At 43.2% G+C, this 58,925-nt stretch overlaps 2 protein-coding genes across 8 annotated transcripts in view; one reads left to right on the top strand and one right to left on the bottom strand.

The window, feature by feature from the left end:
• The window catches only part of LOC104912078 (aldo-keto reductase family 1 member B7-like), an 8,031-nt gene extending 691 nt beyond the window's left edge, over window positions 1-7,340 (top strand). The window contains exons 3-4 of the mRNA XM_010714904.3: window positions 6,078-6,081; window positions 7,236-7,340. Coding sequence (XP_010713206.1) covers window positions 6,078-6,081; window positions 7,236-7,325 — 94 coding nt within the window. The 3' untranslated portion in view covers window positions 7,326-7,340. The remainder of the gene's footprint in view (window positions 1-6,077; window positions 6,082-7,235) is intronic.
• A 22,405-nt stretch (window positions 7,341-29,745) lies between these two features.
• On the bottom strand, window positions 29,746-49,964 carry BPGM (bisphosphoglycerate mutase). Of its 7 annotated transcripts, XM_010713822.3 has the most exons (6): window positions 49,857-49,962; window positions 49,573-49,630; window positions 49,010-49,104; window positions 44,330-44,547; window positions 41,905-42,557; window positions 29,746-32,871 (listed from the first exon to the last, which is right to left on the bottom strand). In XM_010713822.3, the coding sequence occupies exons 4-6, from the start codon at window positions 44,368-44,370 to the stop codon at window positions 32,693-32,695; spliced, it is 873 nt and encodes a 290-aa protein (XP_010712124.1). In that variant the 5' UTR covers window positions 44,371-44,547; window positions 49,010-49,104; window positions 49,573-49,630; window positions 49,857-49,962; the 3' UTR covers window positions 29,746-32,692. The 7 variants fall into 7 exon arrangements, with proteins under 7 accessions (XP_010712124.1, XP_003202521.1, XP_010712131.1 ...); XM_003202473.3 differs by lacking the exon at window positions 44,330-44,547; XM_010713829.3 differs by lacking the exon at window positions 49,010-49,104.
• Between the last annotated feature and the right edge of the window lie 8,961 nt (window positions 49,965-58,925).

Genomic DNA, 58,925 nt, shown 5'->3' with positions numbered 1-58,925 from the left:
AAAAAAAAGATATGGAACATCTGTTTCTAAAATGCAGATATCTAAGTGAGAAAAGTATGAGGATTTCTTTCAAAGCCCAATTCAGCTGATTACATTCTTCTGCTCAAAGCTTCCATGCATAGCTAACATGAATATTGACTGACCATAGGCATACACAGGAGTTATTGGAGAAAACTGCATTAGTGTATTGTAAAGGTAATGCTTGGTAGATGGTGGTATAACAGTGAAATTGCATAATTATCTTGCTGAAGAAATGCATGAAAAGTTTGTGAGACTCCACTCCCTGCCAGTGCCTCAGGCCAAGCACTGGAACGCTTCTGGGATAAGCTGGGAGCTGGAATGAGGCTATTCCCCTCTCATTTCCCTTAAATGGTGTGTCTGACTCACTCCATTTGGGGGACATGCCTTGGTTACTCACTGACTGTTTATCTAAATGCTAATCATGTGATTAAAATAACTGCTCCATAAATCCCCAGATCACAAGGAGCTGTACCCTGGTATCTCTCACACTGATGTAAACACTGAGAGCAGGCCTTGGACACCCAGTTGCTCACACAAGTGTTTACTGACCATGGCATAGATGCAGCTCTTTCTGGTCATGAGACAGAACAGTCACCTTTTGCAGCATCTTTGCTCAGCCTGTGGTGGCATCAGGTCTCCTAAAGGGACCTTGTGTATCTAGGAGTGAGTAAAATTGGATATTAGAAAAATTTCTTCTTAGAAAGGATAGTAATGTATTGGAATAGGCTGCCCTGGGAGGTGGTGGAGTCACCATCCCTGGAGGTGACCAAGAAAGATGTGGATGTGGCAATGAGGAACATGATTAGTGGGCATGGTGGGGATGGGTTGGTGGTTGGACTGGATGATCTTAGTGGTCTTTTCCAACCTTAGTGATTCTAAGATTCAAAGAGAAGGATGTGGTTAGCCCACTGGGGCAAAACATGTTCAGACTCTTCAGACTCTTGTCATACCATAACTTCAGTCCAGTTGATAGCATTGAAGACCTTTACCTAACTTGATAAAGCATCTAAAGCAAATTTGGATAGGAGGGATAAACAAGTCATTTCAAGCTTGGACCCAGTATTTTTGGCCCCAGGTTCTGCTAGTAAAAGTGAGTAAATTTGGTGCCCGTCACTTCTCCTGCTGTGGAGGAGAGGAAGCTCTCCTAACTGCAGGGATACTGACTTGCTGTCCCACTGTTCAGATGCTGAGAAGGTGAATCATGAGGCAGAAGGTCGGGAAAGGGAGCACTCCCTGGGCTGCAGTTTTGGCTGGATACACGGTGCTGATCTTTGTATCTAGCAGGGCCAGGATGACCCATGAGCAAAATTCTGGGGCTGAGAGGACACTAATTTGATGACAGTTAACAAAGCCGATATCCAAGGGATGTGTCATAACACTGCAAAGAATAAAACTAAGAGAACGGAATGTGTTTTCACTTTAGATGATGTATTTTTGGCTAATAAGTACAGAGGAAAACAAAGGATGGGTCCTTACGAGAGGGGAAGGTAAAACCCACTGCTTTGAACCCTGCCATGCTCCTTGGAGAAGGTGCACGTAGTGGTACTACCCAAGAGTTAAATCACAGATATACATACACATGGAGAAAAGATGATGGTTCATTGCTAAACCCAACCAAGTCCCAGTGTTGGCACAAAATCATAGTGACATCCATGGGTTTTGGATTAGGTCCCTAATGAGCTGCATTTATCCCTTCAACGCTGTAGTTGCTGGAGGTGCCAGAAGTGGATTTGTGGAATATAAAACAAGAGAGAAATTCCCACAACACTGAGCTCTTTAGCTGGTACTTGCAAAGAAAGCATTTCTTGCCAGCTCCATAAAGCAGGACTGCTACAGGGGGACTCATGACTGTTTGCTTTATCCATACTGCAACACGTCAGACAACAAGCTGGGTCCTCCCTGCTTGGATGTCAGCTTCTCCCCAGTGACATGACCTAAATTAAGACTGCCAAGGGTATTTGGCATTTTAAAGTGGTAGAGCACAACATGAACAACCATTATGCTCTCTATTCAGCTGCATTTCTTAAATATGTTTTACATGGTGGGTCTGGCTAACTTAAGTTAAAAAAAAAAAAGCAAAAAAAAAAGCTGTGTCTTTGTTCAAGTATTGTTCTTCATTCTGAGCATAGAAAGTTGTGGGTTTTCGTCCCCACAGAGCAACAGGTTTTCAGCACAATGGATGGAAATATTAACTCACAGCTTTAAAATGATAACACATCACACTCTGGAGACTAGCTTTTGTTTTTGAACCTGAGCAGTATAGACGTTAAATGATTCCTATCTTTTAACTTTGTCAGATACAAATAACTGTGTTTATCCTGTCCTGTGAGATCTCATCAGGAAATGCATCTGACATTTCTATGAAGAACAATATTTGCACAATTTTCATTTGGTGTACATGGAGGATAAACAAGCTCTGGGCCACCATTCACCTACACACAAAGCTTGAGCATAATCCAGCATTACCCATATTGATGTACCTTGAAACTCCTGCTCCATCAGCTGCAACCCTCAGCAATGCACATAGTGCAGAAATCCTTGCTGCACAAATATTGGAATCATAGAATCATAGAATATTCTGAATTGGAAGGGGCCCATAAGAATTGTCAAGTCCAACTTTTGACTGCGCCTGCACAGTGCAAGCCTGTCAGCATCAAGGAAGACAGATACCAACATGAAGGACCAGCCTGTTCATGCACAGCCAAATGAGTCCTTGCTGTAATCTTCATGATGCGCAGCAGCCACTTCTCCAGCCTATATGTGTCTAGCTATTGTAGGTGCAAAGATTGGTCTGGTATTACACAGCAGCCAGATGTCTAGAACTAACTAGGTCACTAAATTGCCAACAAAAACAATAAGTGATCTCCAGAAAGGAATGGGCTTAGCAAGTCTACAACCTGCAGCAAAAGGAGTCAGAGTCCAACTTTTTAGTATAGCTGCTGATCACCATCATCTCCTTATGATTATGGAGGATGAAGGAAATTGTTCATCATCTTTTCATTTAAGTTATACAGCTATAGTATTCACTCTACCAAGTCTCTGTACTGTCACAGAGAAGCACAGGCCAGCAGGCATTCGAAAAGTGCAGTTTCACGTATCTGTTCAAGACCACTTTAAGAAAGAAGGGAGAAATTCATACTGCACACTGTTGATTGAGTTCACTGACTTGAAGTAACCAGTTACCACTGCCAACTGCAGTTAAAAATTACACACACACAAAAACAAACCAGGAGCCCCTGTCACATTCATTCAAGGATGTATTACACCAAGGCTGGCAAATTCACAAACTGCTATTCATCATAATATAAGCAGAAAAATTGAGTCATTATGGGAGAAAATGCAAAACACCATGGGCTGGCATTCCCCATTTAAAGACCCCTTTCAATCAAGCAGACTGCTGTCCTTGGGCTGCCAGCAGGTGTTGTGCTCAAAAGGTTGGTGTGATCTCAAAAGCATCCTGGTGCCCCCAAAATTCTGCAGAACCACCACTGGGGAGGGCTAACCAAACACTCACATGGACAGCCTGATGCTAACACACGTTGTTTCTGTGGAATTAGGCTGCTGGCAGATAAATGCAATCAAGAGGGCCTCTGCTGCTTTGTGAGTATGCAGTGAGTGCTTCTCTCTCCTACATGCTCCCCTTACCTGTATCATTGTTCACCAATGAGGGAATAGTTTTACACAGCTTGCACCTGCAGGTGCATAGAACCCCAAATCCGTGACTGCACACAACACCATATGTTCCTTTTGTCTTCAGCTAGAGTTGTAACATCAAGTAGGACCAAATCCACTTCTTCTGTCTACATTGCGAGGCCAGCACAGTGCAGCCAATGCACACCACTGTGTTTTACACACAAGCTCAGTCGTGTTTGGCTTTCTATTTTGAGCTGATCAAAACAGCCCAAACTACATTATTCCCATGGGGTAAAGCACACGTCAAGGTTTAAAAGAAAAAGCACTTTGGAGTAGACCAAGCAAGCACGCACAAAAATGCACTCAGTTGTGAACTGTTGGCCCATCTCTGCAACAAGGGAAGGCTGACACCACCCACAGAGCCTGGATCAGGTCCTTCTCCTCAGGGTTTGGATTGTCTTCCAAACACAAAAGTATTTTCCTGACCAAAACAGACAACAGAGACCTTTCTTCACACTGCTTCTCCCTGTCCTGTCCTCAATTCACCGCTTAACAATCTCCTGATCCAAAAACACCACCAAAACACTCTCAGACCTTCCTAGGAAACATCTCTCTGCAGAACCCCAGCTGGGTTTGAGGATGGAGCAGGGCTGGTGGGCCCTCAGACCTGTAAGGTACATGTCATCAGTCATACTTCTCTGTTCAGCAGTTTGCTCACCGCCCAATATTGGATTCAGTAAAGGAACAGAAAGGACTGGAAGGCCTTATTTTCACCAAGATCACTGAATACAGACATTCACTCTCACCTTCTGCTGGAGGAGATGCTGGGGCTTTACCCAAGCCTATCTTTCTGGGGACATGATCACTGACCATGGTCTTCTCATTCCTCCACCTCTTCTGACCCGTGCCCGAATCCATGCCCGATTTTCACAAAATGTCACTCTACCATGGGAGCACACTACCATGAGCTGCTGCTGGATACAGAGGGGTTCTTCCTCCTGCCATAGATTTCTCCTACCACTTCTTCCTTGGGGCTGCATTTCACCCACATTCTGAGCATGCTCTGCCCTTCACGCTTCATCAACTCTACCTTCCTGATCCTTTAGAGATCTGGTCTTTGAACACAGTCTGTCCTCCAGTCCCTGGGCTACTGTCAGCTCCCCATGTTTGTGGGTTAGCAGGGATAGAGTTTGTCTGCAGAGAAACGTGTTTCCACTCTGAGTTGGGAACTGTCTCTTTTTGTCTTTGGAATTCCACATCAGGGTGTTCCCCACTTCCCCAGGAAACCACCTATCAGGACAGCAGTCCTTGTGGTAAGTTTCCCTCCTAGAAACATAGAAAATGTTTTGCCTGCTGGGTAGCGAGCAAGCTGTGGTACGAGGTAGCATCACAGCCAAAAATGAAACAGGAGAGCAGCCTCCTTGCCTATGTAGAAAGGGTGAGAAGCGAACAAAACCAGGCTCCTGGCCCACCACCTCATCCTCCCTTCAGACCCAGTGCTCCTTGCCCCCACGAGGACTGGCTTTAAGCCTCTTCTTCAGGGCCCATTTTTGGCCTTTATCGCTCTCTACAACTTCCTGCAAAGAGGTTGCAGTGAGGTGGGGATCAGGGGTTGGCCTCTTCTCCCAGGTAACAGTGATAGGACAAGAGGGAATGGCCTCACGTTGTTCCAGGGAAGGTTCAAGTAGGATATTAGGAAAATACTATTCTTGTAAAGAGTGGTCAGGTGCTGGAACAGGTTGTTCAGTCACCATCTCTGGAAGTGTTCAAGAAACATTTAGATGTGGTATTAAGAGATATGGATTAGTGGAGAAATATTGGTGGTGGTAAACAGTTGTACCAGGTAATCTGGGAGGTCTTTTCCAACCTTGGTGATTCTGCAGTTCTATTATTCTATCATTAACCTATCTTTTTAATATGGTATTTTTTATTTTGTCCTCACATGCCTTACTTTAACATTTCAAACAATCAATTTTGGAGATAAAGTAGAAGCAGGGACAGAAAATCATCAGGAAGGTATTGATGATGAAAGGCAGATGGTTAGAGAGTAAGACTTAACACCAGAGTTACCTCCAGCGTTTCGGTCCTTCTTACCCACAAGGCAGCATTTAAAGCGACCATCAGCACATCAACCAAGGGTCAGGAATGCTCATCCGATGAATAAAATACTTTGGCAAACAGCTGTTATGCTCACTGTCCTTTGATCCTTTTCCTGCCTTGCAGTGTACTTATTGCTACTTTAAATCAATCCCACAGTGGCCTCACAGGGACAGCGAAGGGAACATTGCCTTCCCTGTAGCCAAAGCATTCAACAGACACCCTGAACATTTCTGGCTATTAAACCACCAGCACATTGCTTTTCCAAGAGGGAGTCCCATGAATTATGGCTGAGGTAACCACATTTCTACCAGCATAAGAGTTTCCATTGTCATTCAAGAGGAAAAATGAGTGCTCCTGTTCCTCGCCAGGTTTGCAATGAAGTGCAGCTGGCATGGCCTTCTGCCTGAGAGGTAAGGGAACTATCCCTATATATGGCCTGAGAAGCACCGAGTAATCTCTTGTGAGGTAAGGGCATGGTCCTACGCTGACACACAGTGTTACTACATGGGTAAAACCTCTGTAGCCAGCAGCAACAACAAAAAGTTCTTAGGGAGATTTCCTTTAAGAAGTTCAGTAAAAATGTTTTCAGACTGTGTGATCTTCCTACAAATTTTATTGCCACAGTGAAATATTTGAACAAGCCCTTAGGTCACACACTAGAAAAACCACCTCCCACTGCCCCCAACAAAGATCTGGACCCATTTGCCACATTACACATTACAGATGTCCTCTTTCTAAGTCTCTGATTTCTTGCTTCTGTGTTCTTGGTAGACACAGCACTGCAGGACCTTGCATGATTTTATTTGCTGCATTCGAGAGTTTCGTGGATCCAGTAATCTCTGAGGCTTGTGTTATTCTCCTGCTTTGCAGTGAGCCAAAAACAAAGGACACAGAATAATACAACCTGGCGTTAGCTACGTTGTGCTGTATTTAGCACAGTGCAGATTCCCACAGTACAGAAAAGAGGAAGTGATAGGAAATGATGGACAGAAAATTAAAGCAAAAGGAAGAACCAAAGATCCTCCCCACACACTCCTCCAGTGCCCCTCCATAAATAAATAAATAAACCAGTATGTTCAAAAAGGAAAGGAAGAGCAAAAATTCAAAATACATTTTTTAATCATCAAAAGAGAAGAAAAACTAAAGAAAGTCCTTGAAAATGACAGGGCCCATATGTCTGCAGTCAAAGACACACAAGGAAGAACCACAATACAAATATGGGGGAAGGAAAGAGGCAGTGAAACGTAAGATGCCAGGGAGCAAATGAGAACCAGAAACTCAATCAAGACTAGAAAACATTTTTATTATATTTGGCATTAATAATGCAAGCCGTCTAAGTGTGGTTAAGATGTAGAAGGAATATCTATAATACTTCATTGTGCATTCATTTAGTATCAAGAAAGAAGTCTCATTCTGTGAACATGTGTTGCCAGCTACCTGCTGTGTCAGTAGGGCTTCTCACTCTCCTTACTCTGCTCCAGGTCAGTAAGAGTGTCATGGTTCGTACTGGAAAGGAACTGGGAAACGCAGTTGTTGTTTTTCCCATGCACATCAGTTTTCTCATAGAATAGGATGGCCTGGATTGAAAACGTGGAGACAGGACAAGGGGAAATGGACATCAGCTGCAGCACAGGAAGTTTCGCACGAATGTGCGTAAGAACTTCTTCACGGTGAGGGTGACGGAGCACTGGAACAGGCTGCCCAGGGGGGTTGTGGAGTCTCCTTCTCTGGAGATATTCAAGTCTCGCCTGGACGCCTACCTGTGCGACCTGGTGTACGGAACCTGCTTTGGCAGGGGGGTTGGTCTTGATGATCTCTAGAGGTCCCTTCCAACCCCTACAATTCTGTGATTCTGTGAAAAGGACCTCAAAGATCTAGGTTCAACCACCCTGCCACGGGCAGGGTCACCAACCATTAGTCCAGGCTGCCCAGAGCCACATTCTGCCAGGCCTTGAATGCTTCCAGGGATGGGGCATACACAACCTCTCTGGGCAACCTGTTCCACTGCATCACCACCCTCTGAGTGAAAAATTTCCTCCTAATATCTAACCTAAACCTTCCCCGTCTCAGTTTAAAACCATTACTCTTGTCCTATCACTATCCACCCTTGTAAACAGCCATTCCCCTCTTGTTTATATGCTCCCTTCAAGTACTGGAAGGCCACAATGAGGTCTCCTCAGAGCCTTCTCTTCTCCAAGCTAAAGAAGCACGGTTCCCTCAACCTTCCTCCATAGGAGAGGTGCTCCAGCCTTCTGATCATCATTTTCTGTTGGAATTCACAAGAGTTATGGCACTTCTGCCTGTGCAGTCACACAGGACAATGAGTTGGCAATGGTCTGACCACAGCAGTGAGGTCCAGCCAGCAGTCTGTGGCTCCTGGTGCACAAAAACTACCCTCTAACCTCTGCAATCTCTCAGAACAGAGACAGCTCAGGCCTCCATCCTGTGCCATAGTTGTGTCTCACAGGGACGACTAGAGCTACAAGGAGGCCTTTATTTTGCTGTGAAAACCCACTAGTGATCATGGCACCCTGTGAAGGGTGCATCAACATTAGCAAAGGCACTCAGCCAAGAGATACCTCTGCCTGGGACCTACAACACCTTCTTGAAACAAGAACATTGCAGCATTAAGGATGATTGGAATGTCTTCCCAAAGCACAGAGAGTCCAACTGGAAAATGCAGTCTCTCTTTCCAATGCATGTCAACTTTCCCTCCATGTGTACCTCTCAGCCAGAAACTTGCCCTTGTTGGGCAGCATAGAGCTTCCGCCCATGCCTGAACAAAGCAGCAGCAATCATTCCTTCTGCACTTCAACTTAGTAATATAGATTTCTTGCAAGGAGCTCTTTTGGTCTAGAACATACTGAAAAGTACATTTTTTTATTTTCATGTTTAGTTATCATGACTCTATCTTTAAGTTTCCTTCACAGGAACAGTTTTGAACTCTCTGCATTTCAGCAAGGAAAGTCTGGACCAGAGCTAGGCAGGTAAATGAATGAGTGGTATATTCTCACTGCTCGCTCTTTCTCCCTCCTGCCCAGCTGATGAACGTATTTTGTAGGATCCTGTAGAGAGTTTGAATAGAGCTTTGACAAATGCAGAGCTGAGTACATGGCAGAGACTTTCAAGCGGTTGTGCTGATGCAGTAATTTCATAGCTTGCTCAACTCCAGTCTTTAACTTCAGTGCCAAGAATGAATGCCACATAAAAATTAAAAGTCTAAAATAATTTTAAAATACACACACAGAGATACACAGAAATGCAATGCAAAATATAGCTAAAAATAAAAGAGCAAAAGTAAGTAAGTAAAGAATGCCCTAAATCAGCATGGCATTTTGCCCTGGATCAAAAAAATGCCTTAATTCCTACCCAGTCTAGTGAACCTGGAGAGGATCTGGAGAACATTAAAGATTAGGATTAAAAAAGAGTTGGAAAATTATATTTAAATTTAGTTACTAATTAAATAAATTGCAAAAATAACAACAAAAGGCTGCCAATAGTATTTGTACTTTTCTACTGCTTTCAAATATCCTGAGCCTAATTGCACTATTCAGTTCTTTGAAAGAGAGAACATTTGAATAAAAATTTATAATCAAGTTTAATATTTTGGAAACAGTGTGGACGAATAAAACCATCCACTGTATGTTCTCAAACATAAAAACCAAGTACCAATAATATTAGATCTTAATGTTCTAAATGATCATCCTGGCACTAATTTGATCTCAGGGGGCAATAAGCTTGGGACTGCTTCCAAAGTAGGGATGAGCCTGGAGCCAGACCCATGCAGGCTGTGCCTTCCCAAGGGAGCTGAAACTGTAGGCAGGGTGAGGGGCTGGTAACGGGATCCATCAACAGCCCCAGACAGAGCAAGAGATTAACGAAGTTCAGGTCCATCCAAGAGGTACCATCAGGAGAACCAAGAGATTGAAACAGGTCTGGAGATGAGGCCACTTGCAACACTGGGCCAAGATCCAGATAGGAAAGAGAGAGACAGGCAAGTAACTTGAAGAAAGGGTGTTATTGAGCTAGTTTAGCTTATATGAAGGAATTCTGCTTCCTCAGCCCTGTATATTCAGAGGTGCTGTTACAGTCTTTGAATTCCCAGACACTTTGTGTTCCAGTCATGTCGCTCCTGAAAAGAAATTGAAATATAAGCCTCAGATCAGAATATCCAAAATATGAGTAAGTATGAATATGAACCACAGCACGGACAGTTTTGTCTGCAGCAGTGGCCATGCAGGCTGGAGGAGGAGGCACTTGGCATCAATCACTTCCAGAGTCAGCTTACTGGGCATTTTTCCTCCTGATAGTATTTTAAGAAAAAGCACTTTTTTCACAATGCAGATCACATGTGGACTCCATAAAGTTTCTTTGAACTTATAAGGAAATGTCTTTAGATATCTAGTCTTCGTAAAAGGAATGTTTAGGATACTAAGAGAGAAAATCAAAATACATGATTTTTTTCTTCTTTTATTTATTTTTTTAAGCACGCTAAATGAAACAGGGTTCTGCCAACAACTCTTTTGTCGTAGACAGTTTGGGCTGTGAGTTTGTCATCTCAGCCATGGCCAGAGAGAGCAGGATGGAGCCCAACTGAGAGGTCTCCCAGGGGAAACCAAGCCCTGGCAGAGCTACTGGCAATGATTCCCAGGCAGTCTGGATGAGAAGACTGGATTGCTTCTTGTGGCCAGCAGCTGGGTCTTTCACATGACAGTAAAGATAGAGCTTGTGGTCTGCAAAGACTCCCTTGGATATTGTGGCAAGAGGAATGTGTCCTGATTCAGTTCCCTATAGCAGGACTTGCATTTCAGGACATCTGACCTATTATCTCTTCCTGAATTATTTTTATTTGTCCTAAATATCTGATATTTTCAGCCTAGCCCAAGCAGAAGACACCATATGAACAGCCTCTCAGCACTTCCATTTCCAAGGAAAATACCAGTGAAAATGTTCTTGACTAATCTACAGGACAGATTTGATCCCAGGATCATCTGCCTATGTTAAGAGAAGTGAATGTCCTCTAATATAAAACCTTCAAAGGACCAGAGATTCAAAAAACTCGTCTGATGACAGGTTAATTTTTCTTCAGGAAGCAGTGGTATGTTTAAAAAACTCCACAGACAGTCTCTTTTGCCTTTGATAAATGGCTTGCTTTCTGCTACATTAGCCACTTCGAAAGTCTGCTTGGTAGCTGTCACCCCAGCCATAACATCTTGCTTTCTTCTCCCCAGGAGCCCTGTAAATTCACCAGCCTTCTCTTATAATCCATCTTCCTCACTGCTTTTGTCAAGGAACTACTTGAGCTTCTTTAATTCGCCCACGTTTTCCCAGGCACAGCTAAAACTTTTGGTTGTGTTCAGGGCAGGAAATGCCTGGTTATCTGTTAGATAACTTGAAACATTAAATACCAAAAGATTCCAGGACAGTTTTCTATCTCTTAAAAGCAGTTCTCAGTCCTGTTCTATTGTTCTTTTTCCTTAGAAACCTAGAATTATAGCGTATATGTATAATATGGTATATTAGACAGTGATCGGACAAGGGGGAATGGTTTTAAGCTCAAGGAAGGAAGATTTAGGTTGGATGTCAGAGGGAAGTTCTTCACAATGAGTGGTGAGGTGCTGGAAGAGGCTGCCCAGAGAGGCTGCGGATGCCCTGTTCCTGGAGATGTTCAAGTCTAGGTTGGAGGGGGCCTGGTCAAGTACCAGATTTGGAGGTTGGTGGCCCTGCCTGTAGCAGGGTGGTTGGAATTTGATAATTCTTGGAGTCCCTTCCAACTCAGGCCATTCTATGATTCTATAATGTCCCAGGCTGGAAGGGAGCCACAAGGATCTCTGAGTTCATCTCCTGGCTTCACACAGCACCACACAAAATTCAACACTTTTGTCTGAGAGCACAGTACAAGAACCCCCGGCAGCTTGGGGTCATGAGCACTGCCCTGGGGAGCCTGTTCCAGAACCCAGCCACACTCGGAAGAACTTTTCCTAACACCCAGCTAACCCTCTCCTCACATAGCTTCCCAATCCGAGCATCTCTCCTTTGTCTAAACCCTATTAACAAGTATTCAAGCAGCAGCCAGGGCCAACAGTGATCAGGAGAGACACAGATCTTCATGGGCTCCACACCAGCTCCTGTGCTTCAGCAGAAGACTCAGGCAGTCAGATAATTTTAAGACTTCTCCTTTGAGGGCTTCTCCTTTCTGCTTTTCACCAAAGCATGTTCATTGCTCTTCCATGGGGTCAAAAAAATCAGCAGTCAGCTCCTATACTTCCTTTTAAGTTGCCTGTCTTTTGCAGTCTGAATGCATTTAGCATTGCATCATAGTAAAAATAACATTTCATAGGCAGATTTCCACAATTTCTGATTCCTCTCAAACTTTTCCCCATGTGTATTTCCTGTCTATTTTTCCCTATTGATTCCTTATTTCAGAGATGTAGATCCTGAGCAGATTTTCTGATTTCCTTTAGGCAGATTTCTGACTTTTATCTTTTTACCTGCAAATGCTAATCTGCTCACTAGATCAGGAGTGCAAGCGTGGAGTTCTTAATGTCAGCGTTAAAGACCACGGAATTCATGAAAGTCCATAGGTAAGATTATGGAACCCCTCAATCAGGCTCATATACATGGGGGACACATACAATAAGAACATAATGTTTTCACTGTGCACTGTGAAGGTTGTGCAAGCCACCAAACCACAGACGTAAGTGAAAAACCCGTGATCCTTAGAAATAGTAAGTAATTATCTACTTTTTTTCCACTGTAATGTCCATAGGGACAAAATTGCTGACAAATGAACTAAGCTGCCTCATGGACAGAGCTGTAAAGTAACCTAACAGCAACTGATAATAAAAGCTGTCTAAAATGGAAGAATCCAAGAAGCAGTGTCAGCCTAAAGCTGTGAGCAGTAGAAACCAACAGTCTAACCTGAAACTTGACTAAGGGTAGGCACAAAAAGGCAGTAAACATCACACAGCATTTATTGTCAAGATCATATTTTCATTTCTGCTGTGGAAAGCAGGGTTTTAGCACCCATTTAGAGTCGATAAAGAAGACACAGAACTGTGCCCTGGACTTACTCATTCCCTTCAGCTCAGTGTGCCCTGGGAGACTCCCAGGCCATCAGTGGCACAGCTTCGTCCTCCTTACCCCAGGACATGGCTGCAGGGAAAATTAAGTATGGGACCAGACTTCCTGTACCATTGCTTCGAGCCCCTGCACCCCAGAATTCATAACACAAATTCTTATTGTTCAAAAAAATGGGGAAGTGGTGCTGAGAAAAATAATTGCTGTAGGGATATTTAACTGCACAGAGCACTACAGATAATGTTGTTATGGCATTTATTGCTAGACCAATAAACAGAGCTGCAGATGCCCTGCAAGAGCAGTCAGCTAGTCTCTGCACATCCTATATAACTTTGGCCATAAGATACACAAAACAAGACTGATATCTTTCCGTGCTTCTTTTTAGGAGAAGGGAATTTTCCTTTATAAATCTTTTTTCAACATAAAAGTCTGTTTTTTAATTATTATTTTTTCACTTGGAAGCAGAAATCCTATCAGCCATGGAAGCCCGATGTATTTAAGCTGTATACTTGCAAAATAGGTTTTTTTGTGTTGTTGGGTTTTGTTTGTTTGTTTGTTTGTTTGTTTTTTATATATATGGTGCATATATATCTCTTACAAGAGTTTAAGCAAACTCAGAAGTAATAACAGGAGTTTTCAAATAAAATCAGGATACTTCTACCCAAAGAAGATGACACTTACTGTGCAGTCAAGCGTCCCTGCTGCTACTATGCTACACAGCCATCACATCTGGTTGAAATGTGCACATCATGTTGTCACCACTCCATAAAACACGTGCACACTCAGAGCAAACGGCTCTCAGTTGTGTTGCTTCCAGCCTGATTGTGCACGGCCAGGGACTAAAGAGAGAGGTGGTGAACCACAGCACTTTTGGGCACCCACCAGCCACCTCACCAACCATGGCCATCAGCCTGGGCCATGGGGGCAGACAGAAGGCTTCAACATCTCAAAGCACCACGACACAGGAGCCTGGTTTAAGGCAAAAGCAGCAGCAAGAGGAAGGTGTGCAGTGCAGATCAGGCTGTGGGGTACAACTATGGGATCTGCTAGCCTGTGGGTCTGGCCCAGAGTTGGAAAACTGGAAAGAGCAGTTTTCTTTCATGAGTATCAAACAGGACTCCAAAAACAAATTCTCAGCAAAAAATACCATGGTCCTTCTTTTCGTGGCCCCTTGTTTCTACTTTCCATTCACAGTTTCAATGTGGAAACAGAGAAAAAGAAAAGGTGGAACAAGGCATGAGATACCACACTGTTCAGCCTGGAGAAGAGAAGGTTCTGGGGAGACCTGGTAGTGGCCTTTCAGTATCTAAAGGGAGGCTTTGAGAAGGAACGTGGCAGATTCTTTAGCAAGGTCTGCTGTGGTATGACAAGGGGAAATGGTTTCAGACTAAGAGAGGGGAGATTTAGATTGGATATATAATGGCAAAGTTTTTTACAGTAAGAGTGGTAGGCAATGGAGCAGGTTGCCCAGAGAGGTGGTGGATGCCCCATCCCTGGAGACACTCAAGGTCAGGCTGGATGAGGCTCTGAGCAACCTGACCTACCTGTGGGTGTCCCTGTTCACTGCAGGGCTTTGAATCCCTTTAAAGGTCCCTTCCAATTCAAACAGTTCTGTGATTCTAAGATATGTCCAGCAAAGATTAGGCAAGGCAGTCTTAGAGGCAGGACAGCAGAAAGGAAGAAGGAAGGAGCAAACCCAGACCTCTCTGAGCCTCCTGGGGTCTTTAGCAGGCACCAGAACAGGTCTGGAGTGTCTTCATGCTGGCACACTGCGTCTCTCCTCTTCTCTCATCAGTGCCTAGCAGCATGGGGGCCCTCTCATACATCTCCAGACAACTTTATTGCATTAAAGATCTGTGAGCTGGTGCCCCTGTGTTCCTTCTTTTATAAAAGAGGAATGTGTTTTGGCCGCTGAACAAGAACAGTAAAGATGGGTTGTAACAGATACAGTTAATGTACTTGAACCAGCTTTTCTCATTTTACCTCTTCCCCTTCATTTGCTTCACATAACAAGTAAATCCACCCACTCAATATAAACACAAATAGATGTTCATGGGAAACTTCATTAAGAAAAACCCTCAAGTCTTTTAAGAAGAATTTAAAGACATGTCAATGAGCAGCTGGAAACTACAATCACTGTCATTCTTACCCTTCCAGTAAAATCAAAATTAGACTCTTCCAGGGTAATTCCCATTTTTGCATAGGTCAAATCCATAAATTGCATTGCTTTTCCCCAGGCCCTCTCCACAGCCAGAGCTGATCCAGGATGAGCAGTAAATTTATTCACTAGATGGAGCACAAGTATCTAGACAGTGAAGGCATGCCAAAGCATTCTAAGATGAATCTCAGCACTGGGCCAATAAAACTTCATCTGCAAGACTCAGAAAACCACGGGTAGTGTTTGTTCTTGTTTTTGAGGCTTATTCCAGCAACACCAGAGTCACATTCAAGTAGCTGAGTGATGTTCAATAATTAGGGAAAATTCCTGGGTAATACTTGTATAATAAAGATCTTTGCTTTAGGTAGGACTCTTGCCACTCATATTTTTCTTAGTTTCCATTCTCAAGAACAGTTAGAATCATAGAATTCATAGAATCAGTAAGGTTGGAAAAGAACTCTAAGATCACCAAGTGCAGCCTCAACCCATCCCCACCATGCCCACTGACCATGTCTCTCAGTGCCACATCCACACAGTTCCTGAACACCTCCAGGGACAGTGACTATACCACCTCCCTGGGCAGCCCGTTCCTAGAAATGTTTCCTAATATCCAACCTGAACCCCTTCTCCTGCAACTTAACGCTATTATCTCTCATCCTATCAGTATTACTTGGAAGAAGAGGCTGAATGCCACCTTGCTACAACTTCCTGTGACAGAGTCTGTTACGGGGAGCTTCACGTGACCTTTACAACTCATGTTCCCACCACCTTTGTTTCCTGCAAAACTGTAATTTTCAGTGGTGAAAGCACTTCTTCAGAGCAGCTCTGCTGTGCAGAGCTTTCTTCCTTTTTTACTCATTGGTGGTACACATGTACCTCATGTGTTGCCTTGGATTTTGCCTGAAGACACAGTAGGCACCTCTGAATAGGTATGGGTGGTTCTCCCTTGCAGGAATGGTATTTTCAGTCATTAAATAAATTCCTGCTGGCTATTACCAACCCCAAGGGTTCAGCATGGAGTCACATCACTTCAGGGAGAGCTGGGCAGATCTGGAGGACCACAGTGCCTCTCAGAACAGGACCTGCTGATGCTGGAATGAACATTCCTGTAGGCTTTCTGGCAGGCCCAGGTCAGCATGGACAGTTAAAGCCATTGCCAGGGCTTATCTCTGTTTTCCTACAGCATTAGATCTACGGTGAAGACATGGACCACTGAAACTAATGAAGCAGTTGCCCTGTATCCTCCAAAGATAAATCCATGTGGCTGCAGGAGAGCAGCCCCAAAGCTCACCCAGGAACAAAATCACTTGTCATAGAATCATAGAATCTTTAGAGTTGGAAAGGAGCTCTGAAGGCCATCAAGTCCAACTCCTCTGCAGTGAACAGGAACATCCACAGCCAGATCATGTCCCCTACCTTCAAAGAAATCATCAGAATACTGGCCCTGAAGCACTCTGTCTGCTCTACACGTGGTCACACCTGCCTCATTGTTAATCTTTTTGGTAAGGAGAAAAAGTCACTTCTGCCCAGAACATATCTATGTATAGCAATAGCAGCTTATTCCATCCCATAGCCCAGCATCATCCAAAGTTTCAGTTGCCTTTGGAAATCAGAAATTTTACAGAGACACAGAGTTTCTTGATATGGAAAGCAATTGATTTGAGAACAATGTTTTGGCCCAATGACATATGTGGTGTACTTTTAAGAAAGGAAAAGACAACTCATCGCAGACATTCTTTGTGGGATGAAAATATTCTATAGTATATTTATCTGCCTTGCAGGGAGCTTTAGCAGAGTTACTTGCACCCAGGAATGCTGTTTTGCAACAGCAACGTTCCTCTTTGCCACCTTCCTGTGAAAGAATGACGTATTTAACACAATTCCTTGATAAATAACAATGCATCTTGGGAAGGCTGAACTACGACAATTAAGATGCAGAAAAAGATGCAAACAGAGACAAAGAAATTCTGAAAAAAGGCCAAGCATCTCTGTAGGAGATTACAAAATCATTTTTTCCCTTTTTTTCCCCTCACAAAATGCTTTCCTTTTGGACAAAGAAGCCTGATCTTAAAATTGAGTTTTCTCCTGTTCTCTTGAAACCATTTTCCATTTAAAAGAAGAAACTTTAAAAACCACTTCCCAAAATCATTTCCAGTTTTCATAAACAAAATATTTTTACCCTAAATTTGTGGTTTCTCATTTCATTTTTTTTCCTCCACGAAAAAAATGCGTCCGTCTTCTGAAATGCTCTAAGGGAAACAAAAAAATTTAATCAGCTCTTGACAATAGAAACACACGCTGGTTTTTCTTTAAATATGCTGCTCCTGACTGCTTTTTATAGAGCTAAGCACAGCTGGACTTGCTGAGAGCCTTCCAAGTCACACAGGAGATGGGAGGAAAGGATTGCTCTTGCTGCAGCATCAGGCAGCTTGCAGACCTCAAACTGCTTCATGATCTCTTTTATCTCAATAAGTATCTGTGCAAATAATGAAACGAGGTTTCCGACTCATGTTTGGTTAGATTCTCACTGGCAAACTTTAAACTGCCTTTAGGGTGATGCAAGGGGAAGAGGTACATTTATTCATTATCTTCTGGTCTTTGGGGAACTGCTTTTTATCTCTGCCTACTACGAGGCTTTTGCCTTGTTTTATGTGGAAAGCACAACTGTCAGCCCTACACCATGCCTGTTGCCTCTGATAAATTTTGAACCTGCAAAGTTGAGGATTCAAAACTTGGGCGTTGTTACTTGTGATCTTGAACTCTAGCTTTGAATGAAGTAGCCCTGATGCCCTAAAAGTGTACTCTAGGGGAGGAGAACAGAAAAGAGACCAGCCCAGCAGTGGAGTTCTTACATGTTCAGAAATTGGATAAAATCTTGGCAACACTGCACGAAGATGTCAAGCAGGCAGGTTTTGATTGACTTTGTAAAGAAACTGCTGCTGCCATTCTGCTGCTTAAAGTGCTCTTCCTATTTAGGCCAGAATAATTTGCTCACTTGGTTTTGTTTATGTTTATCTAGAAAAGCTGAGAGAAAGGAACTCTCCTACCTCACTGCCAGCTTTCTTCAGCATGTTCCCATGAATGTGCAGGAACTCATCATGCCTGGAAACATCCCAGCCTCTTTGAGCATACTGCATCAGCATCAGCAAAAAGATACATGCAAGACTTTTTAAGAGTCTTCTCACTGGAAAAACTAACAGGACTCAGTGCCTGCCTGGAAGACCAATAAACAGCATCAAAGCTCAAGGGGCTTCTGCCATCCATTTCTCACAGCAGAAGAGCTCCAGCTCGCTCCCTGCTATGGTTAGGTTAGGTTGCAGTTGGACTTGATCTTTAAGGTCTTTTCTAACCTAAGCTATTCTATGATTCCATCCCAAAAGAGAGGGGATCATGCTCAAAGAGGGGAAGCAATGGGTGTTACTGCTATGCTGGCTTATACAACTCCTTGAAATCCTATACTGTCAAACTGGGAGCTTATTCAAGGTGGGGAAATGCGTATATTGTTATATACATGTATATACAAAGATAATTATCTGTTACCTCACTTGACATTTTTCATGCTTGTTCTTAGCCTACAGGAAACAGAATTCTCTGAGTTCTGAGAAATTCAACTAATCTTTGGCTGTTGGGGCATGGAGATAGAAAGTACTAAAAGGCTTTATTTTGCTTTCATTTTTAAAAAAATAGTTAGCCTTTATCACTTAAAAGAGTAAGCCATTATGTGCAAACAACAAACACACTGAAACAGGCAGTTTTAATGGAGTAATGGCAGCGTACTCAAGATGTATGATTTTCCATTAAAATCGGTGTTATATTTTCACATACAGAAAATCATATTTTTAATGTATATGTACACTCGTATACCATAAACTCAAATTTTCATTATCACAAATATTTTCTAATATTTCTAATATTGAATATCTGGAAATCCCATTCACAGAAGAAATTAGCAGACATTATATCTGGATCCCTCTCAGCAGCTTTCCAAAGGTCTTGACCATGCAGGTAGGTTCCACAGAGCCAATGTTACACCCACACACAATGGCACAAGAAAAGACTCATGAAACTACAGCCCTGTCAGTCTAGCAGCAGTACCTGGAAGAATTATGGAGAAGATAATCCTTGATTCTGCTGAAAGGCATTTAAAGAACAAAGCTGTTATCAGGCATAGTCAGCTCGGATTCAAAAAGGGAAAGTCTTCAGTGACTTATCTCCCATGTGAAGGTCACCCACTTGGTGAATGAAGGGAAGGAAGTGGAAAGGCCTTTGATACTGTTCCTCACAGCATCCTTCTGGACAGATTACTCGACTGAAAGATGAACAGGTTCATGCTGCATTAGGTAATAAACAGGCTTGACAGCAGATCTCCCTGTAGAGGAGGAGAAGCAGAGAGAGGTGCTGGGCTCTACTCCCAGGAACTGGTGCCAGGACTGGAATGGCACAAACCTGCTCCAGGGGAGGGTCAGACTGAGCATGGGAAAAACATCACTACCATTGATCAAATGCTGGAACAGGCTTCCAAGAGAGGTGTTTGGTGCCCTGTGCCTGTCACATTCAAGAGGCATTTATACAATGCCCTTAGAAACATGCTTTAACTTTTGATTGGCTCTGAAGCGGTTGGGCAGTGGGAGTGGATGATCCTTGAAGGTTCCTTCTAGCTGAACCATTTTATTCTAAAGCCTAATAGAATATAAGCTTGCAATTGTATAATTTGTTCTCTCAGGCCTATAAAGAGAACCAAGTATCATTTTCTTTCACACTGTATTTTTCAGTGGCCAGACGTCCCATTGAGTAGCACTGTGCACGTGGCACCAGTGTGCTTCTGCACACAACAGTGCCACACAGGTTTTGTAAACACAACGGATCAAATGCACCAGTGACCCAATGGAGAAGATTCACCTCCCAGTTTCTAAGAAATTATTTCTAAGTCATGCTATTGCTTGAAAGAGGGCAGTTTGTGACTTGTTGCTTATTCACGACAGGTAGTATTTCACCATGTCCCCAGAGGAAAATCACCACAGACACAAAAGAGACATCACTGTCAGAACAATTTGAGTTTTCAGCACTCAAATCTCTACTAGCTGTACACACAGCAAATACAAACAGCCACTGACAGGCTCAGGGAAGTTGTGAAAGCATCAAGGAATCAGGACTGAGCTTTTAATTATCAGGTGCATCCAATTATACTGACTGCAGAGTTAAAGCAATGATTGAATGCTGACATTAATACTGTAAAATATGTTTTGCAGTTACAATTACATCAATGAAAACCTTAATACACTAATTCCCTGAATCAGCTTTATTTACTTAATGTGGTTTGAACTTGAGAAATGTAACTGAAAAACCGTAACAAATGCATATTTCTTGGTGGTTTGCCTCGATTTGTTATGCAGCTGAATTCTAGACACTGGTCAAATGATTCTTCATGGGTATTGGTCATAGGTCTTTCTTTTTAATTTCCTGCTACATTTTTATTTTGAATTTGAAGTCATCTGTCCTGAGAATTTCCCTTGTGGTTGCTCCATTTTAATCAGAGACATTCATGTGGGCATTTTCTGGAAGCTAAGTATGCAGTCCCAAACTTTTTCTCCATTACTCAGACTGCAGCTTTCAACACAAGAACTTTTAAAACTTGATGAAGAGAGAAGAGAGCTCAGCGCCCTCTAGAAGGAGATTACCCTATGTGAACAATGACATTCTGCAAAACATTTTACTTCCTAAGAAGAAACGTGGACATGTTGCTCTCCTGAATCACGCTGCACTTACCCTAGTGTAATTCTTCCAACTCACTCACAGTCTGAAAACAGAAGGAGCATCATGTCCCCATGGACACAGTCACACTGCAGCTGAGGTGCAAGTCCAGAAGAGAGCCTGCAGACATCCCAATGGGTATTTTGGGGCATTGTATGAACCTGCCAGGCATGCTGGGTCTGTCTCATGGCCACGCACGGGGTAGAAGAGCAGTAGCCATACAACCATTGAGGTTGGAAAGGACATTCAAAGTCGTCAAGTTCATACAGGAGAACAAGTTTGCAAGGTCATCTTTACAGACAGCAAATCCAATTTTAGGGCAAATAGAGCATAATCGTACCCATCCACTTTACTTGCACGGATATGCATCACAAAATCAACTCTGCAGCAAAGAAAGCAGTTCTAATCAGGCAAGAGGGATGCCTCTGAGCAGCTGTAAGCTTCTGTACAGCAGATGCTAAATCAAACCTAGTGACACTGGAGCTGCCTTAGTCACTGTTGGGAAGACATCATTAATCTCACCTCAATGCAATGTTACAGAGAGGTCCCATGATTCACATCCTGAGAAGGCCTGTTACTCTGCTGCCAATAAAAGGAGACAAGGAAGGGCCTCACTCAAGCAAGGATTCTTATACCGCAGACACCGAAAAGGACGGGAATGGAGGCCTGTCCCATCAGTAACGGAAACAGCATTATCAGGAACACGACCTAAAGTGCTGCATCAGCAGACAGCTCTTCCTCCAGATCCAGCTTTGCATTACGGCCGGCTATGCATACCCCATCAAGATGTATCTGGTATTAGCCACTTTTCCATCAGGACCCATACAAAAGAGAAGGTGGAGTAGAAACCTCATGCCCTCTTAAACTTCACTGTATATGTGACTGAACAATTTAGAATTGATGATTACTCACACCCTATGACGTCTGACCCTCTTCCTGCCGGTCCATCAGAGGCTGCAGTCATTAAGGACATGGGAATACAGAAAGAAACATCCTGACAAACTGTAACAGCTGCATTTTAAAGTCTGCTGCTTTATTTCTGTTTCCAAGGGAAAAAAATCTGTGGGCAACCTCATCCACTCCCTCTGCTGTCAGTGGGGCTTCTGCCATTTCCTGCAAGAAGGATCAGGATCCCAGGTTATAACAACCAAGGTAAACACAGCAAAACATGAGCACAAAGCACAAAATTCACTCTTATATTTCTAGTCAGGAGTTCTGTTGTCATCAGTGGAAACACGAAAGCCACCCAAACTGTTTAGCAGCAGGACCTACACGAGAAAGGCCCTTTCTGGCCTCATCCCTCCCTCCCACACTGTTGTGGATTGCTGCAGCAGGTCACGTAGTCACGCTCCGCACCCTGTCAGACGACTTAAGTGACCTGGATTTCCAGAAACGCTGACCTCAGTGGAAATCATTGTGTGCAACACTTAAAAACAAACACATTGGAGGCAAACCTACCAAGCATCGCCTGAACCAAGAGCAAACAACTGGGCTTTGTGAAACCTTTCCTTCCGTTCTTTCCATGAAAACAAAATGCAAATGTACCTAAAACTGGAAAATAGATTGCACTGTGTTTCAACAATCCTTAGCTTAGCCTTTCGGGAGTACAGGCATACCTAGTACAGCACCACTAATATTTCTGCTAGTGACTTTTCCCTTTGTTAACTCAACCCATTCCTCTTCATTCCTGGCAGGTTATCCTTAAGTCCTGAAGGAATTAACATCAAGTGGTGTCCGTAAGCAAGCATGACACGTTCTCAGAGACATCATTAACAAAAGACCTGATCCATGAGGTGATGAGCAACCACAAATCTTTCCAGTGGTGGTGGAGGCACAAACTGAAGTCTTTGGCAAACAGTAAAAACCATTTGTCATGTAGCGCTGCTGAGCTCATGCACAGCAGAAATGCGTTGCAACATCCATCAGGTCATTACACCCTCCCCCTACATCCAACTGGTCTTGCTACACAAGTAGGTCCACTGTCAGCTCTGGAAAACTGCTGTGCATGAATGGGTGCTTGTGGGATAGAGAGATTCACTGGAGTAACAGAAAGAGTAAAATGAGCTGAGAAAAGTTAAGAGAAGAATAGATCATTTAATGTTTCTCTCACACGGGTGGCTTTTTCCACTTAAATACCAAAAAAAAAAAATCCTTATTTTCCCCTATGCATCACAGGAATGCAGACAGGATCATAAAATGCAAAACATTACCCACTTGGAAATCCATACCATAATACAGCATCTCCCAGGATTTTTTGAATACTTGTCCCTTTCAAACGCTTTCTGAACTCTCTTCTATATCTTCCCACCTGAACACCAATTTAAGCAGCTCTGAAATGAATGGGGGCACAATGCTGAGGAGAGTGTTGTGGGGGTGTGGTGCACAGAGCTGCAGAAGAAAGCTCTAGGATGGAAGAAAGGAAAGGCACAGGAGCTGATTAAGGATATAGAAGAAGATAGAAGATAAAATGCTTTGGAGGTATCTCCTTATCAGAAACAACCCTGACTTCCCTCTCCAGTTAGCTTGGTGAGTTTGGTGAACAGAGAGGTATAGAGAGGTATTAGATGATTGGACACTTGCTAATGTTACATCCACCTATAAGAAGGGTCATAAGGAGAATCCAGGGAAGTACAGGCTTGCCAGCCTGACCTCAGTGCCAGGGAAGGTTATGGAACAGATTATTCTGAGTGAGATTACATGTCATGTGCAGGACCAACTAGGGGATCTGCCTCAGCCAGCATAGGTTCACAAAAGGCAGGTCATGCTTAATCAATCCGATCTCCTTCTGTGATTGAGTGACTTGCATGGTGGATGAGCGAAAGGCTGCTGACGTAGTCTATCCAGACTTCAGCAGAGCCTTTGACAGTCTCCAACAGTATTCTCCTGAAGAAGCTGGCAGCCTGTGGCTTGGACAGGTACACTCTGCTGGGTAAAGAACCGACTGGAGGGCCAAGCCTAGAGAGTGGTGGTGAATGGAGATAAGTCCAGCTGGCAACCAGTCACGAGTGGTGTTTCCCAGGGCCAGTATCAGAGCCCATCCTGTTTAATATCTCTATTGATGATCTGGATGAGGGGATTTAGTGCACCCTCAGTAAGTTTGCAGGTGATACCAGGTTGTGAGGAGCTGCCTGAGAGTAGGAAGGCCCTACAGAGGGCTCTGGATGTCAAGACTAAGTGCTGGGTCCTGCATTTCGGGCACAACAATTCCATGCAACACTACAGGCCTGGGGAAGAGTGGCTGGAAAACTGCATGGACAAAAAGGTGGGTGTTGATAGACATTCAGCTAAACATTAGCCAGCAGTATGCCCAGATGGCCAAGAAGGCCATGTCATCCTAGCTTGTATCAGAAATATTGTAGTCAGCAGAACTGGGAAGATGACTGACTATCTGTACTTGGCACTGGTGAGGCTGCAGCTTAAGTACTGTGTTCACCTTTGGGTCCCTCAGAACAAGAATGTGAGGCCCTGGAGCCTCACATGTTGACAGGCAACAAAGCTGTGAGTGGTCTGGAGCACAAGTCTTACATGAAGCAGCTGAGGGAAGTGAGATTGTTCAGTCAGGCGAAGGCTCAGGGTAGATCTGTAGATCTTATTGCTCTCTACAACTCCTTGAAAGGAGGCTGTGGTGATCAAGCTCTTCTCCCAGGTATCAGTGATAGGGATTAGAGGGAATGCCTGAAGTTGTGTCAGAGAAATTTCAGGTTGGATATTAGGAATAACTTCTTTGAAAGAGTGATAACGCTGCCCAGAGAGGTGATGGACTTACTGTCCCTGGAGGTGTTTAAGGAAAGGGTAGATGTGGTACTGAGGGACGTGATTTAGTGGGCAATATTGGCAGTAGGTAGATGGTTGGACTAAATGATCTTAGAGGTCTTTTCCAACCTTAATGATTCTATGTTATTTGTCAGTTCAAGCATATCTAAAAACTCTGGTATTATACTAAATATAAGGAATTTGCATTTACCAACATCATTATGAACTGTCAAAAATACGACAGCAGCATAGTCATGGAAGCGACAGGAGATTTCTGCCACAGACTGTCAGATTCTCAGGCACTTTTTGAAGAAAAAAAGGCTTAACACTGACATTACTAAACACTTGTAGGCTCTCAAAGAGCAGAAAGATTTAACAGAGCTTCACTTACGCATCCGCATTGAAACCAGAGCAAAGTACTGAAGCAAATCCCAAACTGCAACTTCTACATCCTACCAAACAAGTCCCCTCATATACTGCAGAATCTCAGCTCCAAATGAAAGCAGAACAGTCATGTAAGGCAGCAAGTTCTGAATGCCCCATTTTCACAGATGGGAGAAATAAGGGACTTGCCTGTGATGAGGCAAAGGTGAATCTACAATTTATAACATTAAATACCAAGACACCTAGTAAAGTCTCCTAATAATTCACACTAACGTGTAACCTGCTTAACACTGCGACATGAACGAAGCACATGACTGATAATATGAATTATACTTAAAATAAGTTTAGTAAAATACTGAAAAACAATTTATCCACTAATTTATATAAGGATAAAAACAGTCACAGAATCACAGAATTGTAGGGGTTGGAAGGGACCTCTAGAGATCATCAAGACCAACCCCCCTGCCAAAGCAGGTTCCCTACACCAGGTCGCACAGGTAGGCGTCCAGGCGAGACTTGAACATCTCCAGAGAAGGAGACTCCACAACCCCCCTGGGCAGCCTGTTCCAGTGCTCCGTCACCTCACCGTGAAGAAGTTCTTACGCACATTCGTGCGAAACTTCCTATGCTGCAGCTGATGTCCGTTTCCCCTCGTCCTGTCTCCACATACCACTGAAAAGAGACTGGCCTCACCGCTATGGCCGCCACACCTCAGATATTTATAAACCTGGATCAGGTCCCCTCTCAGTCTTCTTTTCTCAAGGCTAAACAGACCCAGTTCACTTAGCCTTTCTTCACAGGGGAGATGCTCCAGGCCCTTCACCATCTTTGTGGCCCTCCGCTGGACTCTTTCCAAGAGATCCCTGTCTTTTTTGTACTGGGGAGCCCAGAACTGCACACAGTACTCCAGATGAGGCCTTACCAGGGCAGAGTAGAGGGGGAGGATCACCTCCCTCGACCTGCTGGACACGCTCTTCTTAATGCACCCCAGAATGCCATTGGCCTTTTTGGCCACGAGGGCACACTGCTGGCTCATGGCCAACCTGTCGTCCACCAGGACGCCCAGGTCCCTCTCTGCAGAGCTCCTCTCCAGCAGCTCATCCCCCAGCCTGTATTGGTGCATGCAATTATTCCTCCCTAGGTGTAAGACCCTACACTTGCTTTTGTTGAACCTCATCCGGTTTCTTACTGCCCAGTCATTCCTTTTTTTGTAATCATTATTTGCCCGTTTGCCTCTGGTATTGCCAGTGCATGCTACTTAATATTAATAGAAGTCTTTTGCCTACTCTATGTGCTAACCTGTAATTGAGTTGAGATCAAGCCCATTTTGGAATCAGGGAGAATTAAAACTATGGAACGTGACAAGGACTAAAGAAACAAACAAAACTTACCTAAGAGAAAGCATGCAGTTCTTAACAAAGAGGAATGTGATCTTATATTATTAATTATCACTCTGTGTAGGTACCTCAGTTATCTGCAATACATGGATAGGGTGATAAATACTCACTCAGATCTTCTCAGAAACTTCTTATCAGCAGCTTGTGTAAAGGATTTACAGCTCACAGAAGGTATTCCTAGCTGCTTGCTGAGGAAATCACTTCAGCCAACAGCATGGAAGAAGTAACACAGAACAAGTTTTCCAGTACTGAAAGACAAGACTTCTCATGTCAGTACATCACCTAAGGTTTTCAACAAGGAAAGTAAACCTGTGAAAGTTTGTTTTATTATTGCTCAATTAAAATTGAGTATTAGTTGCTACAAAAGCTAATTAAATCTGGAATTTATTTGTGCATAAAAAAGCAAAGTATGCATTTGTCAGCATAGGTTGAAGTATGCAGCAAATGCCAAGAACAAAAATCATGTGTTTTGTGTCACACTAACATTCATTTTTCCATATTAACATGTTAGGAAAGGCAGTGACACCAGCGGCTGCAGCATAAGACTGGGAATTTGCTTTGCTGAAGTCTTTCTCTACCAGCTACACCTACAGATACAGCTTAGGTAAGTCAAGTGCACCAATGTGGTCCTTTGGAAAATGAATATAAGTGGCTGAAATGAAGTCCCAGAAACACACAGCACTTGCCAATTTTTATTTAAGACTTCGGACTTTTAGAGGGTATTTTTTTTTAAGGTTCATTGCTGAGCTTCCCTTCTCATGCAACACCAACTTCCCCCTACCTCTCCCAAGGCATGCAGAGATATATACAAGCGTTTCACTGACTAGGATTGTGGTTTCAGGCTCTAGGTGCCTGCAAACAGCCTAGTCTTGCTCTTGTTGATTTCCCTTGATAGTCCTGTGTAGCTACTGATGCGAGAGTCAAACTGATCATCATTTTGTACAAGCAACCTAGATGATGACTGCAATTTATTCCACACTTGAACTAAGGCACACCTGCACCATCTGTAACATTACAGGGCTGTGCTGGCTCAGCTAGAATACATTGCCTTTCAAGAGATACTGAGCATGTCTTGCTCCCCCTGTAAGCACGCGGGTGTGTGAAATTGCTCCTGCTTTCTTACACGCACTTACCACAATGCACGTGCTCCATCTGTTGTCCACTTGCATTTCTGCACATCCATCTATGACTGCAATCTAAAAGCAATCGCATTGCCTTTAGGGATAGTGACCGATCTTTGTGCTCGGTTGCCCATCCTTTCTTAGTCGGTGGAAAGCACATTCTGCAAAGCTACAGAACTAGCTCAGCTTGAACTACAGCATACAACAATGACCAGAGCCTGAGAAACACCTGTCAAGAAAGCAGAATTTCCAAGGTAACATCTCAGGAAAGCACCCCCCAGTTTAGAGGATGGGATTAATAGAGAACACAGTTTTCCTTTCTTTTACTGCTTTTGCTGGGTCAGGAACAAGAACACATAGCAGTTCTGGAAGTACTTCGGTCCCCCACAGTATTTGGTTGAGTTTTTTGGTCCTTAATAGCAAGAGACATAGAAGGTGGCAGTACTGCACTGCCTTGCTCTGCAAGTGCTGTGAAGAAAAAAATCAACCAAAAATTGCACTTCAGCATGTGCTGCCACTGGGCTTGCACTGCTGCTATGAAGAAAGAATTTCTCTTATCTAGCTAATACATACCAGTAGTTTTCTGCCAGACAAACAGTATGGAAATGGCTCAAGCATACATACATTCCCAAAGATGGAAGAGGCCTTTGGGGAAAAAAAAAAAAAAGTTATGTTCTGACAGATATACAACCTCTGCCAGGGGTGCTATTCGCTGCAGCTGCACCTACATTACCACTGGCAGGTCACTTCCCCCCTCCCCTTTAAAAACAGTGATCTGAAGGGATCTTCAGGCTACTTTGTTGAGCTAAGGACAACTTTTCAGCACAGTGATATCCACAGCCTGGAGTCTGCTGCCCTCCCCTGCTCTGTCAGCGTAATTTGAAGATCAAGAACAGGACCTCTTCCTTCTAAGGAGTGAGGGCACAACAGGATTGCTAAATTCTGCTCGAATATCCCCAGGAAGACCCAAGAGATGACTAATAAGGCAGTAGGAAGGAGAAGCACTTCATTCCTGTCATTGCCAGCCTGCCCAAAGGAGACAAGTTCTGTGCCATGTGAAGTTAAAGGCAAATCCCCCTTTTGTATTCAGCCCTACAATTTTGGCCACCGTAACAGAAGGAAAAGGCAGCAGCCCCTGTTTTGCACAGATAACAGGAAGGCTAGGGCTAGTTCCTCTCCAAACCTCTGCAGCTCTCACTTGAATTTGAGCGTTTCCACCACAGCTCAGAGGTTTCTCGAGCAGAAGCACTGCAACCATGCGTTCTTTATTTGCTGCTGACAAGAGTATCAGGCTGAGGAAAGACTGTAGCCAACAAAGACAGCAATTGCCACACTCTATTAACTTTGCTAACTGGCAACTTCAAACCAAGAAGACTGACACCTGGGGAGGCAGAGCTGTATTGCTTTGGCATTTAGTTTCCATCATCATAGACTGGAAAAAAAAAGCAATGCAGGTTTTGGAAACATGACTGAACATTCTGTCTCCTCAAGCTGTGCAGACTCCAAATTGACCACAGCAACTCCCTTGTGCTTTAACTTCTGAAAAAAAAGGAAGCAGGAATTAGGGCAAGCAAGCCACTCTAGGTGGGTTTTTCCCTATATAGGTAATAGTGGACAGGGCTCAAGAATCATCTGAGTTATAATTAAGACAAATTTTAAGCAAGGCGGAGCAAAGTACCAAAGCTGACTTGTGTGGGAGGCAAGGGAGTAAGAACACACCTTCAGTTAGCTAGCAATAACTAAAAAACATTCAATAGCAGTATGGAAGTGACTCAATACCATCACAAGACCAGCTTTTAAAAGGTGTTTCTTCAGTACACTTTTCATTTCAGCTATACAGCTGCATCTTCCCCATTTCCATCTGAATGTTCCTCCTTTAAGGCCTTCACTGCCTCCATTTCACATTATCTACAGTCTTCTTACTGTATTAAGATCAGCAGCAAGCAGCCCCCTGTAGGCTTGATACCAAAGCCCTTTGGAGAGTTTAGTTGGCTTCATGTTCAGAAGCCACAATTTTAAACACATCAAACAGCATTTATTACAAAAAAAGCAGATGTACAACAATGAACATTTGTTTAGCTTGTGTTCTGAAACTGAGTATGTTTAATTTGCTGTTCTTAAGTAAATGTCCTTATCATTTCAAACAGGTTTCAGCACAGTTTAGTTGCATGCAAAGATGAGGCAGTATTTGCTCTATTTTTAACCAACTGACCGCATGATATGTGATCAAGGACTGCTTGATATGAGCTCCAGAACACTGAAGGTCACAGCTTTATTTACCTATCAGCCCTAGAAAGGAAGCGAAGTGGAAGGCAGTAGAAGGAAGAAAGACAGAGACCAAGTTAAATTCCATTTCAGGTGCATTTATTGAGTTATAAAGAACCTATCAGCTCCACCATATTTACAAAAGGTTTTCAAGAGAATTCTAGAGCTACTTGCTACTGAACCACAAGTTAAAATGTGTGAGAAAATCCAAATCAACCACATCCATGATGTCAACTGTAGAGACGCTGGTTACCCTTACAAGACTTCGAGACACCGATGCATATTCAAGTATGGAGAAAAATGTTTTCCACCCACCAATTTATAAAGCCACCAGCAGCAAGATTCTCTTTCCTTCTAATGTAGTTATGCCCGAAGGCCAGACATTTTTCCTAATGCAACTGCCGAAAGCTGGTTTATTTTCAATATAAATTTAATTCATAGAACATCCATAATTACAAGGCTACTTAGAAACAAGTACTGCAAGGTGTTAAAATTCATCTTGAAGATCAAAGTCTTCAAGATGAATGAAATCTCCAGCTGGTTCCATCCAGTACTTTTGTGAGGTGGTATTGCTGCCAGATGTGCATACCAAATCCTGTCATCTTTGGAGTCACAGTCAAAGCAAATGAAGTCCAACCTCCCAGGGCACAAGCACCATTCCTGTCTCAAGAAGCACTACAGAAATAGTGCCACCTGAAAGCATTGCATTGCTTTTTCCTGACCATCCAAAGCTCCGAAAGGCTGTTTTCAGTCAATTGCATCACTTCAGGTGCAGAAACATGAATGTTCTTTATACTTACCTTTCCATTCCCCACTGCAAGCCCAGAAGAGATCAGACATCAGTGCTCTTGTGTTAGAGAGCATCTCCCAGTTCAGCTGGATTTGTTTCCACATAGATTCCACCTGTGTCTCAAGTCCTCAAGAAGTCCAACATCACAACACCACAACACCAAGAGAATATGGGCACATGATCATGCTTTCTAAGCCCACATCCTGACACGTGCTGCTACCACTGATGACATGTGGCTAGGCTTGTCTTGTTAACAAATCTAAAGTAATTTTTTTCTTGGTAATGAACATAATTGCATGTCTAGTGAAAAATCTTATCAGTGCCAGCAGTCCTCCCTCATTGCATTGACAAGTATGTTTTGTCATCAACAATGTAACTCCTCAATACCAACTATCAATTAAGACTGAGTCACTATGCACAGAAAGCTAAAAAACCATAAAGTCAAGCAGTGTCACAAATATAGTAGTAGGAAAGCTGCTAACAGGGTTTCAAAGAAAACGAGATGAATATTCTGGGTTGTACGAAGGAAAAAGAAACCTATCAGCTTTATGTTTACTACCAGCTTTATTCTTAAGAAATAACAAACAAGTAACTTTGTTCCTGTTGCAAGGGCTACTAAAACAAAACCCAAGAAAAGCCCAAGCATTGTTCATGTAAGAGAAAGTACCATCTAGTAAAAACATTTTTCACGGAGCTCCTGTCACATAAACATGAGCTGGTATCTGACCTGGAAAGACTCCTTCCAGTTTGTGTCACAAGTATAAATTGTCACACTGCTCTCCTCAGAGGAAAAGCCATTTTCACACCTACAAAATTAGCTACTAAGCTGCTCACTGCAAAAAGAAGTTACTCTAAGGTTTTTAGAAAGTGTATACTATCATACCAAAAAAAACTTATTAAATTTTTGAGATTTGTAGCTGGACCATGCTGAAAACACGTTCAGCTCAAATACTGCATACACAAGTGCTACTGATGCTGGTAATTGAGGTCAGATGTTGAATAACTGTGTCATATTTAAATTAAAGTAACAACAGCCTCAAATTCACTCTCAAATTTGAAATCATCTCAATGCTGGAACACACTACGGTACACTCACAGTTCAAGCTTAGTACCAAAGCACTAGTCACACTCAACAGGAATCAAGCTGAGTGTGAGGAGAGCTTTATAGGAAAACACTTTCAGACACTGTAGAACATCCTTCACTGCTAAGCTTGATAGTTACATGAGCTTCATTTAGTAATACACCTTACATGTCCTATGCAGCATTTCTGCCCAGAGAGGTCTACCAACAGTACCACAGCAGTATTACTGTAGAACAGATTTGTCTGTTCTTTCCAACTCAGAAAAGCTTAGAAAGAGGCTTCATATTTCCAGTTTTACTGAGGAAAAAAAAAGAAACAATTCTAACAAGTTTCTCAAATCTCTAGTACATGTTTATGTTCCAGAACTGTTAAGGTTGCTTACCGGGGCTAAGATATAATTTAAACATTGAGCAGGAAAACTTGTGCTTAGTTTGCAGTTAAAGTTTGAATTAAATCCCATTACTGCAAACCAACAAAACACAGTTGTGCAATGTTGTGCAAAGACAATGCAGAAAGAGGGATATCTTCTAGATTCCTTAAAAATTGAATGACAGTGTAATAAAAGATTGCAGTAGCTCTAACAGTCCAAGCATCTCTATAAAATTCACCTCTGGACCATGAACTGGCTTGGGGAACCTTCGAATAAGAGAAAGAAGAGTGTACAATAAAAAGTGTTTGGAAAGACTGAAAGAATTTATACAGAAAAAAAGTTGGCATGGCAGTTGATAGAAAAATCATGTCATTCTGTCAGTGAAAAACGTTGTTAATACCTGTAACAACCTGGACTTAGTAGTCCTGTAAGATGATGCTGTACATTGCTTTCTTCCCCACTAACACTAACAGATCAGGTCTAGTAAATGGCAATAACAGACCCCTTTATTTCCATTCCTGTACCACCATCAAACCTAGATCTGAGTGAGACTGCCCTGCAAGTTTCCATTACCTGAATGATGGTATTTCCTTTTGCGTATCCATAATCTCACGCTGAGATCTGAAATCCAGTTTTTGAAAGGCAGAGGGTTCACCTGCCAAACAGACTCAACAACTGCCCCTTCTAATTACTTAGTGCTTGAAATTGAGATTTTCACACAGTGCAACCTAGCAGTCATAAATAAATCACTTAACTACCACACACTTCAAAAGTAACTTTCACGATTTTACTTCTCAGCAGATTTTACTTTCCCTTGATCTTCCACTTTTTTGATGGCAGCTTGGATAGCTTCCTGATCACCCAGAAACTGGTGAGGGCCCAGAGGACGCAGATTCTCATCGAGTTCAAGAAGTACGGGCACACCAGTGGGGAGAGTAACATTCATGATGTCCTTGTCGGAGATGCCTGTCAAAGACAAAAACCCAGAGTTACAGCAATCAACAACTTCCTAATTGCTTATTTGCTCAGCCTTATTTCTGAGATTATCTGGTCTTAAAGCATTTAACAACATAATTCCAGCCTCCTTCAGCAATAGCAGCTACTCGAGGATCAATTTTCATTCCCAGCTAGACCACAACTTGGTTGGTGTTCTAAGAACAACTATAGGAGGGAATTTCCAACAACCTGAAGACAATTTCTTCATTCTTGGTAATCGCATGAACTGAAGAGGGAAAAAACTGCCCTGTATACTTTTTTTTTTTTTTAAATATAGGACACTTTAAGCATGGGTTTTCTACATCTTCCCAAATCACACACACAAAATTCATCAGGATTAGAGTCAATGTGTATTATCCCAACATGAAAAGGCCTCAGATAAGCAATCAATGCAACATCCTCTTTAAAGATACAGGATACTAAGGTTATTTTTTCTCTTAAGTTTTTTTTTTTTTATGCAACACCTTGTAACTACTGATTTTTAAGATAGTTGCAAGCAAGTAAAGAACTGTTTCCCACAACTGATTTCTAAAAAGAAGTTTAAAGACATCTTCAGTACAAGCCCTGGAATTACATACAGGATACTCATTCCTACATTAAATTGAGAAAAATGCAAAGAAAAGCAAAAAAGTCAGTTTATACAAGTTAGACTGTTTTCCTGCATTTTACACTTTATTAAGGTGCACCTATGGAGAAAATTTTACCTGTTTAAAGTACTCTGGGGCTCTAAGCTCAGCAAAATTGCTGGTTACATTTACATGAAACACACAAATTTCTATAAATGTCCAATTGAACTTTGAGACCAAAATTTAAGCAAAGCTTCTGCATAAGCTCTAAATATGTGCAGTTAAGAAGCAATGATTAAAGATTATTTCCCAAAGTGAAAATCTGCTGTTGTGAAACAGAGCAGCTTCAATAACTCATACTTAGAAAAAGTTCACTATCAAGCTTCTAAAACTATGGCACCATATGAACTAGACTAAAAAACAGGAAGGAAATTCTCTCAAGCCGGCTGACAAAACAGGTGGCTCTCAGAACAGGAGTGTAAACTTACCAGTGATTTTCACATCAAGGAGAAAAAGTAGAGCTAACACACACATAGAAAAGCAAAGTCTAGCCACTCAGCCACAGCAGTATGACATCAGGTCAAAAAAACAAAAGTAATCATGAGGTGACAATTTTATGCTGCTGCTATGAGACTACACAAACTAAACTTTTGTAGTGACCTATTCCTGTTTTGGTTGGACTGAGTAATCAGTTTAGCTGCAAATCAGCATTTCGTTTCAGAAAGGAGCAAGAAAAACAGATAAACCCTTGCAAGATGTATATACCTGTTTTGTATTGAGCGTTCAGTACAAAAAAGTCACGTACCCTGCCCGTCTAATCACTCCCTATATAAAAGGGTAAATAATTCATCTACGAGTAGAATCATAGACCTACATAAAAGCACTTAAGGAGCCTATCAAGTTTTAGAACTACACAGAAGTCAATGGGAAAAACAGAATCTGTTCACCAGGGCACAAACATTTTTCTCAAGAACTCTGGTTTGCAGAACAAGCAGTCAAGCTGTCCAAATCCTTGTTTTCAGGATTCTTACAGACCTTATCATTCAAATGTCACCACGCATCCACAGGGAATTTGGCCCTAGGAAGTGTTCTGCCCACCTCTCAAATTCAGCCTCCCAGACTAAACCATACGGATTTAAACAAAACAGATGAAGTCACACAGGAGAACTTCAGCAAACCACAGAATGTGGTCAGCAGGCAGGATATTTAAATGTTTTTTCTAAAGCAGGATTAAAGAAGTAGTTGCTGCTACATGGTTTCAGAGATGTTTTACCCTTACTACAGAACACAGTGACCACACCAATGTCAACTAGTGTTGATGTACAAAGCAGGAGGAGCACAGCCTGGGATAAACAAGTTGTAGCAAGCACTTAGTTTTCTCCTTTGAATTTGTATTTGCGGAGTGCTTTTCTTCAGAAAACAAAATGTTGATCAGACTTGTCACACAAACTCCTCAGTTGCAGGAAAAATGCCCAGAGAACACTCCTTAACAGTCTGGGAAGACAGTAAAGAGATCACTTCTTACCACTCTGGCCATTCCAAGAGTACGCTAAGCTGCTATCCAGTTACTTCATGAGCTGTAACTATAGCACAGTGACCTTTTCTTGCACTTCACCTGACCTGGACTGTGTCACAGCCACATTACATTTCATATGGGAAGAAGGGTACTAGGTTGCTGGAATCAGTCTTTCCCTGAAAAAGTTTAAAACTAAAGTCCTGCCTACTTAAAATTATAAGAACACACTGCCAAAGCATTCAGGATGCCTTCTTCAGGACACAAAACCAGTCAACCCATTCTTTAAGCAGACACTTCCCATGTTATCTCTTGAGCACCTGTTCCTTAATAGCAGCTGTACAGTAGGAAGCAATTAGATACATGATCATTATAAGAATTTTACAGAACTCAGAGAAGAAAGTGCTTTCGAAGTCATATTCAGAATTCTTTTCCAGCTCCCTTGTGCTTCATTTAATTGAACTGGATGATCAATCACAGGCTTTTTTTTTTTTAAGGTGAAATATACAGTGGGGAGACTTTCACTGGTAGACAGTCTTTTAGGATTAACTGATCAGATTTATTACAAAGTATATTTCTCCATAACACTCTGCAAGCTTGAAAAATTCACCTCTCATAGCCCATGAAGTGCTCTGAAATACCTAAACTCTGCAAAGTCCTAAACAGACAAACTCTTTAGGCTTAATTATGGGCATACAAAGCCAATTCCTGCAAGAGTTGGTTCAGCTTCTCTTCCCCTCTCACTATTCTTAAGTTTTCCTTCTGTTTATACAGTCTGAGGAACATGAGAACAACCACATTCTGAAGAGCTGTATTAAATTCTTGATAGAAAACTGGCTGTACAGCTGAGCATTGAGGGTGGCAATCAATGGTCTAAGGACAAACTGAAGGCCAGTGTATCGCAGGAGCTGGGTCCAAGCCTGCCTAACATTAGCTATCTAGATGATGGAACAGCATAACCTCACTAGTCTTGACAGTGAGGAAACTGAGAGGAGTGGCTGATATATCAGAGGGCCTTGAAGTTACCCAGAGGGATCCCAAACAGGCTAGAGAAACAGGTTAACAGGAACCTCATCAAGTTCAACATGAAGTGCAAAATCCTGCACTTACAGAGAAACAGCCCCAGGCACCAGGACATGATGGGGTGCATCAAGCTAGGAAGCAGCTCTACAGAAAGGAAGTGTGGTCCTGATGGACACCAAGTTGAATATAAGCCAGCAACATGTTCTTGATGCTAAGAGGACTGAGGGTATCCTGGACTGCATTAGGCAAAGCACTGCCAGCAGGTCAAGAAGTGATCCTTTCCCTCTACTCACGTGGTGAGGCTTCACCTAGAATCTTCCATCTGCTGCTGGGTTACCTGGCACAAGAAACATGGACATACTGGAAAGAATCCAACAAAGGGCAGCAAATACAGTTGAGAGGCTGAAGCGTTTCATCTCTACTCTAATGAAAGGAGGGAAGAGCCAGGACTGTAGTCTTGAGAACCAGAAGGCTTAGAGAATCTTAGTGTCTAAAAAACACCTGAAGGGAAGGTGCAGAGACAGAACCAGACTCCTTTCAGCGATATCCAGTCCCAGGACAAAATGCAGTGGGCACAAACTGGAGCACACAGTAGGATCCCCCTGAATACAAGGCAGCACTTCCATGCTGTGTGGAGCACTGACACAGATAGCCCAGAGATGTTGCAGAGTCTCTTCCTTGGAAATCTTCAAAGGCCACCTGGACATGGGCTCTGAGTGCCCCTGTTTGAGTAGAGCTTGGACCAGATGGATCCAGAGGGCAACACACCAACTTCAGCCATCCTGTGAACAGCTACTGAGAATAGCTACACCCCTCCTCCCTTGCATGTCAACTATACTTGAAGCCACATGATTCATCTCACAGAACACACACGATCATATACCTAAATTCAGCCACAAAGGGCTCAGACTAGAACTGCCGCTCTGTGGTCAGGATCCAAATCAGTTCCTTGTATCCCTCCCGCAAACTTAGACTAAAACATCAGTATTTTCATTAAGTTAAACACCCAGGACCAGATTTTGCCCTCCTTGAATGGATACCAGCTGCTTGCAAGCTGGCAGAGGACCTGCTTCAGTAAAATAGAAATAGGCAAAGTGTCATAATTTGGCTCTTGAACTCTACAGCATTTAATCTCACTGTGCAGATTTGAAGGCAAGAAGGAAGACGGGTGGGCTACTGCCACAGCTGCAGCATATTATCTACATCTGTTTCACCCTTATGCCTGCCAAGCTTTCCTCCTGTGTCATTACATAAACTCATCTCGATCGTGGCCTGAATTTTACAGTGGTCATTACTGAAGCCACTCCCAAATGAGATTGTGTAGGAAAACAAACCATGAATCTAAAGTACTCTGATGCAGCCAAGAAATCACAGCCTGCCATGAACTCCTGAAGATTTAATGCGCCAAGAGACATCAGATCTGCTACTATCAGCATTAGCTGTCACCTGTACAACTAGCCTGAAAAACGCCCAGAAGTCCTCAGCAGAGATTCAAGCTGTATTTCCACAGTCATTAACCTATTTCTTGCTGTTTTCACCAGTGTAGAGGCCAAGTTTGCTCATACAAAGACTCAAGCTCAAGAAAAACAGCAGAAACAGAATAGGATGAGTTAGAGGAGGATGCAAGTACATCTTTCAGCAGAAATGCTGGATCATCTCAAGCTGATTTCTTTTAACTGCCCTTGGGCACCACAATCATGTAAGTAGCATTTCCTTAAGAATATCAGCCTGCAAACACTAAAATATATGCAAACACTAAAATAATCCTACTAGGTAGTCCTCAAGAGGACTCAAGCCTGCCCCAGGAATCACAATGCACAGCTCCAGCACTTCAACTAATGGACCCACAGTAGAGCAAAAAAGAAGAGTCCTTGAGGGCACCGCTCTCCCTGCTCATCTTCCCACTCACCATCCTGCCCACAAGCACAGTTGCAGAGCTGTCCCATCTGTGACCTCAAGCAGACAAACCCAGGGTCTGGGACACCCATATCTTTCTTCAGATAGATAACCCCTGCCCTCCTGAACAACTTTTTTCCCTGACTAATTGCATGACAAGGCTCAGTGACCACCACACCATATACAAAAGATGGCATCATTTCAGCAGGAAGGGAAAGCAACAATTAGGTCTTCTGTAAGACCTTATCCAGAGGTATTTAATACCAATCTCAGAGATAAATAGTCAGAATGGAAGAAAAACTGAGCCAAAAGACAGCACAGCACCCATTATACTGCTGTCCAACAAAGCAAGCTGGACACAGCTTTTACACTAATGCTTCCTTCACAAGGAGAGTCTGCTAAGAGGGTCTCAGAAGTATCAAATAAAATAACTTGAAAGAACCACCTGTACATAGACCATGCACCCAAGAAGCTTATTTAGTAGATTCTAGCAACTGGTATTTTCACAATCAATAGGAAGTCTCAGAGTGAGGATAACAAAACAAGTCTGACACTTATTTTACACGCTCTCACTAACTTCTTGTTGCCAGTGCTTTCAGTGCAAAGACATGGTACATCATGAAAGAAAAATGCACTGTGTAAAAGGCAAGTAATAGGTCAGTCAGTGCTAGAAGTGTCACAGAACAAAAACAGTTACTGAGATCTAACAAGACACTTCCACTGGCAAACAGACAGCTGTCAGTGGAGGAAGAAAATGTTTTAAAGAACTTTTCCATCCTTAACAGCGTGAAGTGAAAGTTATTTTGTTGCTTTACCAGCTTTTAATTGTACCAGTGATCTCTAGCATTACATGGATCACCTGGAGATAAAGCAAAGTGCTCTGAAAACTCTACTCAGCACAGAGGGACAAAAGAGCAAGCTCTCAGCAGCTGCTGTTTCTCATCTGAGCACACAACAGTACCATCCAGTTTGGGTTTTAAACACTGTTTTCATCAAGATTATTGCAGTTTCACTTCTAAATCATCTCACGCAAACTGTGCTGTGGCATCCTACAGACAGACCCTACATTTGTCCTGTTGAAGTCTACTCCGAGCACTGAGAAAAGCAAAATGCAAACCTACAATCAAACCCTTGTTAGCCTGACATTCTGCTGCTCTGATTTTTTTTGTGCGTGCAAGTGGAAAACCACCATAATTCAAGCTCTTTTCACCAATTAACAACAAGGAGAGCATTCGGATTCACAGAACCACAGGCTTGTTTCAAAAGAAAAGTCTCTGATACAGGAACAGAAAATTCTGAGCAAAGTCATTAAGTTTCATTCCAAAGAAACTGAAGCTATTTCATCAGAACAAGTCGAATGAAAACATTTAGTGCCATTTAAAATTTGAGCTACAGCTTCAATTATTAACTTAGTAGTAAGACAACCAATCACTCACTTAGGAATGATGGGCATTTGAAGCCCATTTTCTCACTGCCAGAAATACCACAGCTGAGGTACAGGAGCCTAGACACTACTATGAAGCACATACTAAGCATATCATAGAAAGTTCACACAAATTAAAGCACACTACACAGTGAGTGCTACAACAACAGCAGGCTAGCAAGCTTGGAGCACTCTTACATCAGGTCCAGTTCCGGAGCAGCTCACAATTTTTTGGGAGAGAAAGAGAGAAAGTCACCACTACAGACAAGACACCTCTTCTATCCAGACGGATATATACTGGAGTTAAGGGCAAAAAAATGCAGGCTGTAATATCAGAAATCCTGCTTTGTTCAGATGTTTTATTTACATTTATACTGACAACAGCCCTTGAGGAATTCTACTCAAGTCCATCTCACAACAACAACAAAAAAATCTTGGCAGCTGTTTCAGCCTACACTGTTCTCACTGATCTCAATGCAGAGACCGTTACCTGCTGATGATGCCGTCCTCTCAAGCTCTGGTGCTTAACTGCACAAAACAGGGTTTCCACAGAAGTTGCAGTCTGCAGTATTCCCAGAGGGCTTGGGCAAGCATGGTTCAGTTTTCAGGGTGCTGGTAGAGGACACAGTGGTTGGGGATCCCTCTGCCCTTCTGTCCCTTTTACTTTAAAGGATTATGCATGCAATGGACAACTGCAAAGACATGCAGGCCCTTTGATTTCTATGGACTAGTGACACTATTTTGCTGGAAGCTTTCAGACTAGGGAAGGTGTAGATAAGAATGAACTGATGTTCACAAAACCTATACCGCATGAGCAGAAAGTAGTGGGGTCAGGGCATTACACAGGGTTTGTCTCTGAATGCCTGGTGATGGTAAGCTGCTGTTACATCCTCACACAGTACATCACACCAGATTGCCAGAGAGGATTCTTTTGGGTAATACATCATGAGAAGATCTGGGCCTGTATGTCTCTTTAAAATCCTGCTATTCCAAACCTGAGAGAAGAATCATGTGAAACAAGCAAACTGTTTCACAGCAGACAGGTTTTAGCCAAGCTGCTCCCAAATGCTGAGCTGGCTTTTAATGGCCACCTGGAAGCAGAGATGGGCCACTCTGCAGTGAGCAGAACCTGAGTGCATGTGGCCTCCCAGGAGCTGCTCAACACCTGGAAATATGGGCAGTATTGGTGGTAGGTAGACAGTTGGACTAGATGATCTTAAAGGTCTTTTTCAAACTTAATGATTCTGTGATCACACTGACCACAATCTGGCTGAACCAGCCTTCCTCCTGCATCCAAGCAATCCACACCCCAGAGTCATTGCCTCTGGGGTTCCAGAAACCACGTAGGTGTCTCATTCTCTGAGCTTCTGAATCCTACTAAAGCATCAGCAGCACTGACTGTTCCAGCAGGCCTGAATGCAAAAAGTGCATGGCAGTCAAAGCTATAGAGGTACACAAAGGATTATAGTTAGGGAAAACTGAATGGGCAAAATCTGGTCTTGCAACTGTATTTCTAACAAGGTTGCTCTTTACATGTGCAGTCACTAAATCCTATTCTACCCATGAAGAACTTATTGCAGCCTGTCTTCTAGTTCAGAATTGCTTGTATTAGATGTCATGTCATTATAGAGAGGTGAGAGGGAAAACTAGCAATGACTTAACAGCAAGCTGCATCTTTTCCAGGTCCCAGATAATCAACCAACTAGCTCAGCTGTTGACTGGTAGGCATTTTTGATACATGGAAATAACACAGCAAAAGCTTTAGCAAGTACCTACCCTCTACAGAACCCTATGTCACAGCAGCTTTTTTAAGTAAAGAATCAGCATTAAGCCTCAAATGTAGTCACAAATGTCTCCCACAACCAAAGACAGCTTATTCTTCCACACATTACAGCACTGTTTGTTTAATAAACAGATTGTGACTTCAACTCTGACAAAACAGCTGAGTAAATGCAAAAAAATAAAACAGTGAAAGAGGTTGTACCTAGACTAACTAGAAAATTTAGCTTGAATACACTTGTTTAAACGAGCACTAGAAAGCTAAGGGAAAGAAAGGGAAAGCATCTGCTGTTGCTGTTGGTCCCTCACCCTTCGAGGAGATCCAGAATGCTGGAGTCTGTGAAAATCACAAATCCGAAGAGCTCAGACAACCCACAGCTGCTTATCAGTTGGGAAAGATATTATCTATATTATTCACTGAAACAGGTTGCCCAAGGAGGTTGTGGATGCCTCATCCCTGGAGACATTCAAGACCAGGCTGGATGTGGCTCTGGGCAGCCTGGTCCGGTGGTTGGCAACCCTGCACATAGCAGGGGGGCTGAAACTAGATGATATGATGGTCTTTTTCAATACAGGCCATTCTATGACTCTTTTATGAAGAATTTAGTGCTCCTCAGCTACAATAAGCCAACTGATCCTTTTACCCCACTCTTTGATTTCTGCTCCAACAGGCCAAAATTCCTTTGTAGGGCACAGACATTTAACATTACATTGTTCAGATGAGCAACACATGCTATAGATCAAGATGCAAAACTTCACACAGGTGAGTAAGAAGAGAAGATGACAAAGAGGAAGAGCCTTACCTTCCAAATGCTTGAGCAGTGCCCTGCTGCTGTTGCCGTGAGCAGATATAAGGATCATTTTACCACTTCTGAGTTCTGGCACTATCTTTTCATTCCAATAGGGAAGGAGTCTATCAAGAACATCTTTTAGACTTTCAGCCTTTGGAAGGTTATCCTGAGAGACATCAGTGAATTTGTATCGACGGTCATTGTATATCTCTTCATAGTAGGGATGTGATTCAGTTATGGGAGGTGGAGTAACATCATAGCTTCTCCTCCATATTTTCACTTGCTCTTCTCCATGATTCAGAGCCATTTCTGCTCTGTTGAGACCAATCAATGCACCATAGTGGCGTTCATTCAGTCTCCAAGAACTCTGAATGGGGACCCATTCCTGGCCCATTTCTTCCAGGACCAGCCATGCAGTCTGGATGGAGCGGCTGAGTACAGAGGTGAAGACAAGGTCGAACTCAAAGCCCAGAGCTTTAAGCTGTCTGCCACAATTTTGAGCTTCTTTTATTCCATCACTGCTCAGTTTCTGATCCACCCAGCTGCAGAAGCGATTCTCCTTGTTCCAGGCTCCTTCCCCATGCCTCAGGAGAACAAGCTTGTACTTAGTCATTTTGGTTGCAGCTTGGCACAGATGACTGGTCTGGCATCTAACAATGAGGCATCTGGGCAAAAAGGAGACATACAAACACAACCCACATACATTACTACTTGTAATGCATTATGACAGCAAAGAGCAGACAGCTACCAGGATCAAAACAACCAAAGCAGCATGAGTCTACTAAATATGTTTTCACCTGAGAGGTATTCTGTATTTCAATTTCTTTCCATCCTCAAACATACGGAAAAACCATTCTTCACCTAGCTGGTTGGGACAAGCCCACCTAACCAATTAATTAGTGGTAGCTAGCACAGAATTACAGAATCCTAGTGGTTGGAAGGGACCTCTGGAGATCATCCAGCCCAACCCTAATTTGCACAAGCTATTCCTGTCTACAGATGTCCTTTAAATGCTTAAGGAGAACCTCAGTCAAATTAGTGGTTCCCAACCATGAAGCAGCCCTCGCTCTGAGTGGTAACTCATTACAGCATTAGAGGTAAAGATATCACCAGCCTGGTCTAGTGGTTGGCAACCCTGCACCATAGCAGGGGGTTGATCACTGCAGTCTTTTACAAACCAGGCCATTCTATGATTCTATGACACAGAGCTCCCAAGCTTGTAAGAGAGGCCCACATCACCTCTAATGATATGCAGGCACTAGACAGTAATCGAGTCTGTGCCAGAGCAATCAGAAAGACCCACCACAGAACTGGAATTTGCAATACACAACTTTATTAGCTGTATCAAATGAAATTTGACTATAATTACACTCTTTTTAACTTGTTTCCTCACACTCTCCCCTTACTCCTCTTTATGACAATCTGTTTCATTCTTCTTCAGACAACCACTGCCTCCTCATCCACCACCATTCCTCCACACTTGTATCAAAAACAATTCTGAGATGCAATGCACAACTATTCATATCATAGAATTCAGAACTGATCTTACAGAGTATTTCATCCCCCTGCCTGACGTTAAAGCCATTTTCCCTTTTTGTTCTTATAAGCTAGGATTAATGTTTTTATTTTTGCTGTAAGTACACATGGCATATCTTCTGAACTCATTAAATACAGCTATGCATCTGTAAGTCTAGGCAGCATCTATCTTCTCCAGTTGAAGATGGAAAATGAGCACTGGGTTGTCCTCAGTCTGCACTGGACTAAACACTCAAACTCTTCCAGTGCAGCCAAACATATTCTAGGCAACTGTGTGACATCTGAGAAGTCCATCCAAGGGCACTACAGTTCTGGAAGCCCCACACGTTCACCCTGACCCAAGATACCACAGAATATACAGGACAGAAAATGGGGAAAAAATACAACACTGCTCTCACTGGAAGATTGCAGTATTATCACTGGGTACTAGATTAGAAAGTTGGACTAGATGATCCTAGTGGTCTTTTCCAACCTCTAAGAGTCTGCTCTCAAAACCAGTCTGAGGACTGATTTCTGTACACAGAACTTAGTATTTCCAGAACTTAAATGTTTATGGGAACTTGTATTATCTGAAATCAGTTGGAGATGCTTCAATCCAAGAGTCTCAAGTTTGGTCCCCCTAAATATGAGATTTATAGTACAGGTTAGATCCACACACTCCAGATTTTGGGAAGCATCCACCACATCAGTATTCATTTTTACAAAACAGACATTTATTTAAAAGCATAGACTTTTCAGGAGTATACATTCCACCTCTGTGTCTGGGAAGCACATGCAAGATGAGGTGATCTGAGATAGCAAGCACAGCTTCACCAAGGACAGACCATGCCTCACCAAGCCGGTAGCCTACAATGGAGATACAGCAGCAGTGGACAAAGGAAGAGCAACTGATGTTATCTACCTGGATTTCTGCAAAGCCTTTGATATGATCCCACACCACATCCTTATCTCTAAATTGGAGAGAGAAGTGTGGACTATTCAGTGGGTAAGGAATTGTTCAGATGGTCACAGCCAGAAGATTGCAGTCAGCATCTCTATGTCCAGGTGGAGGCTGGTGATGAGTGGTGTCCCCCAGGGAACAGTCATGGGACCGGTGCTTTTACCATCTTTATCAAAGACCTAGACAGTGAGATCAAGTGTACCCTCAGCAAGTTTGCAGATGACATTAAGCTGAGAGGTGCAGCTGATGCAACAAAATGAAGGGATGCCACCCAAAGGGACACAAACAAGCTTGAGAAGTGGACTTATATAAACCTGATGAGGTTCGAGGCCAAGTCCGAAGTGCTACACCTGGATCAGAGCAATCCCAGATATGTTTATAGACTGGGAAAAGAACTCACTGAGAGTCAGCCACCTCACCTTCTCTAATCCCCTCTCCTCTCTCTCCCAGGAGCAGAGAAGAACGAGGTCTACGAGGTCTCGGCCTCCTCCAAAATGAGTAACTCCTAGATTCCTTCACCACTCCTTATTAAATCTTGTTTCCTGATCCTCTCACTTCTCTGCACACATCCAAACTCACTAATACACTCCTTTGCAGCAAGGAGCACAGAACTAAATGTTTCAAGGTGTGGTCTCTCAAGTGTCAAGTACAGAAGGGAAAAAGTTACTAGTTACTGTCCTGCTGGCCACACTATTTCTGATGCAGGCCAGGATATAATCAGCAGTCTCAGTCAAACACACCACTGGCTCATGTTCCATTGGCTGTCAATCAGCAACCCCGGGTCATTTGCTGGGGGCAATTTTCCATCTACCTTCCCCTAGTCTATACCACTGCATGGAGTTATGACCCATGCAGGACCTGTGTTCAACTTCACACGCTTGCATGCAGTCCTTTTATCCAACCTACATAGACCCCTCTCCAAGTCAGATCAACAGTCCTGCCTTAGCACTGACTGCAAGCTTAGCTGACATGCACTCAATACTCTCCATTCAGATAAGTGATAAGAGTGTTAAACAAAAATCAGCTCCCATACTGATCTCTGGTGAGCATCACTGGTGATCAGCCACCAGTTGGATTTAATTTCTCTCACTCTTTGGGCCTGGCCATTCAGTCAGTTCTTCACCCAACCCATACACCTGCCACGAGCAGACAGTTTCTCCAGGAGAATACAGAGGCAAATGGTGTCAACACTATACTACAATCCAGGTAAACACCCACAGCCTCATCTACTAAACAGATCACCTTTCATGGAAGGAGATCAGGTTAGTCAGGCAGGACCTGCTCTTCCTAAATCCACATTGACTGCTTCTGATCACTAAGTTGTCCCACACATGCCATGTGATAGCATTCAAGATGATCTGTTCCATAACCTTCCCTGTACTGAGGCCAGATTGACAGGCCTGCATCCTGGATCCTTTTTCCCAGAACTCTTGCAGATCAGAGTCACATTCAACATCCAGTCAACTGGGACCTCCCCAGCTACCCAGGACCAATGGTAAGTTACTGCATGTACTTTGGGTGAGCACCTCCACCAACTCCTTCAGTTGGAATCCCATCCAGACCTGTAGGCTTAAGAACATTCAAAAGATATAGTAGGTCACCCCTTTGGATTACAGGGACTTCATTTCACTCTGTCAATTTTCCAACTCAGGGGGCTGGGTACCCTGCAAACAACTGACCTTAAAAATACTGAGGCAACAAATGCATTAAGTATCCCAACCTTATATTTCATTACTGCATTTCCTCTCACATCCAATAAGTAATCAAAATTCTCTTTAATCTTCCTTTTGCTGATGACATATTTACAGAATCACTTAATCTTCTTTAACTGCACTAGTCAAATTGAATTCCAGCTGGGCTTTGGCCCTTACAATTTCATCTCCGCACAGCTTGACAACAGCTCTATAGTTTCCTGCTCTTTCTTCCACAGTTCATAAAACTTTCCACCTTGAATTCCCAAACAAGTTCTATTCAGCTAGGCCAGACTTCCCTCCCACCAGCTTGACTTTCAGTGCATTTGGGATTGCCCTGCTTCTGCACTTCCACAATTTCTTTCTTGAAAAAGGTCCAGCTTCCCTGGACTCCTTCTCCTTTCTGAACCACTTCCAAGGGACTTCTGTCAATCAGGTGTCCAAACAGGCTGAAAATTCCCTCTAGAAATTCAGTGCAAGAGTTCTGCTAACTATCTTTCTTCACCAAGGATCATTTCATGATCACTGCGCCTGAGGCAGCCTCCAACCATCACATAATCTGCAAGTCCTTCCTTGTTCCCAAACAACAGATGACTTCCCTAGGGAGCTCACTCATCACCTGCATCATCCACACATTCCAAGAATCCCCTAGACCCTTCTTCCTTGTATTGCATTACCAGCAGTCGTGAGAACAAGGGCTAGCAATCATAAGACTTCTACCTGTTTACAGAACATTGCATCTACCTTTCCATCTTGCCTGGATGGTCTATGATAGACCCTCACTATAATATCAGCCATACTGGCTTTTACTCTGAAACACTCAATCCTTTCACCAGCATCACTCAGCTCCACACAGCCAAAGTACTCCCTAATACATAGGGCTACCCCACCTCAGCTCCTTCCCTAACTCTCTTGAAGAGCCCAAATAACATCTATCCCAGCACTCCAGGCATACGAGCCATCCCACCATGTCTCACTGAGGCCAATTATATCATAGCCCTGAGATTTAACTAAGATTTCCAATCTTTTTTTTCCCCCCCAAGTCATATGATTTGTGTAGAAGCACATAAGCTGGGTTCCCAATGAAACTATTTTGTCAAATGAAGTAGCTGGAATTTCTTTGTGTTACTCCTCTGGTGTTTCCCTGAAGACCTCTGACCTCTCTCCCAGCCCTGGGCACCTGCTGCTGGCACTGGCATCAAACCAGTCAGTCCAGTGGACTGAGTTCTCCTATCTCAGCAGCTTTAGTTTAAAGCTCTCTTCATCGGTTTGACAAGCCTGTAACCAAAGATGCTCTCCATCTCCTCTGACAGACAGACCCCATCAGTTCCCAGCAAACCAGGTTTATCAGAGTCCTAAAGTATAAATTAAAAAAAAAAAATCTAGCAGGCTAGGTTAGCAAAAGGGCATCTCTTATCCCCACAGGATAAAGTCCCCTACTGTTGTCACCCATTGCTGTTTCTTGTTTGGACAGGTCACTATATGGGGGACAGATCAAGTTGACTTAGTCAACACCTACTTCTCCCCTGACACACCAGGTCCTTCATCCACAGTCCAGCAGTTCTGGGGCACCTCACACAATACAGAAAGCCTCTTCCTCCTGCTGGTCCTTGCTGTAAAACTTAGATTTGTGTTTTCTACTTCACTGTCTTCCGTTTGGTCTTGAGGGGAAGTTTCTGGCTGTGAGTTCATGGCAGAACACACATGGAACCACCTGCCTCTCTCCTTGTCTTTCCTGACAGCACACTTTTATCACCACTTCTTGCAGCTCAGCCATCTGCTGCAGGAAGTCCTCCACCTGGGCACACCTTTTGCAGGCATGTTCAGTAGGTGGAGGAGACAACCCAGTTGGAGCTGCAATCTTTAATATGAGCACCCAATATCCCATCTCAGCAACTACAACCACACAAACTCCAGCAAACAATCAGGGTACACAAAAACTGCCACACCCTTCTTGTACCTGTTCGCCATCACTAGCACTTCCCAGAGCTGCCTTTTCTAGAGTTGCTGTTGGCTACCCAAGCCTCATCAGTTTCTTGCAAGAGCTGGCAGCTTCTGATCTCACTGCTACCCAGGGACTTCCACAGCTCAGGAAACCACCCTGCACACCACAGTCTACTACTTGGCAAATTGACCAGCTCCACAACAGGATGCCTTGCCATGTGACGGAAGACTCTCACAAGGACACTACACAACAGCTCCCTCAGCTGTAACTTCTGACCACTGCTACTGCTTAGCTTTACAAAACCTGAGGATTGCTAGAGTTTCACCTGCACAAAAACAACCAGTAAATACTATGGACAATCTTCTGTGATCTCACAGAAAAAGCAGCATCTCAGATGAAATCCTTTGTACATTTTGCTTACTACTCACAATGATCAGCGGCGGGTTCTGCAAAGACATCAACTGTGAGGATTTAGTTGTTACATTCCTGTCACATCAGATAGACTATTGAACTACACTGTAAGATATCAAGTTTGCAAGAAGGAGCATCAGATGGCACTTCCATCCAGAGTCAAAGTACTTTTTTCAATGTCCCATTGACATAATTAAAAATTATGATGCATTCACTATGAACTACAACATAAAATATAGACACAAAAAAGTTCATTCTCTACAAATACACCACTTTTCAGATCAACAATTGTCCACAGGAACAAATTAAGTCATTCACAAGGCTACCTTAAGACCCAGTGCAAAAAACAAGATCCAACAATAGAGGTGCACCTGTTCACACATGCTCCTATTCAGGTACTTGGGCCTAAAACCTAATATCATCTGGGGACAATAAACTCCAGTTCAGCTGTACAAAAAACTAAGCAAAACCACCACTCTGAAACAAGTTTAGAGAGAACTGGCAGTCACCAGGTTGTTTAAAATATCAGACTACTTACAGAGCATTTAAATGAAAAGCCTCAGAACAACAACACATGGAAACAATCCTACTCACCTTCCCTATGGCAAAGGAACAACCTACACAAATCCCAGCAGAGACTTGAAAGCTACTCTTTCCACACAGAGCACCAGGAGCTCTCGGTTAGTTACCTGCAGGAAGGGAACAAACACCAAATGCTCACACACGAAGACCACAAGTGCAAATGGTTACACTGATCATAATTTGCTTTCAGAGCTGGAAGAAAGCAGAGCACACGTCCCTTGCACAAACTGGGAAAGCTACCCATTTCCCTCTCCCAAAAAGATGCAAATGAACAACTCCTGCAATTCCAACAAAGGAAAGTTATTTGTCTCCTAATGCCCCAGGACATCATTTGCTCCCCAAGATTCGTTTAGACTGCAATTACTGCAGATCTACTGTGCAGAAAACTACTAGAAACTCCAGGACTCGCCGAAGGATGCAGGCAGCAGACCAGGGCCAAACATAACACAGAGGCAGCACTATGGAGACCTAGTTCTGCACATCACAGTAGAGCTAGCTGCTCAGGACGACTTCTCATCTCGGCAGAGCAACCAGCCCAGCAAAGCTTTAAGTTCTAGCTTCCACGACAAGCTCACCTGGCTCGATCCCTTTACAAAGCCGCCCAGACGCGATGCAGCTGTCTCCGGGCCTCCCCTAAGAAAACAGAGGGTCACCAGAGCGCTGCTCCCCGCCCCACCCGCACACCGTGCCTCGCCGCCTTCCTCTCACAGCCCCCCTCCCCGTCACGGCCAAGGGGCGGCCGGGCCCCCACACCCTCCCGCCGGTTGCTATCCCCGGACTGCCCCCACCGCACAACCCGTTATCCGCCCTCCCCCCCGTGTCTCCATCAAATCAGCGGCCGCAATCCTAGCGGCCTCACCCGGAGGGCGACAGCAGGCCGCGGCCCGTCCACGACGCTACAGCTGTATCCCGAACCCGACCCGCATCCCACGACAGCCTTCTCCCGCCGCCGGAAAGCCAGCGTCCCCCGAGCCGCCTAATAAACCCCCGGCGTCCGCGCGCCCGTGACGCCTGAGCTGAAGCGGAGGATATGATTGGCCGCCATGAAGGATGAGCACCTTCGGGAGCCAATGGAACTGCGGCTGCGGGCGAATGGGCGGGCACCGCAGCTTGGCGCCGGCCGGAAGCAGGGACAGCTCGAAGGGCGGGGGGTTGCTTTGCTTTGTGGTTGCTTTGCTTCGCGCTTCACAGATGTGTGGTGTCGTTCTGAGCGTGGTGCTGGCGCGGCTGGTGGGTTCTGTAAGGGCACGAACCACAGGCACCAGAAACGGCAGTTCCAGAGCCAGCACTACCAACACCTTACGTGCTCAGATGCTGTCACAAGTAGGGGTCACCAGGCTGCAACCTGAGCCCCAGCCAGGCTGCAGTGGCCAGTCAATACAATCATCTCCAATAGTCTTCAAGCAAGTGTACCTGCTTGCTTGAAGCGTGTTTTGTTAGCGTGGCAAAAGCAGCCAAACAACTTGATTTCAGGCTCCAAGTCCTAGCCGCGTCCTGTTCAGAGCTCTCAGACAGCTCCGCTCTTCTGGCAGCTATTATCTAGCAGGCCAGCTGGCAGTGTTTTTTAGGGTCTCTGCTCTGGAACCCTTCCAGGCCGTAGCAGATGCTTTTTAGCTGGAATGTTTATAGTTGAAGCAGTCTAGGAAACTCCCTTCCTCAGCACGTAAGCTTCTGCTTGGGCAGCAGCGCAACTGCATCGCTCTGAAGGACGGCCAGGAGCCAAGCAAAGCAGCACAAAAGAAAACAGAATGGAGGGAGGAAAGGCAGATTAATGGCTGATGAGAACTGTGGCCAACGGGAGCATTCTCTGCTGATGATGCTCTATGCCCTTGGTACATTTTCTTACAATAGTTCCTTTGTTTAAAGCAGATCCAGTGTTGCCACAAAACCCTAGTAACTTTCAGAACACCCTGAGCTCATTGCTTAGCACTACTTGATATATGAGCTGCCTTCCTTAATAATTCCATCTTCAAAAGAAGCTCCTGTAATCAAAATCCTCATACTTTATAATAACACTGAAAACTCTCCAAAACTTCCTCTTAGGTGTTTTCCTACTGCATGAATTTGTGTATTCCCTCCTCAACTGTGCCCCTCCCTTCCATCCTTGGAACATGCCCATTCCCTCTGCCCCACAAATGTGTGGCCATGGAAACTCCTCCCTTTTTTGGATGCACATACACTCAGGCTGTTTTCAACGCTCTGACTGTTTTTCCTCTGCAAAAGTTCTAGATGCTCTCTTCTCTCAGTCATTTATCCACACTATTGTTCTCCCACATTTCTAGGGCTGAATCATTTTTCTGCTGCTTATCTGATGGTTCTTTTCCATTCAAGGCCAGATTTGTACTGAGAGAGGTGTGGGAGTACAACGTACTCCATACAAGGAGATAAATATGCTCTTATTTCCCCTGGAGGACTCCAAACTGTTACCTCCTAAAATCAATCTGGCTACATCGACTTCCCTGCCCACCACCCCCAGTGCAAACTAAACACAAGCATCATCTTACGATGAAATCAGCTTCAGAAAGGACAGATACACATCATGTGTTAACTTCCCTATTGGCAGGACAGTGCTTTCCAGAAGGGATATATCTCTTTAAATACCACAGCCATCATATTCGTCCATGCCTTCAGTCTCCTTGCCCATTCTCCTTCATGCCTCAGCTTGAGGCATGGTTACTCTGGTCTAAATGACCAGAGTCATTTTAGTCACTGCTTTCTCAATCACCCTCATTTTTTTCCATCCTAAAAAGGCTGCAAGTCCACAAGATATCAATACATTTTCATCCAAGCCTGATCTCTAAACCCACTTGTTTAGCTGAGTCCCATGCAAATCTACGTGCATTAATGTACTGGAAGCTGTTTGCCTTGTCCCTGAGACAACAGCACAGTCCTGTTTGCCTGAACTCCTTCATGCATCTCTCACACACGGAGCTCTGGTCTGTAATATATGCACAGTAAGTCTCCATCAGAGCTAGAGAGCACTTATCGGGTAAGGACATACCAGTCCTACACCTGTCTTTTTGTTACTGCTTCTCACTGCATCTTGCATTCATCAGACAAGTGGTTCTCAACATTTTCTTGGCTCAAACATACCTATGTGTCAGTAATTTTTCATCATACGCCTACCCCTGTTTGCCAATATATCACACAACCACATCTTGAACCAAGCCTGTTATTAACTAAAACTTGGGAGTAAACTAGAGTAGTGATGCTTCCGTCATGCACCAATTAGTCTTTAAGCTCCTCGGCAAAGGGCCTCTTTCACCTTTTGTTTAAAAAGTCTCCTATGCAATCATGCTTTCATTTGTAAATACAGCAAGGCTTTCATCTTGTTTGGGTATGGAGGAAATATATAACTTCACCCCTCTGAGTTGTTTCTCAATTAATCTAAACCAAAAACATAAATCCATGTGGAAGACAAAGTATTCTATTTGTTTTGTTTTGTTTTGTTTCACTTTGACTCCACTGCTTAGGAGGAAAATCTATTCAAATAAAAGAGGAGTGTATAAGCATTTAAACTAATCTTAAGTTTGTCGCCAGTAACATAGCTTCAGTTAAGTAAATGTAAATGCTCTTCTGTATTATTAAGTACTAAATAAGACTGATAAAGAGGAAAAGCACAACACAGCCTTCATTTCATTGTATGCAAAGCAGATAGAGGGAAGCTGCTATGGGGTTATCACATTCCAAAGACAAGACAGAAAAACAATTTATATAATCGTTATTGCTAGGTACTGGTAATTTTATTCTGAAGTAGTAATTGGTTTTGCTTTGAGGAAAGAAAGAAGTTTCTGGATATGCCCTGGAACACTTTCTGGAAAAAAAATCTGTTCGTCTGAAATCTTAACTTAAAAAATATTACATTTCTGCATATCCAAAGCTGAAAACATACCAATGGAAAAACATACACAAGGAAATCCTTTTATTCTCTCTGTCCTCAAAACCATTCAACAGTAAATAGAAACAGCCCTGAGCCATCTTTAGCTAAACACTGCGCCACATCAGATGCCTAGACACTATAGGAAGGTGTGTGAAGCCCAAGGCTGAGGACATTCCGGCCACTTTCCCTTGACCCAACAATGGCCTAGCACTTTGCTTTTGTACTCCAAAGCAAAGATATGCAGCTATCCAGCCCATCTTAACAGCCATAGTCCTAATCCCAAAAGAACTCTAAAATAACAATTCATTCTGACAACCAGTTTTCCCACATTTCAACCAAGAAACATATTCTGAAGATCTAGGAAGCTCACTTAAGTACAGATTAATTTATTGCAACATATCAAAAGTAAGGGGAATCTCATGATGAATCTGCCTTTTTTTCCCCACATGATAAACAAAATGTTACAGACATCAGACGTCAGTAAGAAACTGTCTGGAAAGAGATAATTCAAAAGCAACTCCTCTAAAAAAAGCAAGCAGCCGGGTGGTGTCTAGTCAAGACACGATAAGTTAGTTAAAAAACAGACTGCAGAGTGCTGATACTACAGTATGGTTACAGCACGTACGAATCTGAGCAAAATACAACCAACAGCAAAAAAAAAAATGGGAAGTCCAGTATTTTAGAGAATGGCAAGAACAACAAGCACACAAAAGACATGTTCAAGTTTGCTTGTGCTAATGTCCTTCTATTAAAATAATGGTTCATCTTTAATGAGTTCCTTAAGACATTTTCCTCCCTTGTTACAGTGTAGGTTAACCAGACTCTTGCTGATGTGTTTGTGGGGAGCTATCTCCATCTGTATTTAGTATGCCTATTTTCTCACAAACACTCTAAAAATCACAAAGATTTGTCCTGTGCTGCTTTAAATTTATTTCCATGGTATGAGGCTCTCTTGCAGACATCAGTTTACAAAAAAGTCTAACTGATGTTTTGTTTGGTTTTAAATGGAGCAAAAAAAAACCAAATCAAAACAAAACAAAAACAAAGACTTTCCTGTATAAAAAATCTGTTCTGTGTATCCTGGTTGGATAAAGAACAGAACTGAGTCATAGTGTTCTACCTTACCTCAATTTCTCGGAATGCAGTGGTGTTGCCCCTGACTTACAAAAGCCAAAAAAATCGTGCCTTCCTTCTACAGGACTGTTTCCCAGGCAACCTTAGGAGTTAAGTCCCTAAATCAGCAGCTGTACATCACATGTTAATTCATTCTTTCTTTTTTTTCCCCTTCATTTCGATAATGAAGAACCTGAATGAGTGGAAAGGCAGCCAAGACTTGCCTTTCATGCAAACAATTCACGCTTGGATGGGGAGGCAGGATAACTAATTCCCCAGAATTTTTAAGTCCAATTTTCATCTCATACCTGTTTTACTCACATGGAAATCTACTCATTTAAATCACTCAGTGTCTGATTTTTATTCTTTTTTGCTTTGGAATTACTCTATTCTCCGTTTATATCAGTTCGAGCTGTCCACAGAAGAAAAAATATTTTACCTGTATTTCAGCATCTCCCTTTTGTATTAGAAAAAAAAGACAAACTTTTCTGCTTCCCAAAGACACCAGGTACTAGCTAGCATTTGACACTTTGAATAGGTCAAATTCTTATTTAAAAATTAAGTGCTACCACCTCTACTTTTCTGTGCAAGAGCACATCTACAATGTACCAAATAAATTACTGAGCTCAGTGGATCTGTGAGAATAATACATGGGCAGTACGGTGCTACCCTTTCTAAAAAGGCATTTGCAGAAGTAGCATGTAGCATGATCAGGAGCTGTTATCTCTGTTTGTTGTTGTTGTTTTAGTACCTCCAGAAGGGTATTGCAAAATGAGGTCTGTGCTATCAAACCAAGGCCTCATATCCTTTTAAATATATAAGTTTTCATAAACTTTAGACACAGAGAAGTCAGTTCCTCTGGCTGCTGGGTTACATCTAGTTTATCAGGACAGCTGGAAACACATGCAGCCCAAATTAATGTACCCAGCTTCTGCATCAACCCACATGTGACCACCACCTCTGCTCAGCTCTTCAAGTTACAGACATTCTGGTCTGGAACATGACAATCTCACCAGCCCCCACTAAAGGTTCATATCACTCATGGGTCCAGCTGCATTCACAAAACCTGAGTAACTTAGCTAAAACAGTTGGGCTACCCTGTTAGCAGTGAGTTCAGCTTATGAAGCAATTTCCTTTCAGCTCTCACTGCACGGATTACACAGTGATATTTTTCATATTGTCCCTAATCAAGATAAACCTGTTGTTTTTATTGAGTGCTTCATTTTATTTTGTTTCTCAAACATGAGGAAAATATTTTCAACACTTTCACATTACACAAATGGAAAACATAATTTCCTACACTCTTAAGGCATTCTAAGCATTCCTTTTCTTGTCAAAACTAGACACAGCCAATTGCTAGAACTTGAAAAGGAGCACAAAAATATCTTTCCATGAGAACAATACCCTCTACTTGGCAAAGAAGATAGCACACTGTTCTCAGTAGTGATGAGCTTTGGAATACCTGTCTGTGTACATGAGAGAGGAAAATCTTGTTCCTTTGATAACCATACGCACCCACAAACACTTACTGGACAGTTACATACATCTGGAATGATCAAATTTTCAGGATGCACATGAGCTGGGTTGGAGGCTGGCCACGGCGTCCTTCTTTGATTTCAGTTGCTTACATCCTGTGCTACTAAGCCCGCTCTTCCACATAAATGACTGAGAATATATGGCTCTGCTGTTGCTTCAGCACCTGCTCTTTTCGCAGGCCTTGACCTAAAGAAAATCCAGCAAAGAATCTGCCAGTCTTGCATTAATCCACCTCTCCAATCTATTCTCAAGAGGTTATTTTTTAGGAGTTTCAGAGAAGACATGCAAGATGTTGACATGCCTGGCTTCCACAGAAACCAGTCCTAACCTGCACAAGGAAATTGCAGCTTAATTAAAATTTTTCAAAATCTGATGCTGTAAAATTAATGCTAACTCTGTGGGAGGGAAGAGATCATTTTACTGGAGAGTGCTTTCTATATTTACAGCTGAAGTAGGTAGGAATACATTTAAGTTAAAGCAATATACAAAGGACTTCAAGTGATATGTGTCCAAAAAAAGACATTTGTATCAAGATAATGAAGCAGTGCAAGATTTGTATGTAGATGAGACTGAGAAGAAAATGTAAGCGTATTACACTTGGGGAATACAGTGAACGTGCCTTGTTTTGCCTTGCTCTGCTGTCAACATCACCTTCCAGGGCTTTTCTCACTGCAGTCTCAAAGTTTGATTGATTCCTTTTCCTCTCTCACACACCTTCAGTTAGCCTCTTGTTGGCAAGTTACAACTCTTGGTGTCACCAAAACACCCCATCTGGTGTAGCTCTAAAAATGACAGCTTCACCTACTTCTGCTAGGTTAAAAGGCTTCTCTTCAGGACAGCTACAAGCTCATATCCCAGACTCTCCCTACATTCCTTTGCTTATAACTGCACTCCTTCCTTCAGCCTCAGAACCATATTCTCTGGGACTTCCTGGGAAGCCAAAACATATCATTTCAATCTCCTTGTGCCATGGTATTGTCAGAATGTGGCTGCAGCTTCTTGGATGTCCACCTCTCTGCACAGGGTCACACACGGGGACTCAGCTAAAGGATAAAAAAAGGTCATAAATTGTTTTAACCAGCTCTGCTTTCTTAGCCTGGCATGATATCCCAGCTCCTCCTCTATCTGCTTCAGTCTGACATATTTACACTACAGAGTAGGAAAACTGCTGGGAAAAGGTCCGCTGTTAGTTGTTACTGTTTTTCTTGTTCTTCTCAGTTCTTTCCCCCAGATGCCAGCACACTCATTCCAAGGCTGTGATCTAGATCCCCTGCAATTTCATCTTTCTCACTGGGCCCAAACCATCACCACAGATGTATCATGAGCTGCAGTAGGATCACATGAGACGTATGGGGACAAAGCATTGGAAAACAAATGCTGAAATCTCTTAAATGTTGAAACATTGAAACAGTAGAAATCCTGACATCCAGCTACTCTGAGGACTCCATGGATAATATGCAAAATAAGACAGAGTCTGGCTTTACACTCGCTGGAGAAAGAAACAAATGACACTGTTGGCAGAATTTTTAACAAAAGCCTTCCTCCAATACCACTGAACCAATGGAAAACATCTCAATGCAAGTAGCCTCTGGCTGCTAATGTGTACTTGACACCCCAACTCCATACTGCACACACTGCTTTCCACCACGTACAGACAGCCCACAGTGCCCAATGATTGGTACTGTCAAAACAAGCGGGAGGTTCTGACCACATTCCTGTCCTACCAATTGTCATAAATCCATCCCTTCCACATTTTGGACAGGCTCCCTGTTTCTCTGCTATACACAGCATTCCCCTGGGATGTTGTAGTTTAAGTGCTCAGTTAATAGGAGATGGAAAACAGATCTGTTGATGATTTCCGTCTCACACGTTTCAATTCTTAAAAGCACCAGTCGGAGAACATCCTTCAGATAGTCCAGTGACATCAAGCAGGAAAAGCCATCTTACTTCTCAATGCAAATGACAAATGGGAAGAGGACAGTTTTTTAGTGCCCTCATTTAAGGACTCATTTAAGGCAATTCAGAAAATCAGTTTGTTACTTGTTAATTATAAAATTTTTGCTAGTTTCCTCTTCAGAATTCACACCAAAACTGTTGATACCGTAACAGAAAATTTTGATCCCTTACCTTCACTACAATCATAATGTTTATTCTGTTTATTTTCTTTTTATTGAAAGGAAGTAGGAAGAAAGATTTTCACCTTCTCAACACTATGAACTCTTCATAATACAAGACACAGTTCAATTTGCTTAGAGATTAGTGAGGAAATTCCACAGCAGCGATGTTGTCACACACAGGTTTAACTCTGCCCCCGTGTGTTCAAACATTAAAATATACTCTTCATTCCATCACCTGGGTTCTAAGCTACTTTTGTGCAAAAGGATGCATTACTCTGTGATATCAATTAAATGACATCTACATGTTGCTGCTGGTCACCTTTTTTTGGCTGGCCATGTGCCTGTAGCCTGTACCAATACAGTGGGAAGAATGACAAGTGAAAAGTACAAGCAGTTTTCTGCACAATTTACAAGAAAGACGCTCCTCTCAAGACTGAGGACTTCCCGGCTTTACTATGCATGCCCTGCATGAACTTCAGCGGCCATGTTTGATCAGTGCCTTGATTCCCACTCAGACTTGTGCATTAAACCTCGCCCATGGGGATGTCTGCATTTATAGAGATTCTCCAAGTGTCTCTCACCATCCATCTACACCTGCAGGCAGAGATACTGGGCTCGGCCAGGTCACCTTAGGTTACCAGTGGGGCTGCAGGCTCTGGGGAAAGGGGTAGACGCTGCATCCAGCTAAGCCTCCCAACAATGAGGGCAGAAGCACGCAATGGCTCTGTGAGCAGTGTCCTGACATGGCCTGGAACTCCAGTTTGCTGAGTCACGTTAGGGCAACCTCTGGTCAACTGCCACTAACTCAAACAGGCGGTAACGAAAAGGGCAAACTTCAGAAGTGTGTTGTCAATCTCCACCAAGATACATGCCAGCAACTGTGCACAGGGGCAGGGCGTGCACAAGCAGAGACCTGCCAGGCACAGCCACCCTGGCCACCCTTATAGAAAAGAACAGGATTGGGAAGAAAAGTCCATAGGTTGTGCCGCAGCACGCCCTGTGTTGACGATAACTTTTGTCACTTTTGATTTCAGCTTACACATTAGCTTGTGTGAACTGAGATTAATCCAGAGCCTTGTTGCTGGACACGTGAGAACTCAAACACACATGCAGCTCCACCATCCTCCCCCCGCCCAGGGGCAGCACAGTCACTATTAACCAGGCTGGGAAGGAAGCAGTCACAGCAGAGCCGGCCTGCACTGTGAGGAGCCATGGCGACCTACGTGCAGCTGAACACCGGAGCCAAGATGCCCATCCTGGGGCTGGGCACCTGGAAGGTAAC

This window comes from Meleagris gallopavo, chromosome 1, assembly GCF_000146605.3.
Source record: "Meleagris gallopavo isolate NT-WF06-2002-E0010 breed Aviagen turkey brand Nicholas breeding stock chromosome 1, Turkey_5.1, whole genome shotgun sequence".
Classification (NCBI taxonomy): domain Eukaryota; kingdom Metazoa; phylum Chordata; class Aves; order Galliformes; family Phasianidae; genus Meleagris; species Meleagris gallopavo.
This window is presented reverse-complemented; position numbering and strand designations above follow the sequence as displayed.

Excerpts from the sequence above, each read along its gene's own strand:
- BPGM (XM_010713822.3), bottom strand. The coding sequence starts at position 44,370 with ATGTGGTGTGGGATCATATCAAAGGCTTTGCAGAAATCCAG. Across the intron at positions 42,558-44,329 it reads AAGGCTTTGCAGAAATCCAG|ATGCCTCATTGTTAGATGCC; the intron begins GTAGATAACATC and ends CTTTTTGCCCAG. Across the intron at positions 32,872-41,904 it reads ACTGCTCAAGCATTTGGAAG|GCATCTCCGACAAGGACATC; the intron begins GTAAGGCTCTTC and ends TGTCTTTGACAG.